Here is a 72089-nt window from a genome sequence, read left to right as displayed (position 1 = left end):
TTCTGGATGAGCACTCACAGGTACCTGTTAGAGAACTCTTACTTGTCATTCTCATTTCCCAAATAATGGACACGATTTTTCCTGTAAATGTAACTTGTGGTCTAACCTAAAGGAAAAACAACTATAGAAGTTTTAGATACTGCAACTAGCTTTTGTATGATTTGTTTTCAAGATTTTTTCCCCCACATACCCATCTTGGAGCTTCTGATCTTCTTTGGATCGCTTATAACCACCCTCTTGTTCCTCACCATTAAAAAGCAAACTTTTGCAGCATAGTCTGCCAAAGCTAGAAGGTACTCATAAGTCATTTGGTTCAACTAGCTCATTTTACAGATGAGGAAACTGTGGCTCAGAACTTAAAATGCATGACTTGCCCAAGGTCATATAAAAAGTAAGAAGCAAAATCAGGATCCTTTCTTTTCTGGGAGCAGTTATCTTACTCCAAGATAACTTACATTCATGGGGTTTCCCCTTGATTACAAGAACAATATACACTTGTTATATAAAATATGAAAAATAGAAAAAAAACAGGCCTCTAAAGAAGAATATAAATGCTACCCATAATTCCACTACCCAGATATAGCGACACATTGTATATGTATTTCTGGTTCTTTGAGCCCTACTTCAGACGGACAGGGGTGAGGTAACAAGTGTTCAGGGGTGGGGGACATTAGGCATGGTTGAGCTCTGGTCAAGAGTAGGATTGTTATGCTGTATATTTCGGCCTCCCCCATGGGGCGACCTTGGCATATGGAGCAGCATAGACTATCAGAGGGAATTGCCTCATAGGCATCTCCAGCCATATCTGTGCTGGGAGAGAATGCCTGAAATGTGACAGCATCCAGTCTGGGATCTGAGCTGTCCCTTTTCTATTCAATCCATTACACCTAGTAAATAGGCTCCTTTGCTTTTCAGCATTAAAAGCACTCCTTTCTATAGGTTAAAACACATGGGTTGGAAAAGGGTTAGTTAGCCTTGGATTCCACTAGCTATTACTGAGACCCTGCAAAATTTACTTGCCAATAAATTGTGAACATTTTCCCACATCAGTAAACATCCTTCTACAGATTAATTTTTAGTACCTCCATAAGAGCTCACAAATACATGAGTCATAATTTATTTAATTATCCTATATTTGAGCACACAGATTTTTTTCAAGTTTTTATCATTAAAAACAATATTGGAATGAACAGCCTTTAAATATTTGGGACATCTCTTCCTTTAGGATAAATTCTTAGAAATAGAATTGCTGGATGAAAGAGATTTGTTACATATTGTCTAATATGTATGTAATAATAACATAATAACATAATATGTAGTTGTCAAACACTCTAGAAAGGTGTTATTTTCTTTTTAACTCTTTATTTTGTATTGGGGTATAGTTGATTAACTGGCTTCCCTGTGGTGATTTTGGAGCCCAGGTAAATAAACTCTGTCACCACTTTTTTCCCTTCTATTTGTCATGAAGTGATGGGACCAGATGTCATGATCTTAGTTTTCTGAATGTTGAGTTTTAAGCCAGCTTTTTCACTCTTCTCAAGAGGCTCTTTAGTTCATCTTCACTTTCTGCCATTAGAGTGGTATCATCTGCATCAATTCAGTTCAGTTCAGTTCAGTCATGTCTGACTCTTTGCAATCCCATTCCCTGCAGCACGCCAGGCTTCCCTGTCCTTCGCTATCTCCCTGAGTTTGCTCAAACTCATATCCATTGAGTCAGTGATGCCATCCAACCATCTCATCATCTGTCATCCCCTTCTCCTCCTGCCTTCAGTCTTTCCCAGCATCAGGGTCTTTTCCACTGAGTCATTCTTCTCCTCAGGTGGCCAAAGTATTTGAGTTTCAGCTTCAGCCTCAGTCCTTCCAATGAATATTCAGGGTTGATTTCCCATAGGATTGACTGGTTTGATCTCCTTGCAATCAAGGGACTCTCAAGAGTCTTCTCCAACACCATAGTTCAAAAGCATCAATTCTTCGGCTCTCAGCTTTCTTTATGGTTCAACTCTCATATGCATACATGACTACTGGAAAAACAATAGCTTTGACAGATGGACCTTTGTTGGCAAAGTAATGTCTCTGCTTTTTAATATGCTGCCTAGGTTGGTCATAGCTTTTCTTCCAAGTAGCAAGCGTCTTTTAACTTCATGGCTGCAGTCACCATCTGCAGTGATTTTGGAGTCTAAGAAAATAAAGTCTGTCACTGGTTCCATTGTTTCCCTATATATTTGCCATGAAGTGATGGGACCAGTGACATGATCTTAGTTTTTTTTTTTTTTTTGCTTTGAGAAAACCTTTATTACACATCATTGAATTAATTCCTATTTGAATAAACAGCACACAAAACAAAGATGAATGTTGTGAAAAATCCCTGAAGCTTCTAATCAGCAGTCTGCAAGGAGTGGAGAGTTTGGTTTTGTGTCTTTTTAAGGAATACATTTCCCATTAATTCTAAAATTTTGAACATAATTATTTTCCAAAATATTTTTGATGTCAGTTATAGAACTTGTCCCCATGAAACCGCAGTTCCTGACCCTAAAATGCTACTCTTTTCTATGAGACTGAATGTGCCCCCGAGGGACCTGGCACATCATGCACTTTTTACAAGGCTGTGCAAGTACTAATAAATCAGTCCTTGTGGGATCGAATATGCATTTGGTATGCACTTCAATTTTCATAGATATATAGAATACTCTTTCAACTTTGTCCTTTAAAGGAAAGGAGAAAACCTATACACAAGTACTAAAAAATCTGATCTCCAGAAATCAAAACAGTATCAAATAACAATTGTCCTTCAGAACCAAATATGTGAGTGTTAGCTGGTGATTATTTTTTCCTTTCTCATTCTGTCTTTTGAAAGTGAAAGTCACTCAATTCAGTTCAGTCGCTCAGTCGTGTCCGACTCTTTGCAACCCCATGGACTGCAGCACACCAGGCCTTCTTGTCCATCACTAACTCCCAAAGTTTACTCAAACTCATGTCCACTGAGTCGGTAATGCCATCCAACCATCTCATCCTCTGTCATCCCCTTTTCCTCCTGCCTTCGATCTTTCCCAGCATCAGAGTCTTTTCCAATGAGTCAGTTCTTTGAATCAGGTGGTCAAAGTATTGGAGTTTCAGCTTCAGGATCAGTCCTTCCAGTGAATATTCAGGACTGATTTCCTTTAGGATGGACTGGTTGGATCTCCTTGCTGTCCAAGGGACTCTCAAGAGTCTTCTCCAACACCACAGTTCAAAAGCATCAATTTTTCGGCACTCAGCTTTCTTTAAAGTCGTGTCCAACTCTTGCAACCCAATGGACCATAGCCTGCCAGGCTCCTCTGTCCATGGAATTTTCCAGGCAAGAATATTGGAGTGGATTGCCATTTCCGACTCCAGATCTTAGCTTTTTTGAGTGTTGAGTTTTAAGTCATCATTTAAGATGATGAGGCTTTTACACTCATCATCTGCATACCTGCATTATTAATATTTCTCCTGACAATCTTGATTCCTGCTTGTGCTTCATCCAGCCTGGCATTTTGATAATATACTCTGCATAGACATTAAGTAAGCAGGGTGACAATACACAGCCTTGTCATACTCCTTTCCCAATTTTGAACCAGTTTGTTGTTCCATGTCTGATTCTAACTGTTGCTTCTTGTCCTTCATACAGGTTTCTCAGGAGGCAGGTAAGGTGGTCTGGTATTCCCATCTCTAAGAATTTTCCAGTTTGTTGTGATCCACACAGTCAAAAGCTTTAGCATAGTCAATGAAGCAGAAGTAGATGTTTTTCTGGAATTCCCTTGTTCTCTATGATTCAATGGATGTTGGCAATTTGATATCTCTGCCTTTTCCAAATCCAGTTTGTGCATCTGCAAGTTCTCTGTTCATGTCCTGCTACAGCCTAACTTGAAGGATTTTGAGCATTACCTGTCTAGAAGGTGAAATGAGCACAATTTTACAATAGTTTGAACATTCTTTGGCATTGCCCTCCTTTGGTATTGGAATGAAAACTGACATTTTCCAGTCCTGTGGCCACTGCTGAGTTTTCCAAATTTGCTGACATATCAAATGCAGTACTTTCACAGCATCCTCTTTTAGGATCTGAAATAGCTCAGCTGGAATTCCATCGCCTCCACTAGCTTTGTTTGTAGTAATACTTCTTAAGGCCCACTTGACTTCACACTGCAGGATGTAGGTGAGTGACCAAGGTTGCTTTAGGTGATTGACTACACCATTGTGTATGAGGAAGCCTTACAAACAGCTGAGAAAAGAAGTGAAAGGCAAAGAACAAAGGGAAAGATACACCCAATTGAATGCTGAGGTCCAGAGAATAATGAGAGATAAGGAAGCCTTCTTAAGTAAACAATAAACAATGCAAAGGCTGCTATATAACATTGAGCACAATTCCCTATGCCATATTGTAGGCCTTTGTTTGTTACCCATTTTAAAATTAGCAGTGTGTACATATCCATCCCAAACTCCCTAACTGTCCCTTCCCCCTATCCTTCCCCCTGGTAACCATAAGTTCATTCCCTAAGTCTGTGAGTCTCTTCCAAGAACGGTGATTTTCATGTTCAATTCTACCTATCAGAATAGTTGTTCTATTATAGCCCTGTTTAAGGTTTACCATTTAAAAATCACCTCCTTCTTATCTGTGCCTCAGCTTGGTTACTTTAATCAGGAGGAAACACAGGGCTCAAATAGCAGGAGAGGGAAGTTTCCGCTGGGAAGAAGCTAGTCAAAGCGTTTTTCTGTCCCTTTATTTCAAGACAGAGCTAAATGCATTGCCATTCTCTCGACTCGCTGCCAAGGTGATATTACTTAGACTGTCTGAGGAGCTCAGGACTTCTGAGCTCACACAGTTCACTTGGACAAAGAGTGATCTTCTGTGCCCTTTTATGATCTTGCCTGAGTCATAAATGGTAGACTGAGCAGACATCCAAGCATAGCCCCTTTCTTTTTTATTTTTTTTCCAGGCACGCTCAGTACTAATTTTATTTCCCTGTTCGAGATGCTCATTATTCTCTAATAAAAGCATTAAATGGCAAACAAGCAAACTTTCTGGACAAGGTGGGACTTTTCAGGGGAATTTTGAAAGTGACATGTTTTTTCCTTCTACTATTGTTTCAAATATTTAAATATTTTATCTGCCTCCAGGGGAAAGGATTCACAGATCCCAGTGTAAACTGCTTACTTTCTCTTCTCCTGAAAGACAGGGACTAATGATGGCTAACACTTATATGGCACCTGCTATGTGCTAGCTGTGTAGTAAATGCTTTATGCCTGTTTATTCACTGTATCTTCCTAATAGCTGCTGTTGTAGACTATATCCTCATCTTCATTATCTCCCCCCTATACAGATGAAGAAACTGAGGTTCAGAGAAGCTATGTAATTTTTGACTAGTACATGGCAAAGCTGAAGGCATAGCCTGGCTCTGGAGACCATGTCCTAACGTGCAGCACTCTCACTTTGGCCCTCCTCCTGCGGTCCTGACTGAGATCTCCCATCACAGGCCCTTTATTTTTCATTAACAGCAAATCAGACTTAGTGGAAAGGGTCAACCCCAGTTATTAAGTGGCTTCTGGGTTATCTCTGTACATTTGTCCAAATCTTTCCTTCCTAGTCCCTCTTCTCTTTTCTTGTTTATCCAATTTCACCTATTTAAAACATTTGTCTTCTGCCAGACAACTGGATGTGGTTTTAGCTTCTCTTGCCTGTGAAATCAAGGTGGCTTTCTCGGCTCTCAGCCCGGTTTTCAGGCTGACAAGGCTTAGTCTACATTTTAATGGCAGTTACCTTCAGTTATGATTGTGACAATGACAAATGAGGCATTCAGAAGAAAATATAGAACTGATATAGTGATAAACATATTTCAACACCCATGGAAGGTGTTTTCAATACAAGTAGACAAAATGAGACTTTAACTTGGAAGCCTAAGGGAAGCTGAGAACAGAGAATACACTGTGTAGTTGGCATGCTCATATTGAGGTTCTTTATGAGAATTTCTCGTCCGTTTGGTTGCACAGCCTCCAGGGCACAGAATATGTGCTCTCTTTCACAAGTGGGCTTATTGCGACACTAAGAGGAGAAGTGATCTGATTCTAATGGGTTTGCAAGTGAGGCAGGGCCAGGTGCATAGCAGTGCTGCGGACTGCCCGTTCAGCTGCCGGTCCACAGGCCTGTGCAGTCTGGTTTCTTCGCTTTTGATGTCATCAGATAAAATGAACCTGACAATCTAGACCTGAAGATTAATATCCCACTGTGGAAACATAAGAAAGGTTAACATCTTCCTTACTGCTGATAACCATGTCAAGATGTGGGTTATAAGTTTAAGAAACATCAGTCAGCTTGAAAATAAAAACGATCCGTTTCACCTACATTTATCTGATAGGAGTATCAGGGATATCTGATAGGAGTATTAGATACCAAAGAAGTAAAAGATTGGTCTCAGCTCACCCTTTGCTGCAACTTTTTGTAATCCCCCAGGTGCTGGCAGTTTTACACAAGTGCCTGATCTGCCTGGAATGCCCCACAGCTTGTACTCTCTCCTTCTCTCCCCATATAGACATCATAAGATAGATTTATAAGTTGTCATAAGATACATTGATTTATAAATAATATAAACACCATACATATATTATACATATATGTGCACAGACACACATGTATATACACATATGCATAAATGCAATGTGCATTTATGCAATGTCTTTTTAAATTAATTTACTTTTTATTGAAGGATAATTGCTTTACAGAATTTTGCTGTTTTCTGTCAAACCTCAACAACCATCATGTCTTTTTTAATGTATTTCTTCCCTCTTTTTTCTTGGATCACTCCATCGCCCTTCCTCTTTGTCTCACATGAGCCACCCTCTAAATGAAACCATGTTGCTTCATGACTGTATCTTCCTATAGTTTTACCCATGCTCATATAAGCCTATTTAAATAAATGTATAAACACACCCATGTGTATGCACAAAAATTTTTATACAGGTGTATGTCTTTTTTTTTTAAACATAAATTGGATGCACTTTTCTATATCATGCTTTCCTCATCCAGTATTTCTCTGGTGGAACTCCCTTTAAGTCAAATTGTACAGCTGTAATTGTCTTTTTAATAGCTTCATACTATTCCATGGTATGAGCAGTCCTGTAATTTGCTTGGTCATTCCCCTTTTGATGGACATTCACATTGTTTCTAGCTCTGCTACCAAGAAACATAGTGTAATAAATACCTTTGAATTATATAATCTTATACATTTAAAATGTTTTATTTCCATAGGCTAGATTCCCAAGAATAAGATTATGCATCAAAGTATATAGACATTTTTAGTGGCTGTTACTTGATTACTCTCTAAAGGATCTTCTTTTAGTAGCTTTAAAATAAATATTTGTCTGAAATACTGCTAACAGTAATTTTTTAGCATTACTTGCATCAAAACATTTTTATAGAAATAAAAGTTTCTTATTAGTTCTGTTCATTATTTCCTACCACTAGCACCACCTGGGAAGCCCCTTTTATAAGGTAATTTTATATAAACACATCTCTATTTTCTATAATGACTTCTTGACTTTCCTCTTCATCTCCCTTTCACCTAATCTGTCTTACTGAGACTTACCTTCCCAGAAGCAGAAGTTCCCTCCTGTGTGTTAACCACCCTTCTTTCCCTCTAACCCAGGCACAGGAGATTCTCTCTCTTCTGTGCAGACTTGCTTAGTACCTTGGATTGTCCTTGTCTGAGTCTGTCGGCCCGACTGCACAGCAAGTTCCTGGAAAGCTGAATCAATGTCCTATTCACCTTTATAAAATGAAGCACCAGACACTGCCTTAATAGAGAGCTGCTCAACTGTTGGTGGGCAAATTTAAGTATTTTTGTATAAATTCTTACTTTACACCTAATTTAAATAACTTCACCTGACTTTCTTAAAAACGAGATGAAAATGAAAGATTGGGTTAACGGAGTATTCCTGAATAAGATGAAAACAACGCATGTTTGTGATGTTTAATAGTTTATTTTTAAAATATATTTATTTATTTGGCTGTACTGGGTCTTAGTTGTGGCATGTGGGACCTATTTCCCTGATCAGGGATCGAACCTGGGCCCCCTGCATTGGGAGCATGGAGTCTTAGTCATTGGACCACCAGGGAAGTCTGCTTAATAGATATTTTAGAGAAAAAAAAAAAAAACACCTGGTATTCATTGCACCATAGACCCTGAATTACAACACAGAAGGAATAAGGCAGAATAAGAACCCATGTATGTTTTTATGGACATTAAGTCCTTATCCAAAAATGAAATGCCTGCTTGAGTGTCTCATGCTTACTTTTGAGAATATAAAATATTCACAGTTCCTAAATGGCCACCACCCTTAAGGCTACCTGACTGCTTTATAGCATTTTGGCTATATTCCTGTCAGAAAGTATCCTTTTGAGGAAAGTTTCCAGTAAAATGTGTGTATAATGCAGAGAGTGGTGTGTTATCAGACCTTCTTACTTTCTTGTTTTCATCTTTTATCTGTTTAATTGATTATTAAGGAAGAAAATTTAAGAATATAAATATTAAAAATTAAAGCTTTGACTTTTCATAATTTCTTTTTTTCTTTTTCATAATTCTTAATCAAGCATATTTCTTTCCCTAACAGAACTAGGCAACTTGAGAACTACTAAAGTAAAAATACAAAGAGGTGACTATCTTGAAGTGTAGTGTTTATCTTTCTGCAAGGTTTACTGTTTAGACTGTAACAGTAAACTCAGATTTATTTTAAATTTGTCTTAAATCAGCATGTAGTCCCTGGCAGAATATAGGTGCTCAATAAGTATGTATTGGATCAAGGACTGATGAACTGTGGTAACAGATAAGCTCACTGATAAATTTGTTATATTTAGAGTTGTTTTAAAACATACCCAACATTCTTAGCTAATGGCTATTTTTAAAAAAAGTTAATCCCCAAAATGTGCATATGGCAGAAACTATTAATAATATTGCTCAAGGAGCTCAACAGGAAATCTATGTTTGGCTTCTTTCCTCTTGGCAATCTAGGGCCAAAAGCAGCTTCTAGTGACATGCTTATGGCAGTGTTTTTTGAGCATTGGCTCATGTAAATTTTTTGTGGTTTTGGTGCCAAATGTAAACAAACTAAAAAACTAAAACTAAATCTAAAAGCAGACTTGTCTCCAAAATTTGACTTAGGAATACAGGCCTTCCTGTATATGTTATTGGGCAAATGATAAGCATATTGAGGAAGTCTGGTGGGCAGCAGTTCTAAGAAGCACAAAATGATTTAAATTTTGTGGCTCTGTTCAAGGCATTTGGAAGTGAAATCAAAGAATAGGATTCACTTATAGAACCTGCTAAATAATTTATCAATTCTTTTGTAATAAATTAAAGTGTAAAATATTGCCCAATCTTCATTTTAGCAACATTCCACTCTCCCAACATTCCACTCTCCAACATCTGGGAGACTGGGCAGGAGAGGAAACAGACTGCTTCTAATTACTCTGCATCCGCCAGAGATTGCTTAAGCTTTCAAGGTATGAGATGGAGCAAGGCAGAATATTAAAAACAGTAAATAGTTTTCACAAACCTTTCACAGATCATTAGTTTGAAAAGTAAATGAAAACAGACATCTCTGAATTCCTTCTTTTGCTCTTGGCATCATTTTCCAAATACTTGACCCTGATGGAAAATTGTTATATCTTGACAACCCCCACCATGGTTCTGTGAATCCTTTTTGGGTACCAGAGAAAGAAACAGGTCCTACTGGACTATCCCACAATAATGTGGTTGAATCATAAAAGTGGTCACGAGCATAGAGAGAAGAAAATCTTACCCTCAGAGGCATCTAACTCAAGTGACTTTTTTTTTTTTTTGTCACACTGCATGGCATATGGAATTTCCCTGACCAGGGATCAAACCCTCACCCCTGTAATGGAAGTTCAGAGTCTTAACCACTAGACCACCTGAGAAGTCCTCAAGTGACATTTGATCCAATTAATTTACAGGCAGTTGGAGAGTAAAGATAAATCAATGGAAGAGACAACTTACTAGAACTCTCTCTTGCCCTTCCAAAGTCTCCTTTCTCCTGACCAGAGGCTAATCTCTATTAAAACAAGACTGCTAAACTAGCCTACCATTCAAAATCTTATAGTTTTCAGACCATGCTTCTTTTTCTTCTTCTTTTTTTTTTAAAGCTAAGACATTCGAAGACTGACTAATGAGTTTTCCTGCAGATTTCCCAGGTCTGAAGAAATTGTACCTCCCTCAGGTTCTCCCTGAGGCTTCTTACCCACATTTGTCTGGAAGAAAGGTGAAAACAGCACAAGAAAGAGTGAACTGGAGCACTCTGTCTCTCTGGTGTGTGACCATTGTTCCAAATGCCAGAACAGCCTAAACTCCAGAATCCTTTCATCTGTATGTAGCTCCAAGGAGTGTGAACCACCATAATCACCCTCCAGAGACCTAACTTCATATTCACAGGGTTCCTATGTATGTGTGTGTTAGTCATTTAGTCGTGTCCAGCTCTTTGCGACCCCATTGACTGTAGCCCGCCAGGCGACTCTGTCCATGGAATTCTCCAGCCAAGAATACTGGAGTGGGTTGCCGTTCCCTTCTTCAGGGGCTCATCCCTACCCAGGGACTGAACCTGGGTCTCCCACATCGCAGGCAGATTCTTTACCATCTGAGCCATCAGGGAAGCCACTATACTCCCATTTATAGTCAGAATATATTTATTGAGCACCTGCTTAGTGCCAAGTTCTGGCAAGATAGCCATGAATAAATATACACATTTTTGCCCTCAGAAGTCTCCCAGTCTAAGGGAGGAAAATGGGTACTTACAACAGCAATTTTGTAAGTGTTAAGTGCCGAAGGGTCACATAAGAGGGACCACTCAGAAAGAGCACTTGATGTTTGAGTGTAGCCTGTCCCCTTTCCCTGTTTATGAGTGGGCAATATTAGTCTCTCTGTCTCTGAACATGGAAGCTGGCAACTAGGAAATGAAGGCCAATTCTCTTTAATGTTTTCCATATATATTTTGCTCTTCAAACACTTCCTTTGCTCCAGTGGTAAACTGTTTTACTTTGGGAAAGTAAACAGAATCCAATGCTACTCAGTAAACAAGTGATAGGCACTGTCCGTGGTAGAAGGCATTCTCAAACACCTTTCTTACCTGAGGATTTAGATGATCCATAAGCCAGCAGTTAGCGTCCATTATTTGTTTTCATACCTCATTTAAGATTCCGCATTGTATTTAGTGGTATTGAGTAGCTTCCGTTGCACGCAACATATTCTGGTAAATTCTCTTTTTATTCTGTGACAAGTATTTTCTAGTTTTCCTTGTTATGGCTTCTTAGATGCACACATCATTTAAAAGTGGACATTTAATTTCCAAATACATGGCATTTTTAAAGTATCTTTGATATTAATTTCTCATTTAAATGCTTTTTCTCTGTAATCACCTTCTGTGTTTTCTCAGTCTTCTAACTTTATTGAGGCTCTCAATGGCTAAGTCAAAATATCTCTTTGTAAATGTCACATGACACTTGAAAATATGTGGGTTATTTTCAAATATCTTTTGATATTTATTTCTAACATAATTTCATAGTGATAAGAAAACAGACTATAGGATTTCAATACCTTTAGACCATGAAATTTTTATACCTTGTTTTATGTCCCTGGATATGTTCCAGTGTCTCCTAGTTTATAGTCAAGGGGAAATTGAATTTGTATCCTACTGTTGTGTGAAAATTGTATAAATCTTAATTATAATGAATTGGTTCATAGTGCTTTTCAGTCTACTGTATCCTTCTACTTTTCTGTGTATTCATTCTATTAATTTTTAAATGTTTGATATTGAAACTCCAACTAAAATCTTAATTCATCTACTTAAAAATAATTGTAATATATAGTAGAACTATATGTAATTTTGTTCTGTATCTTCTAAGTCTCCTGTAAATATGCTATCATACTTTTATAATTTAAAAAATAAAAACAAAAGAGAAAAAAATAAGCCAGCAGGTGAGAACAAGTATAACATTATATTAAGGTCAGACTTAAAAAAAAACTTTAGTCCTCACATGTACAGTTATATAGAACGTGCATTTTGAACTTTGGATGTTTCTGACTGTGACCCAAAAAGAAGATCCTAGGAAACCAAACTCCCGAGAGATGAGACTATCCATGTGATTTTTATCTTTGTGACCAGTGATTAAATCTTGTTTACTCTTCTATTGTCTTCCACATAGCACAGTTTTTAGTTCAGTTTCCCCAGAAGTAGACTCTGAGATGAGGATTCCTGTGCAAGTGATATACTGAGAAAATATCCATACAAAGAGGCCATGAGGTATGTAAGAGAAGCAGGACTGGGAGGAGAGGAATCTAAGCAAAGGTATGATTTCAGGTAAAGTCCTGCCTGACCCTGCAGGAAAGCAGCTCGAGAGTCTAATTTATGCTTCAGGTTTTGTCCCATCTGGAGGCCCATAGGTGGTCCTTCATAAGCCCATATCAGGCATGTGTTGGTCACCCAGGTGGACATAAACTCCTAGGCAGATGGCCAGTTTACTATGTGTGGGCAAGGCAGTTCTCAAAGTGATGTACAGGCCTTTTAGAAGTAAAGATATGCAGAAACCCAGCTAGAGGTATACAGAACCCATAAAAAGGATCCTAAAGGATCTATGAAGAGCATTGACATAGCTGCTACAAGTTGTTACAGTAGATAACAGAAATTATGCAAATAGTTTAAATAGTTCTCCTTTTCCCCCTTCCCTCCCCCGTCTCTGTTGTTGAGTGTATGTATCTGGAACTAATGCCTAGATAAGTGTGAGCCAGGACCCCACTGTGCACCATGTCATAACTTAGAAGAAGGATCCTTGATCAATATCCTCATAGTGAACTCTCCACATTGACTTCCTGATTTCTCCACATGTGCTGACCACGTGTTGGGTTGGCCACTCTCTTGTCCCAGCCATGTCTGCTCTGCTGGAGTTGGGGTGCTGGTTGACTGGGAATCAGCATGTCTATGCCCAAACCTGCTCATGCTGTTTGTACTTGATATTGAATTTTGCTGCTTTAATCATCATAAGTCAATGAGATAAGAGGGCAAAATAGGGTAGTTTTTGCTATGAAACTTGGAAGTGTGGGGTTAGAGATGCTAAAAAAAAATTCTTTTTAAACAAGTGTCATTGAAGCGACTGTAGAGAACTGGGTAAAAACCCTGAAGGATTTTGTACTGAAATTGACTGTAGGTTTAGTTGTGTTTTTTTTAAACAAACAAAAAACAACCATCCAAAACCACTAAAACTATAACTCCTAAGAACTATACTATGGTTGTGGTAGATGTAATGGCAAGTGAATGAACCTCAGTTGTTAAATCTATGTTCAAAGTATTAGCAAACAATTGTATAGTTAAATGCTTTATGCTGAAATAATATTTTCAAAAGCTATATGTCTTATTTTTGTCATGATTCCCACTTTACCTAACTTTATTCAGTTGATCAACCAATCAATATGAAACTCACAGGCAGAAAAAAAAGCAAGCCTTACTTTTGAGAGCTGAGATTTTTCTTTTGTGCCTTGATGCTCACCCTCTCAAGTTCACCCATGGCTCACTTAAACATCCCTAGTGATGGAGCAAGCCATCCATGGAGTGGATAAATGCAGGGAGCACCTGGGAGACCCTTGGCTGTGGGCACCACCCCAGGTGTTCACCGCTCCCCAGGTCCCCCCCTCCATGCTCTTCACATCCAGCCTACTCCTCTCACACAGAGGGAGGAAGGCCTCCATGCCCACTGCACATGTTCTGCCAGAGACACAGTTCCTTATTAGGGACAGGCTAGCTAGAGCATGGCCAGTTTACCCAGGAGACTTTAGAGTGTGGCTCTACTATTCCTGAGAGAGGCTGTGGTGCCGGCCTCCCACGTGCCCAGCCTGTAATCACCACAGACACTCAGATAGCACGCTGCAGCTGAGAGCCCCACCTGTTCAGCTGGGCTCGTTTCAATCTTCCTTCCCTGAAGAGCTAGGCTCAGTTTTTGAGCGTGGGGAAATGACTCACTGCAAAAATGTGAAATAGCACTTTCTTCACTCTCCTCAGAGTTCATCCAGAAGATATCTAACTGGAGAGAGAGACAGACATCTCAGTCCTGGGGTGTCCTCCCCACTCCTGGCATCTGTATCACCTCCAGCATCCAAGCTGGTCTGGGGTCAGGTCCTCTAAGAATGCCATCCATGTGAAAGTTCAGTGCTATACTATCAACACCTGATGCTTTTTAAATGCTGGGGTCCAAGAGGACTCTAACTGAGGAGTGAGAGAAAGACTGTTTGAGGTGCTACACACACAGCCTGCACAGTGACTCATATATCACAGACATGTTCAACAACGTGGATCATTTGTACCCTAGAACATTCCTTTGGGGAGGAGTCCTAGGTCTGTTTGGAAGATGCCTTTGAGCACTCATGGCTGGGATAAACTGGAGTCACAGTGTCTGAGTAAGTAAGTAGTTGCTTTGCTGTACCTGGAAAGATGTTTATAATCTTGTATTTAGATGGGATAAGGGCCGTGGTGAATCATCTTTGCCGTGTTTTCAGTGCTTAGAGTCTTGGGTTTGGCAGTGGTGGAAAGACTGGGGTTGGCAAGCGCCACCTTAGGGGGTGGCATTTAGGTTGAAGCCTGGCTGGAGAAGCGGAAGGAGAATGTTCCAGACCCTGAGGTGGGGATGGGTCTGGTGTGTGAGAGTACAGACGGCACCAGTGTGGTTGGGCCGAGGAGGGGACTATGTGTGATGACGGCTGGAGGGAAGACCCTGTGGGGCTGGTTGGCCAGTGTTCAGGCTCTGGGAGAAGCTACCCTGGACATTTTGCATTCTCTGACTGTCTTTGTGTACCCGCTAACTACATGGACATTTCCCTCATTGTGAGTTTCATGGTCCCAAGATAGAAACCACACATAGGTTTCCCAGCATACCTAGCAGCCAGGCCTGTCATGTGACCCTGGGGGCAGTCCCAGTTTCCACCAGTCAGAGTTTTGGAGATCTAATAAGTATCACAGTAACTACACTTAACAATATATTATATACATTATAACAATATTATATAAAGGTTGCTAAGAGAGGAGAACTCAAATATTCTCACCAAAAAAAGAGAGAAAGAAATGGTGATTATGTGAGGTGATGAAGGTGTTAACTAAGCCTACTGTGGAACCATTTCACAATACAGAAGTGTATCATGTATCACATTGTACATCTTAAGCCTACACAATATTATATGTCATTCATATCTCAGTAATGCTTGGGGAAAAAAAATCTGGAAAAGAAGTTTGGAGCCTGATATTTGGGCCTTGAATATCCAGATTTCTAGGAGAAATATCAATCACCTCAGATATGCAAATGACACCACCCTTATGGCAGAAAGCAAAGAAGAACTAAAGAGCCTCTTGATGAAAGTGAAAGAGGAGAATGAAAAAGTTGGCTTAAAACTCCACATTCAGATAACTAAGATCATGGCATCTGGTTCCATCACTTCATGGCAGATAGATGGGGAAACAGTGGAAACAGTGACAGACTTTATTTTTGGGAGCTCCAAAATCAATGCAGTTGGTGACTGCAACCATGAAATTAAAAGATGCTTGCTCCTTGGAAAAAAAGCTATGACCAACCTAGACAGCATATTAAAAAGCAGAGACATTACTTTGCCAACAAAGGTCTGTCTAATCAAAGCTATGATTTTTCTAGTAGTCATGTATGGATGTGAGAGTTGGACTATAAAGAAAGCTGAGTGCCAAAGAATTGATGCTTTTGAACTGTGGTGTTGGAGAAGAGTCTTGAGAGTCCCTTGGACTGCAAGGAGAGCCAACCAGTCCATCCTAAGGAAATCAGTCCTGAATATTCATTGGAAGGACTGATGCTGAAGCTGAAACTCCAATACTTTGGCCACCTGATGCAAAGAGCTGACTCATTTCCCTGATGCTGGGAAAGATTGAAGGCAGGAGGAGAAGGGGACAACAGTGGATGAGATGGTTGGATGGCATCACCGACTCAATGGATATGAGTCTGAGTAAACTCCGGGAGTTGTTGATGGACAGGGAGGCCTGGCATGCTCCCATGACCCCATGCAGTCCATAGGGTCACAAAGAGTCTTATACGACTAAGCGACTGAACCGAACTGAGATATCCAGGTGGAATGTTTCACTGAAAGTTTTTGAGAAAGGGAACGACTTGGTTATAATCACATAATCCTAGGACAGGATAGAAATTTTGACACATGCAAGGCTTTCTGCAAATATTTGTTGAAAAGAATTGGATATCTTTGTCAACGCTTACATGTAATTTCCCTACATGTAAAAAATTGAAGGTAGTTCACTAGGTATGCTTTTAAATTAGAATTTGGAAATTATTATCCTGAAGTATCTGAAGGATCTTTTCAGTAAGAAAAACTCACAATTGTTCTGAATCTTATGATGTCAGATTCTGTCTGAATCTATAGACGCCAGAGTAAACGAAAACAGCTAAAATGAAAGAAGCTAATTTTGAACCTCGAAAGAATTCAACCATCAAGCAATAAAAAAAATTTTTTTAAATTAGGTTCTAAGAGTGACTAATGAGAATTGGAACAAAAGTATAGCCTTCCTATAAAAAACTTTACATGACAAATCAAAGATAAAGGCTCGTAAAGAGTTCTGCTGCAGAAGAGATTCAGGAAATATTGTGGAAAAGAGATTCATTTTAGAGCCATATTCCAGCCCTGAATGGGTGGAGCAAAAGATTTTTGGAATTATGTGGCCAGGCAAATTGAAGGCATCTGCAGATTCAGTTTTATCTGCAGGACCTTATAAAAAGGGAAGGCGAAGGGGAAAGAACAAACAAATATCAAAGATAAAGATTCTGGAATAATAATGACTTGCATATAGTTGATGCTCAATAAATGTTTATTGATAAAAATTGGTGCACAGAAATGGTGGCACACAGAACATTTAAAAGAAATAATAAAAGTGTCCAAAAGAATAATTGATTGCTATCCAACTACTGTTTGTGGGAATTTGGTTAAGGAGAGAAGGTGTTTGGTGAAAAATTTCATTAGATAGTCCATGAAACCCACTGTGCCCTAACTTACAAGCAGTTCTGTCTTCATGTATTTGTCATGCCTGCACCACAGAATTCTCGAGTCCCAAATGTTTGGACCAACAGTTAGTTCTTGAGCAAGGGAGGCTAGGTCAGGTGCCTAAGAAACAAAGGCCCAGTCGGGTGCTGCATATTGAATGATGACCCATGTAGCCTATCAGATGCAAGATGCCCACAGAGAAGCTAGGCGGGCCAGACAGTCACTCCTAGAGTGAGACATGCTGCCTGGGATATCTGGAACTACCACTGTGTCCCAAACAGTTGGAAGCCACTGTTTCCAATTCCTTAAGCCTGTTCTACATTCTAATGTTGGCATTCTGAAGGACTAATTGCCTGCTCAGGTAGTTCCACAGGCTTCCTTAATTCTGTGTGTATTGTTACAAGTCCGTGTGACCTAAGGCTATCTCAGCAGGCCTCTTCCTTGCAACCTGAAAGAAGCAAATTATCATAGGCTTTAGTTGTAAATATGTATTTGTGTCTAACTATTGAATAAAAAAGGAGACACACTAAAATAAACCAGTTTTAAAGATTATTATTACTGCTCCTGCAAACCTGCTCTTTGTGTTACCTCTTCCTTACCCGTTGGATAAAATCTAGGACAGGATATATAACTTTTCTGGTTATTCTGAAGTAATAGAAGTCTTCATTTCTGTCAAAAACAGCCTCTGTTTGGTCATTTATATTACCATACTAGTTCATTGTGCTTAAAGCCAGTCAACAAACAAAACCTTCCAAACATCAAAGTTAAAGGCTCTGCACTCCCCATCTAGGCCTGCAGTAGGTGGGAAGAGTCTGTGAAAAGTCTGTGATCAGTCTCCTTTCTCGTTACCCTCTGACTCCACCCTGCGCATTAGTCAACTCTGTCAGGAGGGAAACAGTGGGTGTGGGCAGGAAAGATTTTACCTGAATGGCACTTGTGTGATGCTGACTTTCTTCATCCTTGAACAGTATTTAAAGCTGGTCTCTTGTGAGTTCCTTCATGGGCTCTTCGGAGACACAGCTGACCCATCATCACAACAGATCTCTCACCTGTGGCTTCTCACCATGGGTACTTGCAGCTGCCTAGATAGCACCCCTCGCTCAGCCTGTGGCCGTGGACTGTATATTTTGAGCATCTCTCTGCTAATCAGTGTCGCCTCATGGCAGAATCTAAGATAGCAGCTCTCCAGCTCTTCCTCCTGGCCCATTAGGACCCTCTGTCCTAGGAACACAGTCACTGCTTACACCATAGCCCCTATTCTACTTCCAGATTCTGCGTGAGTGCGACCATTGCCCTCAACATTCTTTAGGTGGGGAACAGACCTGGTCTGTTACGCACCACAAACATCCATCTCTCCCTGAAGCCCCCCTCTCTCAACCCCTTCCAGTGAGGGGACAGTGGGGGCTGTGGGACTCACACTTAAATCCTCTTTCTGAAAGAATCTTCTAATCTCCAGATTTCTGGCCACATCAACACTTTCATACCCAATTCCAGCACAGTTCCTTTGCAAGTCCTGCATAGCTAGGCCGTGCAGTCTCACTTCAAAATGGAGGAGTATTTGGTACCCATAATCTTGGGACCTCAGCCAAAAATGAGTCTGGAATAGCTCCATTTTAATATCTTATTGCATTTGTAAAGACCTTTCTGTAATTCAGGAGACTTATGGATTTGTTTTGTAATTGTTTCACTTAAAAAAATATCAGTGACAATTGATCTATTAGGAGACTAACTTTTTGTTGTTGTTTTAAATTTATTTATTTTTTATTGAAGGATAATTGCTTTACAGAATTTTGCTGTTTCCTGTCAAACCTCAACATGAATCAGCCATAGGTACACATATGTCCCCTCCTTTTTGAACTTCCCTCCCATCTCCCTCTCCTTCCCACCCCTCTAGGTTGATACAGAGCCCCTGTTTGAGTTTCCTGAGCCATACAACAAATTCCTGTTGGCTGTCGATTTTACATATGGTAATATAGGTTTCCATGTCACTCTTTCCATACATCTCACCCTCTCCTCCCCTCTCCCCATGTCCATAAGTATATTCTCTATGTCTGTTTCTCCACTGTTGCCCTGTAAATAAATTCTTCAGTACTATTTTTCTAGATTCCATATGTATGTGTTAGAATACAGTATTTATCTTTCTCTTTCTGACTCACTTCACTCTGTATAATAGGTTCTAGGTTCATCCACCTCATTATAACTGACTCAAATGTGTTCCTTTTTATTCTTTTTTCTTTTAAATTAATTAATTTATTTTAACTGGAGGCTAATTACTTTACAATATTGTAGTGGTTTTTGCCTTACATTGACATGAATTAGTCATGGGTGTTCATGTGTCCCCCATCCTGAAACCCCCTCCCACCTCCCTCCCCATCCCATCCCTCAGGGTCATCCCAGTGCGCCAGCCCAGAGCGCCCTGGGAGAATAACTTTTTATGTCTAGAAAGTAAAGTCTAATGTAGAACTAAGTGAGATGGCCCACAAAAAATCCTTAGCATAGTGAATGACATAATAAGTGCTAAATAAAAACTAGTGTTTATTATTACTATTAGGTATCCTTTCACTTACATGAAGAGAAAGAAGTGAATTTGAGCATCTCAGTCGGATTTAACACATGAATAAATATTTGAAATCCATTTAGCCCCTTTGATCTCCATGAGGTTGCTAAGTATATATGAGGTAAATCACCCTATTAAAAGCTGTCTTTCTCCTCTTGGCCTACCAATGGGGAAAATCCACTGATTAGTCTAAGAGGTGTAGGATCATATATAAAAAATACACATTCTTTAGAGAACACACCACCCATACAACTCCTGAATTTGAACTGTTCAACATCTTAGAAAGAATCCATGCTTAAGACCTCTGTGCTTAAGAACATGGAGTTTCAAAATCTTTGTTCCAATAATCTCATTTCCTTTCATTTGAATCCTACAATGTTTCTTATGGTTTAAGTAGTTTTATATTATAACCGATGCATCTTGCCATCACCATCAGAGTGCAAAATAAGTATACACTTTTTCTTTTTACTTTAGAAAACTTTTTAGTTGAAGCATAGTTGCTGTACAATATTATGTAAGTTACACATGTACAGTATAGTGATTCACAATTTTTAAAGCTTATATTCCATTTATAGTTATTATAAAATATTGGCTATATTCCCTTTGTTGTACAATATATCCTCTTTTACTATTCAAATTAATAACTCTCAAAGCCTCACGTAATACAGGAATGATTTCTTCCCTTGTAGAGTTTTTTCTTTATAAGCCAAAAGCTCCAGGGGGTTATTCAATTTAATACCTGTTCCGTTGCCTCACAGAGAATTTGCTTGGTTGCGCACTGGAGTTGTGCCTTTTCTGCAGCTATTACTGAGGTTCCTGCAAAAAGAGGCGGTCCAGTGTGATGGACATTCTGTAATGCATGTAGAGAAGTGTTTAAGAACACATATGATAAAGATCTCTGTAAGAGTACTGAAAAGTAAATACATAGGTAGTTAGGTAAGTAGGTAGATAAAGAAATAAATTATAAAGCCCCACCCCCAAGAAAAAGAGGCAGTCCAACACTCTGCTCAGAGCCTCTGCTTTGATGATAAAGGCATAGGTAATACTTTCTTTGAAGGAAGCAGGAAGATGAGTGCAAAATGAAGAAGTGGGCCTAACTTCCAAATTATAGCTCTTTAGTTCCATAGCTCTTTCAGCTTGTACTCTCTGTTATTTTCCCAGGGCCACCAACAGTGACAGAGTGGCTGGGAAGGGAGGGTCTGTAACCTCAGCCACAGGTGGAACTCTCCCATGACAATCAAGCCCTGGGGAAAATCTCAACCACTAGACCAGACTGCCCTCTCCACTGGTTTCTCTTCAGAATTGAGTGCCCTCCAGCTTGATGGCCTTGAAATGAGACCAGTTTAAACCCTTGGAGGTATAATATTAACATTAAGTAAAGAGGGTTGGTGCCCCCTCCCTCTTCTTTGAATCTCCTTGGCCCTTATACCAGTTTGCTTATTTGTTCCCAGTAATATCTGTGTTCCTTACTAATAAGGGCCAAGCAGGTAGAGCTTCCTCAGACAAAGAAGACCTGTGCAAGGCAACTGGGTACAGCCCCAGCTGGAAAGACACAATAGTCATTAAAATAGTGCCCATCTGTGTGGCAGCTTCACTTAAAGGGGATTAGGGGAGGAAAATTAGTGTTCGCCACGTTGGGTATATGTGTTAGTCGCTCAGTTGTCTTACTCTTTGCGACCCCATGGACTGTAGCCCTCCAAGTACCTCTGTCCATGGGATCCTCCAGGCAAGAATACTGGAGTGCAAGAATACCTGGGTCTCCTGCATTGCAAGTGAATCCACCACTGTCCCTGGTGGATTCTGAGCCACCAGGGACAGTAAAGAATCTGCCTGTAATGCAGGAGACTCATGTTCGATATCTGGGTCAGAAAGATCCCCTAGAGAAGGGCATGGCAACCCACTCTAGTATTCTTGCCTGGAGGATCCCATGGACAGAGAAGCTTGGTGGGCTACAGTCCACGGGGTCTGAAAGAATAGGACATGACTGAGCGACTAACACACATTGGGTGTCTTGCTACACGTGTGATTGAGCTACTTAAAATTTTTTAAATGTCCAGTGGCTTATGTCAATACTTGGGAGATCTAAACTCCTAGGTAGACTTGCTGCAAGTAACCTGAGTCAGATACCTAAGGCGCTAGCAGGAGAACAAGTCTGGAAGGCCATCCCTGCTGAGTGAACTGGAAAAAACTTAAAAACCTGCATCATCTTACAGGTTGACTAACCTGAAAACAGATCTCAAACAGCACACACAATGATTTGGTGGCAGTTCATAAGCAGCACCTATTATGGCAGCAATACCTCTGCCATCAGCTGAGAGAAATTTCTGACCAAGATGCCAGATATACTGAGTCACCTACAATCCCCTGCCACCCACATCTCTCACTTCTGGCTGCACAAATATGTATGGGTGGTTTCAAGATGTGATTTGACTGATTTGCCTCTGAGAGATGGCTTGTACCATGTGTAGGAAAAAAATTCCATCAACACAAAGTTGACCATTTAATTCTTCTGCCGGGAACAAAAAGGATTTTGTATGTTTGTTGATCTAGCCTTTACTTTGTAGTGAGGGACATGACAGAGAAACTGGCTAAGCCATGCTCTTTGCCTTTCAGATTATTTTTAGTAGGTAATCTTGTCTTAAATGGATGGAACATGGCAGCAATCGTAGAGTTTTAAACTTTAAAAGAAATAGAAACACAAGAGAAAGTCTAAAATTTCCATTTGGAGCCTGGCTTCAGTGGAGATTTTCCAAAATATCAAAGATGACAAAACTCCAAGGAGTGGGACAAATTTTGGCTTATCTAATTAAAAATAGCTAGTATTGCTTTTGTGTCTCTCCACATTTTCTACACTCTCGTATCCTTTACTATTTTCTATGGGTTAAACTTCCAACTCCTCAGCCTGAAATACAAAGACCAGCCAGAATTTTCCTTCCAGCTTTATGTCTCACTCCCTCCTCCATTCCTAGAATCCATACTCCAATCTCACAGGACTACCCATTAATCCCTGTAAATTGTTGCTGTTGTTGTTCAGTCCCTAAGTTATGTCCGACTCTTTGTGACCTCATGGACTGCAGCATGCCAGGCTCCCTGTCCCTCACCGTCTCCTGGAGTTTGCTCAAACTCACGTCCACTGAGTTCGTGATGCCATACACCCATCTCATCCTCTGTTGCCCTCTTCTCCTCCTGTCCTCAATCTTTCCTGGCATCAGGGTCTTTTCCAGTGAGTTGGCGCTTCCCATCAGGTGGCCTAAGTATTGGAGCTTCAGCTTTTAGCATCAGTCTTCTCAATGTATATTCAGGGTTGATTTCCTTTAGGAATGATTGGCTTGATCTCCTTGCTGTCCAAGAAATTCTCAAGAGTCTTCTCCAGCACCACAATTCAAAACCATCAATTCTTTGGTGTTCCCTGTAAATAACAGGTACTGTAACACAGTCCACACTGTTCACAGGGTGTTTCTTCTATCCAATAGGCTCCTTCTACCTTCTCTACATAAAAAAACTTACCTGAAATGTTAGCTTTTATGTCAGGATTTAAAACTGATTACTCCTTTCTCTGTACTCCTCATCCATTTAGCCCTGAATTAAATTATATGATTTTTTTCACATGATATTGTGGTTATTTGTTTGCTCATCTGTCTCCTCCATTAGACTTGAGCCCCTGCAGGGCAAAGACAATATCTGATTCTCTACATCTACCCTGGAACCAGCAATGCCTGGCACAAAGTATCTACTCAACAAATATATGTTCATCAGTGTTGACTATTGAGAATCAACAGCTTGCTGAACAACCCTGTGTCCTGGCCCAGAAGCAAAGTACACAACACCATGCTGAGCCTTGTTGGGTTCTAAAACCTTGTAGTTACCCAGGAGGATATGAAAATAATCTTACTCAGGTGACACAGACTGAAATAGATACTGATACTCAATCTGCTTTGATGTTATGACCCAGTTATAGAACCTGGGCTTTGGTCTTGATCTTGGGAACATACTTTTAACTCATCACTATAGCTACACTTTACTCTTATGTGCCCAAGTTTCTGCTTTGATACATGCCATCCTAAGGACTGTGAAAAGTGAGCTTCTTTCCTCATTTAATGCAATGAAAATGGGAAGACATTAACAAGCTAGCTAAAAAACTTCACTCTTAATTCCCTATTAAACACAACTTTAGGAGTACCCATATCTTTTTTACTTCTAGTCCTTGATTTAAAGGTGAGATTCTTCAAGTGGTTAAACCACTCTAGCATGGCTTACTTAGCAATGGGGGATTTTCCTAGAGACACAGGTAAAGCAGAGTGACGTAGGGGGATTGGGATATTTCCAAAGCCTTGCTAGAAATGTTTTGACACTCCTTCCACCTAAAAGTAGCATCTAAGTCCCCACTCTTTGAATATAGATGGATATGTGACTACTTGGACAGATAAAGCAACACAGAAGTGTTGCTGCATAACTTCTGAGGCTAGACTGTTAAGGTCATGCAGCTTTCCCTTGTTCACTGGACGACTTCTCTTGGAGCCCTACCGCAGTAGGTAAGAATTTTGACTACTCTGAGGCCAAGTACAGGTGCTCAAGTAGACAGCCCAACCCCCCATTCGTCCCGACCAGGTGCCATTTTGTACCCTTTAATCCAGTCTTTCTACTACCTAAATATTACCAAGTCACCTCTATCAATGTTATTTAGAACAGAAAAATCACCTAGCTGAGCCCAGTTCAAATTTATGACCAATATAATCATGATATGCAATAAAATGGTTATTATTTTAAGTCACTAAATTTGGGGGTATTTTGCTATGCAACACCAATAGGTAACAGTAACAGAAGTAGACAGTGAAATGCCCTGATTCCTTTTATTGTTTCCCTCAGAGAAGAAATTTAATTTCAATAGCATTATTGAAGTTTCTGACAAACATTTTTAAAAAATTTTTAACAGACACTTAAAAAGCAAGTAAGTCTGGTTTCTAAAATTGAAAGGGGCTATTGCCAGGGGATTTGAACATGTAGTATTTCTCTTTCCTCATACAGACTTGGAGCCCATCTCTGGGAATAGATACACAGACTTGTGTGCTTTATTAAATATAATAGACAATAGTCACAGTGTCTGTTAATTTCATCTGCTTCTCTGGAAAAGGAAAACTCATTCCATGAGTTTGTCAAGAGGTCTCAGATTCCATGAAGGAAAATTTTCTCTATATCTCCATAACATAAGCCTCATGTCTCGTTGTTTCGAGATTTGCATAGTACTGTAGCAGTGCTTACCCTTCTCTACTTTGCATTTTCATTTATTTCGTAGCAATCAAAGTTTAATTGCAAAGACAGAATGTAGTTTAAGCAGGAAGAAATCTTTTGTAGGATATTAAATGACTTGCCAAATTGTTAGGAGGATGAAAGAAAAAAAAATTTAGATTGAACCACATAGCAGAGCCAACCCACTAAATTTGCTGCTGCCTCCTCTGTGATCAAAAAACCACGGACTCTTGAATTACATCACCACTGCCATGACTGGGAAGCCACTGTGATCAGGAAGTCACTAGGATCTGGGGGCTGTCCCAGCCCTAGAACCACACCATTTTGGCTGCAAACTGCACCAGCAGAATAGATGCCAGGGACTCCATCTCTAAACACCCAAGACCAACAACTCAATGACCATGGTCACGGAGAAGATGCTACAGATTCTAGTTTACTTGTGCTTTCTTAATTTCCCTCAAGGGCATATGGGTGCTTGAATCTAGGTCACATCCAGAACCTAGTTGCAATAGAATCTGGGAAATGCAGTTTTTCTTTTGCTTTTATTTCACTTTTCAGGCTTTGTAGTATAAAAAGGCATGCTTGAAAGAAAGTGGGATGAATGTTGAATGCCAGTCTACATTATCATCATAACATGGATTTCTTCTAGTGGACTACCAGCAATTTGCATTTACCTTTATGTTCAATCTCCCAAAGCATCTAGCAATTTCCAGATAGTCAACTGTTTGAGATAAGGAAGTGGGAGTTAGGAAAAAAAGAAGGAAGAATCCCGAAGTTTCACTTGACTCTTTCAAGTTCTTACCAGGAAATGGAGTCTTCAAGGGCAGGATAACATGACATTAGTCTTAAAACTGCCTCTGTCTTAGATATTCTCTATTTTTCCTGCCTGCACTTCGTCCACTTTCCATTCACCTCAGCCTGCTTTGTGCCCTGGAAAGCAGAGCTATAGAGATGGATTCACCCAGGTTCTTGTGACCTCTGACTTCTCACTGGGCTTTGGCAAGAAGACACTGTCAGATTATTTGTCTCCTAGGTTTCCTCTGTACCAGACTGTGGTTCGGCCATAGCTGCTTCCTCTACCTAATGTAACTAAGCAAGTGGACTCATTGCCTGCTGGGAAACAGAAAGACAAAATACCAAGGCAACGGTGTTTTGCGGACAGAGGAAAAGGCTTTATTGCAGGGTGGCCAAACAAGAAGACAGGAGGCAATAGTCAGATATCTCTCCCCATCACCTGTTGAGTGAGATATTTATCATGGAAGAGGGGGATGGGCTGGGAAGTGATTGGTGGAAAGTAATTTGTAAGTTTCAAGAGTTCTCTGCAGAGGTACAGTTGTTCTTCTTGTCTCCTCATGAGTTCCATGTGCAAATCTGGGGAGGGCCCATAGGTTACATGGGTGGATTTTCCACCTGCCGTGGTTGTTCTAGTCCCTCCCCATGCCTGTGTCTGTGCCATGCTCAGTCCATGGGGCTGTCAGCAAGTTGTTTCCACATCTGTGGTTTCCCTGGGACTCTGCGAAACAGAGTTGGTTGTTCTCAGTGTACCGTTTTGTTTCTACATTATTGGCCTTGAGTGTGTAAGGTCCAGTGTATGGTTTCACTAATGTCAGTACCCAAATCAGAGCACTGGTCAGGGTGGCCCCAATCTGCCAGCCTCAGCTCCCACTGGGGTCTGATAAAGGTCCCATAGTACTGGTGGCTTCCTGCTATGCTCATCACAGAGTGCATCACCATCCTTAATCCTTGTAAGGGTGCTGGTCAGTGAAGGTGCTGTGTGTCTGATGCCAGGACACAGACTTCAGTGATGGTTACCATTCTCAGAGCCCATTGGCCTGCACATTCTCCCACCTCTTCACAGCACCATACTTTCTACATTCCATACTCTGTCTGATCAGACGTTCTCCTTTGGCTAAAGCTGGGTTGGCTTCCTCAGGACTGGTGCCCATGGTCCATGAGGCGGCTGTGGTTCTGCATAAAGCGTGTCATGATCAAGGGAGTTGGGTCTGAGGGGACGATGACTGCCGCTGGCTGGATTTAACTGCTCCATTTTACCTTACCTGTAAAGATGAGATTAGCAACCACCTGTCAGGACTGGGGCAAGGATTAAATAAGGTGGTTATGCATGTCAAGCAGCTGAGTAAACTGTGGATGGCTTTACAAATATTAGCTATTACCTAAGCATTTCCAAAGCTTGGAGGCTTTCCTTTCATCTTTACTACTACATTTTCCCCTTCTGCTAATTAAGTTTCTTATCAGTGTTGATATTGTAACTAGTACTGCAATCCTGGTGGTCTAAATCTTTGTTCTAGGAAGAGAGGAATGGGGGTGGGGGAGGCCAGGCAGAGGTGGCAGATAAAAAGCCATTTTCACTCCTAAATAGAGAATACTACCCCAGGGGCCCTAAAATTTCTCACTTATTAACTTAGGATGGAGAATTGGCAGAAAAAGTCATTACTATGGTTTGCGTCTGTGGAAAGTCAGCCGAGACTTCAGCCTTCGGCTGACAGGCATGGTTTACAGTAATTGTGACAGGATGAAACCAGAGTCAAGTGTGGCCAATCTGTGATTTCCACGGCACTTTGAGCCCCAGTTGTTTCAGATCTCCTCCAGATCTCAGACAGCTTTTAGGATTCTAAAAGAGTGGCCGGGACAGCTGGACAGCCTGGCAAAGTTTTCATAGGTTTGGAATCTGGACTTCCCATTTTACCAGACAAAGAACCTTTTAAAATATTTAGGGGCTCTTATTATAAGCAGTAAAGAGAGGTTTCTTAAGGCAAACTTCATATGATTATAAAAGATTAAAGTTTTTTTAAAGCATTTATAGGTTTAGGGATAATGATTTAATTATGTCAAAAGGATTAAAATTGGGTTATATATCCAGGTAAAATTTACCAAAAATTTCCTGAAGACTGTTTGTAAAAAGATGGTCTACACGTTGAACCATTCTTTTTTTTTTCTTTTCAGTGTCACTTATTTTTTTAATTTTTATTTTATATTGCTTGCTTGCTAAGTCACTTCAGTTGTGTCCGACTCTGTGAGACCCCATAGACGGCAGCCCACCAGGCTCTCCCGTCCCTGGGATTCTCCAGGCAAGAACACTGGAGTGGGTTGCCATTTCCTTCTCCAATGCATGAAAGTGAAAAGTGAAAGTGAAGTCTCTCAGTCATGTTCGACCCTCAGTGACCCCGTGGACTGCAGCCTTCCAGGCTCCTCCATCCATGGGATTTTCCAGGCAAGAGTACTGGAGTGGGGTGCCATGGAATTGTAGTTAATTAGCAATGTTGTATTAGTTTCAGATGTACAGCAAATTGATCATTATACATATACATGTATCTATTCATTTTCAAATTCATTTTCCATTTAGGTTGTTACAGAGTATTCAGCAGAGTTCCCTGCGCTGGTCCTTGTTGGTTATCTGTTTTAAATAGAGCAGTGTGTGATGTCAATTCCTGAACTATTCTAATGCAATCAAGTATTGCAAATCTAAGCCCCCAAATTAAGTCATACTGGGCTAAAAATTATCACATCATTCCATTATAAGAATTTATGCTCAGTGCCTAAACATAAACAGCTTTAAGAGAACAATGAAAAAAGTATCTGTCCCCTGACATAGCTATTCAGGGTACACATACATCTTCCATGCAGGGAAGGTAGTCAAAATGCTTAGTAAGTAGTACAGCACAAGGCCCAACCAAGTAGAGTAGACCCCACGATGATCTGCCTTTGACCTAACCAGCACATCCCACCTGAGTACCAGCTCCACCTGCATCCTATGCTCTACTGCTCACCACCTGCCGTCGTTCAGCCACACCAAAACAGCCCATCTCCAGAGCATTCTACGTTTTTCAAAATGAAACCCAAATTTCTTTAGGATAGTTTTATTCTTCACTGTCTACCTTCTGCATTCCACTACCAAAGACAGCTTGCAGCTTCTTGGCAACTTGCAAGAAGGTGGTCCCTTTAGAAGGGGAGCACAGTTCCACTGAAGAGGTACTGTCTTGAACACCACGTGCACTCACCACGCGGGACTGAAATCATCTCCTTGCACGTCCATCTTCATTGCTACTTCTCTTTAAGAGCAGGCAGCTTGTCTTTTCTTCTCTGCATCCCCAACACCTAACTTAGTGCCAGGCACACTGCCAACTGCTCAGAAATAGTTTGTTGAGAAAAAAAGCTGAAACAGTGATCTCTCTAGATCCATTCTGTAGTTAATGCAGTATAAGGAAATGATTATCAATTAAATTATATTTAATGTCTTACAATCATCTACTGTAAATCTACAATAGAAAATGATAAAATTGTAAAATAAAAAATCTACAGTCTAAGAATTTTAGTAGCTGGTGAAGATGAATTTGAAATCCATGGACTGAAGCTCCCGAAGTATACCTTTGTGTTAGATATAAGCACTAACTTGGAGAAGGGAATGGTAACCTGCTCCAGTATTCTTGCCTGGAGAATTCCATGGACAGAGGAGCCTGGTGGACTATAATCCATGGGGTCACAAAGAGTCGACACAACTGAGTGACTAACACTACTATTATGAGCACTGAACAGATTAAACCAGTATAGAGGAAATATTTAAACTACTTAACATGCTCTTTTTAAAAATAATTTGTAAAATAATAATCTTAAAAAAGGAAAATAATCAGTTTAGTGAGTCTCTTTTTTTAATAATCTGAGATGAGAATTTTCCAAAAATGAAGGTTGTAACTATTATTGAAGTTTTAAGCAGAGATGTGAATTATAGGAAACAATTTTCCCTTTATTAGAAAGAGAAATCTTTAAAGAAAAATAACTCACTGATTTTTTGTTTGTTTTAATTTATTTTAATTGGGGGATAATTTCTTTACAATGTTGTGGTGGTTTTTGCCATACATCGACATGAATCACCCACAGGTACACATGTGTCCCCCCATCCTGAACTCCCTCCCACCTTCCTCCCCACCATCCCTCTGCATTGTCCCAGAGCACCGGCTTTGGGTGCCCTGCTTCATGCATCGAATTTGCACTGGTCATCTATTTTGCATATGGTAAGATACATGTTTCAATGCTATTCTCTCAAATCATCCCACCCTTGCCTTCTCCCACATAGTCCAAAAGTCTTTTCTTTACATCTGTGTCTCTTTTGCTGCCTTGCATATAGGATCATCATTACCATCTTTCTAAATTAAAAAGAAAATACATGTTCATTGATGAAACCTAGAAAAATACAAAAGGGGTTAAGAAAAAAATCATCACCATCTACAGACACAAATAGTGGAAATAGTTTATTTCTTTTTAGTCTCGTTTCAATGCATATTGGCTTCCCTGATAGCTCAACTGGTAAAGAATCCGCCTGCAATGCAGGAGACCCTGGTTTGATTCCTGGGTCAGGAATATGCTCTGGAGAAGGGAATAGATACCCACTCCAGTATTCTGGCCTAGAGAACTCCATGGACTGTGTAGGCCATGGGGTCGAAAAGAGTCAGACACGACTGAGCAACTTTCACTTTCAATTCATATACATATATTTTACGACTAACATTGTATATGGTTTCATATCTGACTCTTTTACTTAATATCATGGCTTAAACTTCTTTTAAAATATTAAATGGTGAAACTCCTGTGCTCTTGGTCAGGACCCCTCTGGCCTGGCCTATTTCATGTTGATGAGTGACAAGCTGAGTGTTTCACCCTTGTCTCCAGTGCCTGACTCTGGGTAGAAATTGGCTAGGTTGTCTTACGTCTCTGGTTTTACATACAACTGGGTTTTATTTTTTTATTTCATCTAGTTTTCTTTCGAAACCCCCAAGCAAATCTTGGACTTTGCCTGTGGTAAGAAGACAACCCGAAGGAGAACAACAAATATGATTAGAAGAACAGGTGACGAAGGAGAGAACTCAAGTTGCTTGTTCTCAATACAGAGAATGATGGTGATGATGAGGCTCCCAGTGAAACCTGGGAATTAGGATTAATTTGCCCTTCAGCCTTACAAAGAATGTTCTGTGGCCCCTCCTGGTCCTCTCCACCAGCCGTCTCCACCTGCTCTGTTCCCTGGGAGACTGGCCCAATGCACTGCTCCCCAGGCTCTCTTGCCCTCGAATTATCCAACCGAAGGGGACCTTTATTTCCTGCCAAGTCTCTGCTTGATAGAAATATTTAACCCACGTGACCCTCTCCCAACGCTAGAGTACTTCATTCAGTCTTCAGAAGTAAGCTATCATCCGAGTTTCCTTAGCCAGGTCGTTTGGGGATAATAAACGTATAAATAACCCATTACTAGTTGCAGCAAGCGGCTGTTTATAATGACTATGATGCTGCTGGTGATGGTGATGACGATGGATACAGTAATAATCACTGTTGTCATGCTCCTAGTCAATGGCCAGGCCAGATCCTCAGAACAATCAACCAGGTAGCTTTTGTTCCCATTTCAGAGCTGAGGAAATCAAGTATGTGGACACTTAGGTAACTTTTACTAATATCTAATATTGACTAATATTGGGCTTCCCTGGTAGCTCAGCTGGTAAAGAATCTGCCTGCAATGCAGGAGACCCTGGTTCAATTCCTGGGTCAGAAAGATTGGGCTTCCCTCATGGCTTAGCTGGTAAAGAATCCGCCTGCAGTGAGAGAGACCTGGGTTTGATCCCTGGGTTGGGAAGATCCCCTGGAGAAGGGAACAGCTACCCACTCCAGGATTCTGGCCTGGAGAATTTCACCGAGTCAGACACAACTGAGCAACTTTCACTTTCACTTTACTAGTATCACACAAACCAGTACATACACATCCAATGTCTCACCTCCTTCAAATCTGTCTCAAATGGTATTTTCTCAGTTAAATATTTCCTGACTAGACAGGTTTTTTTAATGGTTACTTTTTTATAAATTAGAAGATAATTGCTTTACCACACTGTGCTGGTCTCTGCCACACAGCAACGTGAATCAGCCCCAGGCACACACGTGTCCCCTCTTTCCGGATCCTCCCTCCCGTCTCCCACCCCATCCCACCCCTCCAGGTTGTCACGGAGCACTGGTGAGCGCCCCGTGTCACACAGAAAACTCCCACTGGCTATCTGTTTTACATATAGCAGTGTATATGTTTGCATGCTGCTCTCTCAGTTCGTCCCACTCTCTCCCTCCTACTCTGTGCCCACAGTCTGTTCTCCATGTCTGCATCTCCACTGCTGCCCTGCAAAGGTTCATCAGTACCGTCTTTCTAGAATCCGTACTCATGCATTAATATACAATATCTGTGACTACACAGTTTTTTAAAAATACTACTTTATCAATACAGAATTGATTTACAATGTTGTGTTAGTTTATGGTGTGCAGAAAAGTGATTCAGTTATACGTGTATACAATAGTTTGCATTTGCTAATCCCAAACTCCCAATCCCTCCCTCCCCTACCTGCCCCCTACTAGTTAGTTTTAACATTTTCTATCCCCTCCTTGCTTTGTCTCCTTAGCACTTTTCACCAGCTAACATATTGTATTTTTTCTCATTTATCTTGTTTAATGTCTATCTCATTCCCCTCAAATGCTCTTTGAGGGGAGTAGTCCTTGTTTTATTCATTGCTTTATCCCAACACTTACATACATATTTTTAAACAAGTGAATAATAAAGCTAAAATTTAGAGCTACCTCTCCCTGACTTGAAAGTCTTTGTTTTTCAACAATACCCTCCTTAGCAAGCCACCATCAAAGCAAATACATAACAACCTCAAAGAGAAAAAAAGGCAACAGCATTATTTTTGAACTAGATGCCACCATTATGCCACCTGCTATGACTGTAACATAAGACAGCTAAGGAAAGAAAACGATGCTCACATATTTGTTTTTAAAAATATGTTTACTATCAAGACACCCATACATATGGTCAGGCCGTATGGGCTTTGCCAGAAGTGAAGTCCCATTTGGAATGACTGTTGAGCAATGGATTTGTGTCCTGACAGCAGCCACCCACCCCTCAAGGCTCTGCACAGGTGCCTAGTGAGTGAATAGAGGCTTTCTTCAGGGTCTGGGAAGCTAGAAGGGGGAGGCATGTAAACAGAACAAGCAAGGGTGACTGTGGGGGGCATGGATCTGGAAGGAGCAGACTTTTTTTTTTAATTTACTTTTTTTTATTGAAGGATAATTGCTTTACAGAATTTTGCTGTTTTCTGTCAAACCTCAACATGAGTCAGCCACAGGTATACATATAATCCCCTCCCTTTTGAACCTCCCTCCCATCTACCTCCCCATCCTACCCCTCGAAGTGGATACAGAGCCACTGTTTGAGTTTCCTGAGACATACAGCAAATTCCCGTTGGCTATCTATCTTACATTTGGTAATATAAGTTTCCGTGTTGCTCTTTCCATATATCTCACCCTCTCCTCCCCTCTCCCCGTGTCCACAACTCTATTTTCTGTGTCTGTTTCTCCACTGCTGATCTGTAAATAAATTCTTCAGAACCATTTTTCTAGATTCCTTTTATGTGCATTAGAACACGATATCTATCTTTCTCTTTCTGACTCACTTCATTCTGTATAATAGGTTCTAGGTTCATCCACCTCATCAGAACTGACCAAATGTGTTCTTTTTATGGCTAAGTAATATTCCATTGCGTATATGTAGCACAACTTCTTTATCCATTCATCTGCCAACAGACATCTAGGTTGCTTCCATGTCCTAGCTATTGCAAAAAGTGCTGCAATGACCAATGGGATACATGTGTCTTTTTCAATTTTGGTCTCCTCACAGTATATGCCTTGGAGTGGGATTGCTGGGTCATATGGTGTCTTTATTCCTAGTTTTTAAAGGAATCTCCATACTGTCTTCCATAGTGACCATATCAATTTACATTCCCACCAACAGTGCAAGAATGTTCCCTTTTCTCCACACCCTCTCCAGCATTTATTGTTTGTATACTTTTTGATGATGGTGGAAGGGGCAGACATTCTGGAATTGAACCCTGAATATTGCCTTTCCTTGGCTCTTCATGTGATTTATGATTCATATCTCATGACACTTAGCTTAGGAAAAGGGAAGGAAATAAAAGTTCATAAGCAGGCTGATGGTAAAAAATAAGCATAGCAGAAAGCTCATGTTTTCCTACTATATATATACCAAGGAGATGATCATACCAGGTGATATGAGCATAGGCAGTGACCTCAGATGTACACAGTTTTACCTGCCTCCTCTATCACTCACTTTGACCTTGTATAAGTTAGTCAGTCTTTCTAAGCCTCAGTTTCCTTAGTTGTATCCGTTCAGTTCAGTTCAGTTGCTCTTTCATGTCCAGCTCTTTGTAACCCTATGGACTGCAGCATGTCAGGCTTCCCTGTCCATCACCAACTCTCAGAGCTTACTCAAACTCATGTCCATCGAGTCGGTGATGCCATCCAACCATCTCATCTTCTGTTGTCCCCTTCTCCTCCTGCCTTCAATCTTTCTCAGCATCAGGGTCTTTTCAAATGAGTCAGTTCTTCTCAGGTGGCCAAAGTATTTGAGTTTCAGCTTCAGCCTCAGTCCTTCCAATGTATACTCAGGGTTGATTTCCCATAGGATTAACTGGTTTGATCTCCTTGCAGTCAAGGGACTCTCAAGAGTCTTCTCCAACACCACAGTTCAAAAGCATAAATTCTTCGGCCTTCAGCTTTCTTTATGGTTCAACTCTCATATGCATACATGACTACTGGAAAAACAATAGCTTTGATGGATGGACCTTTGTTGGCAAAGTAATGTCTCTGCTTTTTAATATGCTGTCTAGGTTTGTCATAGCTTTTCTTCCAAGGAGCAAGCATCGTTTAATTTCATGGCTGCAGTCATCATCTGCAGTGATTTTGGAGCCCAAGAAAATCAAGTCTGTCACCGTTTCCATTGTTTCCCTGTCTATTTGCCATGAAGTGATGGGACCGAATGCCATGAATATTACTTAGACTTGAATTTCAAAAGGAAAATAAGAGACCATATAATCCTTCATATAATCCTTTCAGCTGGACTCTTAGTGTCCCTAAATTTCCATGTCATTATGATTTTTTAACAATGAAATAAGAGCCCAGAGAGGGGAATCATGCCTGCATTTCTGCCAAATCTTAAGATTATGGTTCAAATTTTCCCCAAAATATCACTTGAGTGTTATGCAGTAATTTTACTCACTTGGAATCCTGAAGAATGTTCACTCAGTTCTTCGCTGAAAGGATCCTTCCTTGTTCCAGTTAAGGAGGAGTAGGTTTTGGAAATCCTTAGCCACAAGGTCATGATCCTAGAGGCCTGGGCATGTCACATGACTCAGATCACCACTTATTACCCTGTGACCCTCCCCCTATGTCTTCTTCCCCCTTAAACACCCGCTCTTAGTCATCTTTAACCTTTTTATTTCATTCCCTGCCTTGCCTCCTTTTATATCCAACCTCTGGCTTGAGTTGTGGGTCATTCTCAGCCATTAGAGGATCCTCCGATGGATAAAATGGAGCAGGGGGCAGGGGGAAAGGTCCTTCATGCCTTTGAGGGTACAGCAGGGTAGCATCAGAGACCCCATGATAGTCTGACTGCAGGACCACAAAATAAAGTATCTAAAAACCAGCAAGAATGTTAGCACTATAAATACACACACACGAGCAAAACCAAAACCTCCAGCTAGTAGTTTGTCAGTGTTTTATTCTGAGTCTCTGTCTCCCTCCCAGTTTTGAGTTAAATTTCTAAAAGCTCTCTTTTGTTACTTTAGCCTCAATAGTAGTTGAGTTCTAGGAAAGAAGGCATAAAAGTGTTTGTTCTGCCGCATTAGTAACCTCAGCTAACCTGCAGGTTCACGGTGGTATAGTGCATCCTTGGTGCCAAATAAAATGAGAGAGATTTCTGAGTAAAAGCATGGGAGAGTCTTTAATTAAACAAGCAAAATGATATGATCCCATTTCTCAATGAAATAAGTAAATAAGGGGGTTCCCCCACAGTTTGGCTAAAGGTCTAGTAACCTCCCCAAATCAGTGTTTGTGAAGTTCTTTACTTTTTAGAAAAACAGATCAATGGTCCCACAACCATCTCCTTGTGTAATTTCTATTTTTCCTGCTGGGACTTGCCATCTTTAGGATAATGTGTGTTCACTCACACAGTGCTGCCGCTGTTTCTAGAAAAAGCACACTGTGGCCCAGTGATTTTCAAAACCTGCAAAGCTGTGGAAGCCACTCTCCAAATGAAATCTGACCAAACTTCCAGTCTATAAAAGAAATAGAAGTGAATCCACTCTGGCTGAAGAAGGGAGCCCAGCCTGTCCCCTCAGAGCATCTACAGAAGATTGAGGGCTTGCAGAGCCCTATTAGAGCCTCTCTGCTCCAGATGGACTCAGAAACCCCACACTGGCCATCTCAGTGTCAAGGATGTTTGGATTAGGAAAGATCATCTTCTGTCACTTGCAACATTTATATAAAAGAGATTGAAGACCATTATCTCAAGGACGAAGCAACTTTAAGAATCCAAGGAATAAAAAGAATCATTCAGCCACATGTTTATTGTTCTTTTGCCTTACTCATGCAGAAGAGTGAATTCTATACCATTTTGGTGTTATTTTCATGGGTCATTGTTACTACCGTTGCTTTTATGGCATGAGAGGGAGGTTTCTGCATGTGTTATAGGCAAATATCTGTAATACTAGTAAACGACCACATGAGAGATTTTCAAAAAAAGCAAATTTTCATTTTCAAGCTACAAAATATTTTACAAATTATTATTTAGTATCACCTTTTCCTTTAGTTTAAAATGGCATAGTATTTTTATACGAAAACAAAAAGAAAGTATTGGTGCCAAGAGCAACTGTAGGATGATAGAAAAAAACAGAAGAAAAATGTTCATAGGATATGTTTTATGATATGTTTTATGATATTCCTAGAGGTTATGTGTTATGATATTCCTAGAAGTGACTTTCATGCCCTAAAAAGATTGTTCAAAGCCTGTTCTGTTTTCCTTTATGTTTTAAATTATAATCTAAAAAGCTTTGTTCTTTCTTAAGATTTCAAAACTTATACATCTTATTATTGCATTTACAAATCCAGAAGAGGTCAGTAATCACTTTTCATAGCATTTATACAACTTAAATAATCTTTTAAGCATTTAAAATTGTAAAAGTACTTTAATACATTTAATTTTTGTGCTTTACCTGGTTATCAAACAAACATTATCCTATCATACATAATTCTTATATGTCTACTAAATTAAATTTATAAAAATGGGTAAAATTAAGTTCTTTTCTTATCCAATTATTGCTTATAATCCAAGTAAAATTATACTATCCCTCTGAGGTCTAAATCAATTAAGCCAATTAACTTTTTATAAATTGGAATCACAGTTTTCCGGATACCTAGATATATCAAATTCTTAAACTCTCCAAGTAGTACTTAAATATACATAGATTGTTCTAAACTTAAAAGTGTAAATTATCGGGGTTTATTTACTTATCATTTTTAATATTTAATAATAATTCTTTCCAGTGAGGAAATATTATGTCCACCCAAACCACAGTGGTGTTCTACCCTAGTGCACTGAGTTTTCCTACTGCACCAAGAAAGCTTCTTTCCAGATCACTCCACTGATTCTTCTTCTTAACCCTAAGGGTCACCTGAAGGCTGAACCCTGTTAATAGTGATCATAACATGATTCCATAACTTTCAAAAAGAGCAGATGTTGTAGAGCCTGTTCCTGAGTTTAAATCATAGCTTTGTGTAATTCTTCCCTCAATGACCAGAAATCTGTAACTCCACTAAAATGATAACTATGCATTTCTTTGGTTCTCCTAAGATATAAATGTCATTTACTTTAATTCTGTTTGGCTTAAGGACTGCTCTATTGGTCAGAAATAAAATCATGCTAATAACAAAATGCTAAGTCAAAAAGAAAAGTTTTAGAGGACTGAAAATAGTGAAACAAAAAGCCGTATCAGTGAAACTGTGAAATTAAATATAATTTATGGAGATTCTCTAAACCCAAATAATTCGGGGGACACAATGCAACCACAGATAAAAGAAATAACTGAAGTGCTAGTGAAATGGTCACTAATGAAGGCCACTTAAACTAGGGCATATCATCCAGTGGAAATGTACACATGAAATAAAGAGTAAGGAAGAAACAGCGTTTAATTCTGATGCACCATCTGTTACCAGAAGCACAGTTCTGTCAACACTGCTAAATGTTTAGTCACATAAATTTATAGCCCTGTTACCTGAGCTTGACTAAATCCAAACAGGAAAGTGCTCTAGGCTGTTATTAGAAAATCCAAATCACTATTTAGAGTGCAGAACATTCTGTTTTTTCACCACAGACTGAGTTCATTGGAAAGTGCACATTTTAGGTGTTTAATGTACCCTTTCTTTATTCATCTACTTATTTATGCACATTAGTTGCTGTATGCTGTGCTGTGCTTAGTTGTCCAGTCGTGTCCAACTCTTTGCAACCCCATGGACTGTAGCCCTTCAGGCTCCTCTGTCCGTGGAATTCTGCAGGCAAGAATATTGGAGTGGGTTGCCAGGCCCTCCTCCAGGAGATCGTCCCAACCCAGGGATCAAACCCAGGTCTCCCACATTGCAGTCGTATTCTTTTACCCTCTGAGCCATCAGGGAAGCCCACACGTTAGTCACTACTTTTACCCAAAATGATCAGGAGCTTAATACAGTAAGTTTAATTTGCAAACATGTCACAGCATAGTCCAGTGTAGGTTGAGGAGGGGTTGGGTTTTCTCCTCCACACTGTCATTCGAAGACCCAAGTTTCTTACATCCAGTGTCCTCTGTTGACTCCTCTGGGTTCTGTCCAGCAGAAGCGGGAAGGAAGAGAACCTGGAGAAGTCAGGGGGAAGGTATTATGGGCTACACCCAAAAGTGGGCTTCCTGACTTCTGCCTGCTTCCTATTGGCCAGAACTTAGCCACATCGTCTCCACTCCCTGAAAGAGCATCTGCTGGACCCAGGAGGGAAAATAAAAATAGCATAGTGAACAATTAGCCAGTCTCTGCTACATTATATCATCACTAGAGCTTAATATTTAAAGCTGCATTCAGTAGTAATTAAATCAATCAGACAAAATTATAATCAGAATCAAAATTGATGTGGGTGAAACAAAACTGGTATAATTTTATCGTGCATGGTCATACCATAGCAGGAAAAGTACTGATGGTGATCTCCTATATCACTTTATCTCTTATGTACCACATTTGCACAACTTTCTACATGTAGAGACTATGCACAGTTCTGAGACAGACATTTGTAGAATAAATGCTTTGTTGTTGTTGTTGTTAAAGAAGACATTTATGGTCAACTTTCCAAATATAAAATGCTACGAGATCACAGTGACTACTTGGTGAGAGCTCATCTTGATATTATGATCCATTTTAGGAAGTATAAGTTAACTAAGAAGGGAGATAGTTTACTATGACTCATGTTTTAGGAATAAACACCCAACTGGGTAAGTCTAGGTAAGAGACTAAACTTACCCCTGGGTAAGAGACTAAAGACCTAGAGGCTACTGCAAGCGACACTGCGGGTCTGAATCGCATGGGTTCAGCCAGTAAGACCTGGTTTTGTGTCCCTGATGTACCTCTTACTACTTCTGAGTCCTCAGGCATATTAACTAACCTCTATAAGCTTCAATTTCCTTATCTGTAAAATGAAGGTAAGACAACTTTTCAAAGGGATGTGAGAATTAAATATCCATTTCTCTCACTAGAATGTAAGGTTGGAAAAGCTAGAAACCTCTTACTGTTGTATTCCTGGCACATGCTAAGTTCCCAATACTAGGTAGTTTTAATGATAGCTTGATAATACTTTACTATTGTCATTATCCATACAAATATATTCAGGAGGCAGCTAAAAATTCAAGCTTATAATTCGGGAGTAGGGTACCCCTTAAACTCAGGCAAGAGGGGGCCTGTCGTGGGCCTAGGTTTCAGAGCAGTGCTATTCATGGGATGGTCCATGGACTAATTAGTCCACAAACTGTCACTGAGTCATATGGGATAAGTACAGAACTTAAGAGGAAGCATTTAGAAACTTCTAAACCAATCTGATATTTCTGCATCATCTCATTAAACAGGGTAGAGATGAGTTAGGATGTGTTTGAAATTGAGGAGTGAGTCACATGCAGTATAGACTGCAGACTATCAAGGACAGTAGTACCACTTCAGAGCATATGATATTTAAAAAAATTTTTATTGAAGTATAGTTGTTCAATGTCATATAAGTTACACGTGTGCAATATCAGTTCAGTTCAGTTCAGTCACTCGGTCGTGTCTGACTCTTTGTGACCCCATGAATTGCAGCACACCAGGCCTCCCTGTCCATCACCAACTCCCGGAGTTCACCCAAACTCATGTCCATCGAGTCGGTGATGCCATCCAGCCATCTCATCCTCTGTCATTCCCTTCTCCTCCTGCCCCCAATCCCTCCCAGCATCAGAGTCTATTCCAATGAGTCAACTCTTTGCATGAGGTGGCCAAAGTACTGGAGTTTCAGCTTTAGCATCAGTCCTTCCAAAGAAATCCCAGGACTGATCTCCCTTAGGATGGACTGGTTGGATCTCCTTGCAGTCCAAGGGACTCTCAAGAGTCTTCTCCAACACCACAGTTCAAAAGCATCAATTCTTCGGTGCTCAGCTTTATTCACAGTCCAACTCTCACATCCATACATGACCACTAGAAAAACCATAGCCTTGACGAGACGGACCTTTGTTGGCAAAGTAATGTCTCTGCTTTTGAATATGCTATCTAGGTTGGTCATAACTTTCCTTCCAAGGAGTAAGCGTCTTTTAATTTCATGGCTGCAATCACCATCTGCAGTGATTTTGGAGCCCAAAAAAATAAAGTCTGACACGGTTTCCACTGTTTCCCCATCTATCTGCCATGAAGTGATGGGACCAGATGCCATGATCTAGTTTTCTGAATAGTGATCACAATTTTTAAAGAATATAATACATTTATGGTTATTATAAAATATTGGTTATATTCCCCATGTTGTATGGTATATCTTTGTAAGCTTATTTTATATCTAATAGCTTGTACTTCTTACTCCCCTCCTCTCCACTCTTCCCTTTCCTTATTGGTAACTAGTAGTTCACTCTCTGTATCAGTGAGTCTACTTCTTTTTTATTATATTCACTAGTTTCAACATATGTTACTTTAAGATTAGTTACCTATAAGCCAAAAGTGAATAAAAGATAAGTATTTATATTTATTTATTTTTATATTAATTGATTATGTTCATTTAAATTAAATTGGGCTTCCCTGGTGGCTCAGAGGTTTAAGTGTCTGCCTGGAATGTGAGACACCCGGGTTTGATCCCTGGGTCAGGAAGATCCCAGGAAGAGAAGGAAATGGCAACTCACTCCAGTACTCTTGCCTGGAGAATCAGCTGTTTTATTTATGTTTACATAAATGCATATAATATATATTTATATACAATAAATATATTAAAATATTTTAAAATTAAAATGTATATTTTGACCCAATAGCTAAAAGGAAGTAAACTTTAATTATAGTTGATTCACAATGTTGTGTTAATTTCTGCTGTAAAGCATTGTGATTCAGTTATACATAAATATACATTTTTTTAAAGATTCTTTTCCATTATGGTTTATCATAGGATACTGAATAGTTCCCTATGCTATAAAGTAGGACCTTGTTTTTCTACTCCATATATAACAGCCTATATCTGCTAACCTTAACCTCCCACTCCATCCCTTCTCCAAGCCCCTCCCCCTTGGCAACCACAAGTGTGTTCTCTATGACCATGGATCTGTTTCTATTTCATATATAGGTTCATTTGTGTCATATCCCACATATAAGTGATATCATATGGTATTTGTCTTTCTCTTTCAGACTTACTTCATTTAGTATCATTATCTTAGGTCCTTCCGTGTTATTTTGTTCTTTTTTATGGCTGAGTATTATTCCACTGTATATATGTACCACATCTTCATTATCCATTTATCTGCTGATGAACATTTAGATTGTTTCCATGTCTTGGCTATTGTGAATAGTGCTGCCGTGAACGTAGGGGTGCATGTATCTTTTTGGATTAGAGTTTTGTCTGGATGTTTGGCCCAGGAATAGAATTGCTGGATCTTATGGTAATTCTGTTTTTAGTTTTCTGAGGAACCTCCCCATTGTTCTCAGCAGTGGCTGTACCAACTTACGTTCTACCAACAGTATAGGAGGGTTTTCTTTTCTCCACATCCTTTCCAGCATTTACTATTCGTAGACTTTTTAATGATGGCCATTCTGACTTGTGTAAGGTGGTACCTGATTGTAGTTTTAATTTGCATTTCTGTAATAATTAGTGATGCTGAGCAAATTTTCATGTGCCTATTGGCCATTTGTATGTCTTTTTTGGAGAAATGTCTTTTTAGGTCTTATGTCCATTTTTCAATTGGGTTGTATTTCATAGAAGCTGTTTGTATATTTTGGAAATTATGCCTTGCATTGTTTACAAATATTTTCTCCCATCCTATAAGTAATCTTTTTGTCTTTTATGGTTTCCTTTGCTGTTCAAAAGCTTGTAAGTTTGATTAGGTCCCATTAGTTTATTTTTGTTTTTATTTCTATTGCCTTGGGAAACTGGCCTAAGAAAACATTGGTACAATTCATGTCAGAGAATGTTTTGCCTATTATCTCTTCTAGAAGTTTTATGGTGTCATGTCTTATGTTTAAGTTTTTAGGCCATTTTGAGTTTATTTTTGTTTATGGTGAGAGGGTGTGTTCTAACTGACATGCAGCTGTCCAACTTTCCCAGCACCACTTGCTGAAGAACTGGCTTTCCCCCCATTGTATATTCTTGCCTCCTTTGTAGAAGAGTAACTGATCATAGGTGTGTGGGTTTATTTCTGGTCTCTCTATTCTGTTCCATTTATCCATATGTCTGTCTTTGTGTCACTACCAAGTGTTTTGATTACTGTAGCTTTGTACTATTGTCTGAAGTCTGGGAGGACTATGCCTCCTCCTTTGTTCTTTTTCCTCAGGATTGCTTTGGCAATTCTGAGTCTTTTATGGTTCCATATAAATTTTAGGATTATTTGTTCTAGTTCTGTGAAAAATGTCATGGGTAATTTGATAAAGATTACATTAAATCTGAGATTGCCTTGGGTAGTATGGCTATTTTAACAATAGTAATTCTATGGAAGTAAACTTTATATCATTTTTTTTAACTCTAATTTACTGATTAGGAAACACGTTTTACAGGACTTCTTTTTCAGGAAAAGACATATTTCAAAATGTTAGTAGTAGTAAACCAATGAATACCAAAATGATTCATACTGGTTTTACGTAGAAGTATGGGCCCTTATGTACTGAGTTCAATTTTCAGCCATAATTGATGATGAAGTGCTAAAACTATACTATATTATCCATAGAAATGTACCAACTAATGCTGCTGCTGCTGCTGCTAAGTTGCTTCAGTCGTGTCCGACTCTGTGCGACCCCATAGACGGCAGCCCACCATGCTCCCCCGTCCCTGGGATTCTCCAGGCAAGAACACTGGAGTGGGTTGCCATTTCCTTCTCCAATGCATGAAAGTGGAAAGTGAAAGTGAAGTCGCTCAGTCGTGTCCGACTCTCAGCGACCCCATGGACTGCAGCCCACCAGGCTCCTCCATCCATGGGATTTTCCAGGCAACCGACTAATGAAGCAATGAAATCATCAAAACTTAAGTGGCTTTTGCATGTCATATGTAAACAATAAGTGAAAAGAGAATTATTTGAAAGAGTATTGAATTTAAAAACTGACGAAGGCAGACGTTAACCAGTTCACATATAAGCAGCTTAGCAGGCTTCTTTTATGTTGTATTTAGGGTTGCTAAGACCAGGCATAGATACAGCTGCCAAGACATGAATGCAAGTCTATCAAAGATGTTGCTTTAGAAATGTTGGGTGATATGGTAGCAAAGGAGGTAGCTCAAATGCCATTTTCCAGTGAAATTATAGTTTAACATATTCAGGAACTGACTAATGATATGGAAGGCTAATTCACAGGAAAAATATGAAACTAGCAAAGTGTCTTTCATTGAAAGTAGATGAATACACAAGTGCTATTAATCTGGCCATCCTTTTAGTATGTGTATGGTTTAAACATGACCATGATAGGAAGAAATAGTCCTTTTATTTTCTCACTTCATGGCTAATAAACACAACTGTGAACTGTATAAAAGTATAAAGGGTTACATTGTCCATAACTGTGTCTGCAGTTAGGACCTCGTGTAGGATTATATGCTGATGCCACAGCTGCAATGACTGGAAAGCATTCTGGGTTAGCTCCCCTGCTTGAGGAACTGGTGCCAGAATGTAAATCAGCATACTGCTTCCTTCAAAAGTTTTGCTACAAAAGTCAGCCGAACTAAACAGAAAATTTGTGCATCTGAAATCTTTCATAGGAAGATATTTAAATTTCATTATGATTCCAGAGGATAAGTCATTCCAACTGGCTATTGATGAAGGACTGAGGAGGAACTTCACTCTATTTTGTATAAAATTTAAAAATGAGAAACCTAAGCCTGCTCAAATTACTCTGAAATATCTTCTTCTGTTCTGTCAAAATAACCCTGTGAGACTAGTTTCCCTACTCTGAGTATTAATAAAACAAAGCACAGAAACAGTTTAATATATACCTTGCTCCCTACAAGTGGTGTGTGATCATCAACCTGACCAAGATTGAAGAGTGAGTAAGCAAGCTCATTTGTCTTATTAAAACCCTTAAATATTGATATCAGTGGTCCTATTTAAAGTGAGCCTATAGCACCTAATGGGGGAATCCTATTTCATTCAAAATTTTTATTTATGACATTGGAAAAACCAAGAGTTATAAGGTCTATCATTTATACACATGCTTTAAAAAACAATATGCTCAATTTTTGTAGTTTTTTTCCCTCTTTTATGTTTGTTCTGATATATTTATTGAAAATAATTTTATGTGTAACAATCTAGAAATAAATGAATCTAATAATAAAAAATATATACTTGAATTTTGTATGTATTTTATCTCACTCTTATAGTAATTCATTTTTAATTGAATGAAAGATTCTTTAAATTCTATAGTGCTTTATAATTTTCAAAAGGTTCACATACATGGTTTCACATAATTCCATAATAACCCTTTTTCTCCTCCTTCCCCGCTATCACCCCCACCCTCTGCCCTTTCCCCACTGGTGACTAGCTTGTTCTCTGTACCCCTGAGTCTGCTTCCTTTCTGTTTTATTCTCTAGTAACTCATTTTTATTATATTAAAAGAAGTATTCATCTGTAACAGATTGAAAGAGGGAAAAGGTGGGGTGGAACATCCTTCTCAACAGATTGAGGAAGGCTGCTTTAGAGAGCCAATCTGGATAAGGGATCCACAGCTTAGAATTCTAGCACCACAGGCCCTGAGCCTGTGTCCAGGACTCACACGAGCTTCTTTCCTGGAAACACACAGTTGCAGGTAAACAGAGCTACCAGTAGGGTAAGCCCTAGATCCCAAGTGTTTGGGGGGTCCTGGAGTGAGCTAGGATGTCAAGCCATGTATGCACAGTATGACAAGGAAAAGAAGTGGGCAGGCCACCATATTCCAGCATGAACTCCATAGTGTCCAAATATTCAAAACTTGACAGATTGTGAAGAAGGTATATTTGTCAGAGCAGAATGATAGAATGCACTTACTCAACAGTCGATAGCTTCATTCATAACTTAAAGTTTCAGACGTTTGGAACATGGGCCTCGATTTTGTTCTCTTGTCAGGGCCTCACAAATGTTAGGGGATGACCTAGTCAGGAGATATGCTAAAGCTGGAGCTCTGAGTTTGGCAGTCAGCATGGAGGGAATATTTGAAGCTGAGGGGAAGCAGTCAAAGGTAAAGAGAGTAGGTCCTACATTCAGATTGCCTGCTTTGAATCCCTTATCTAGCAATAGAACTATCTATTTGTTCATTGATTTTCTCATCTGTAAAATGGAGATATTTAGGTGTTAATAGCATCTATTTCACGGGATGGTTTCAAGGATCAAATGAGTTCATCCATGTAAACCACTTAGAACTGGCTTGGTATAGAGTAAGTTCTCAATACCAAAGAAAAGTGAAGTCACTCAGTCATGTCCAACTCTTTGTGACTCTGTGGACTATAGCCTATCAGGCTGCTCTGTCCATGGGATTTTCCAGGCAAGGGTACTGGAGTGGGTTGCCATTTCCTTCCCCAGGGGATCTTCCCAACCCAGGGATTGAATCTAGGTCTCCCACCACACTGCAGGCAGACGCTTTACCATCTGAGCCACCAGGGACTTCTCAATACCAAGGGTGTCACTAAATTACCTGGGAAAGGACTAGAGAGCAAGAACAGAAGGGCCTCAGGGGAACCTTAGGAATAGAGATAAGAGAGGGTGGAGAGCATGTCTTAGCATCCACCACAGGGCAGGCAGGTGGTAACAGCCCAGTAAGTGTAGATGGACTTGAAAGGGAGCATGCAACATGCTGCTGGATGCAGCAGAAAGTTCCAGTGGGGAGTACTGAGCAGAGCCTGTTGGATTCCTAGTCAGGAAATACCTTTAAAAGGATGTTTTAGTTCACAGGAAATCAGACCACACTAAAAAACGAAGAAAAGATATTTCTCTTTTTAGTTTAGCTTAGTAATGCTGGTGGAAGCTATGTTTTTATTTTATTTGGAAGCTATGCTTTTAGAAATTAGTGTTAGAGAATAAAAGAGATAAATAGCTTGAAGGACAGGCAAGGTTGAATGAAAGTTCTTTTCTGTTAAAGGAAATAGGGCATAGTTGTTGCTAAGAAAAAGAAGGCAGTGGAGAGGAAGAGATGATTAAAGGGGCAGGAATCTAGGAGAAAGACAGAAGAGATGGAATCAAGAGAAAAAGACATAGGAATGAGTCTTAAAAGAATATTCTGCCTGGGGTGCAAGGAAACAAAATCATCAATAAGAATATAGAGAAGTGTTGAGGACAGACGTTGAAGAAATTCTTTAAGTTTAAAGTGCAGGGAAACTTTAATTTCAAGAAGAGCAAATAAATATAACTGACTAGTAGGAGGATATTCTGTTACCCATTGTGGCAGATATGGTGAGTTTGTGCACTCACTTGAGTACTTGGCGAGCTGATCTTCCTACTACAGAACAGTAGTTGGCAAGCTACATACAGCCCACACGCCAAATTTAGCCTGCTGTCCCCCAAATGAACTCAGGTTCGTTCTTCCACTGCACAGCAAAGCCAATCTACTGACACCAGATTGTAGCCACTGGCAATTGAATCATCTTCCAGCACTTCTCCTTTTCCCAGAGGTCAAGGAGGTAGGACTAAATAGGTCTAACTCTTTAATTACATGATCGGTTCTCCTGGCAACCATTGTCCTCTCCTTAGATGTGTTTAAAAAGTAACTTCACTAACATACAAAAGATACTTTGATAATTCTCATCACTTAGGAAATTCCAAGGGTTTTAGGACCTCTGTGCCAGAAATGAGGATGAAGACCAAATATATATATTTTTTGTAGTTCACAATATTACAATATCACATATAAGTGGAATTATAGGGTTTTTTTTAATTCTTTGTGACTTAGAATAAAGTCCTTGAGGTTCTTCCACGTTGTGGGATTTCTCAGGTGGCTCAGATGGTAGAGAATCTGCCTGCAGTGCAGGAGACCAAGGTTTCCCTGGGTCAGGAAAATTCCCTAGAGAAGGGAATGGCTACCTACTCCAGTATTCTTGCCTGGGAAATTCCATAGCAAATCCTCTGATCTTAAGAAAGTGCATCTGATTCAACCTTTATTAGTAATAAAGTATTAGAAGTCACAGAAAACAAACCTTTGCATATGAGTAAATACTACCATAGATATGGATATACAAATATCTGTTCAAGTCTCTGCTTTTAATTCATTTGAGTATGTATCCAAAGGTAGGATTTCTGGATCATATATTAATGCTATTTTTAACCTTTTGAGAAACTGACATAACATTTTCCATAGCAGCTACACCATTTTCCTTTCAGTTTACAAAGGTTCTAACTTCTCCACATTCTCACCAATACTTATTTTCTGTTTTTGTTTTTTGAAATAGCCATCCTAATAGCTATGAGGTGATCTCTCATTGTGATTTTGACTTGCATTTCCCCAATGGCTAAGTAATGTTGAGCATCTTTTCATATACTTATTGCCTGTTTATACATTTTCTTTGGAGAAACGTCTTTTCACATCCTCTGTCCGTTTGTGAATTGGGTTGTTTGTGTTGTGCTTTAGGAATTCTTTGGAGAAGGAAATGGCAACTCACTCCAGTACTCTTGCCTGGAACATCCCATGGATGGAGAAGCCTGTTAGGCTACAGTCCATGGGGTTACAAAGAGCTGGACACGACTGAGCAATTTCACTTTCACTTTAGGAATTCTTTATATATTCGGGATATTAATCCCTTGTGAGATATGTGATTTATAAAGTTTTCTAGTATTCTGTGGGTTGCCCTTTTACTCTATTCACACTGTCCTTTTGCACAAAAATTCCCAGTTTTGATGAAGTTCAATCCATCTATTTTTACTTTTGTTGTTTGTGCTTTTGATGTCATATCCAAGAAAATCATTGCCAAATGTAGTGTATGAAGAAGAGTTTCCCTTATGTTTTCTTCTAAGAGCTTTATAGTTTTAGTTCTTATGTTTTAAGTTTTTATCCATTTTTAATTAACTTTTGTATATGATGTAAGTTAAGGGGTCCAGCTTCATTTTTTGCGTGTTGATATCTTTTTTTCAGCACCATTTGTTGAAAAGGTTATCCTTTCCCCATCAAATGGCCTTGGTACCCTTGTTGAAAATCAGTTGATCATATATGTGAAGGTTTATTTCTGGGCTCTTTATATATTTAAATGGTTGGGGAAAAAATCAAAACAATAATATTTTGTGATATGTGTAGGTTTTATGAGATTCAAGTTTCAGTATCCATAGAAAAATGTTCTTTTGCAATATATCCTGGCTGATTTGTTTCTGTATCATCTATGGCTGCTTTTGCATTATAGCTGCAGAGTTGAATGGTTGTGACAGAGTCCACAGTCCTGCAAATCCTAGAATATTTACCATCTGATCTTTCATTCCTTTTTTTTTTTTTTTTTTTTGAAGATTTTTTTGACAAGGACCTTTTATAAAGTCTTTGGTGAATTTGTTACAATATTGCTTGTTTTATGTCTTTGTTTTTTGGCCATGAGCCATGTGGGATCTTAGCTCCCTGAGCAGGGATCAAACCCACACCCCCTGCATTGGGAGGTGAAGTCTTCACCACTGGACTGCCAGGGAAGTCCCCTACTATCGAGTCTTTAAAAAAAAAAAAAAAATTACCAACCTCTGCTATAGATAGAGGATAAAAAGCTGTGAGATGTATTTCTCAGACTCTCTCACAGCTAGGAGGTAGGCAAGTGACCCAGTTTCCACAAATCAGATTTCTCCACACAGATTTGCATGTGGAAATGACTCACAAGAGGCAGCCACATGTGGGGAGATCAAATTTTCTGGTAAGTAAAGTGGGGCATCCAGTTCTTCCCTTGAGGTTGTTGGAGGATTCTGACATCTGCTTCTTTACATCATGAATGCTGAATATTGGAAGGTAGCTGCAATGGTGTCCCTCTAGAAAGGTTCTATGGATATATGCTTTGGTATTTTTCTGACTGTGCTTTCCCCAGCCTCTTTTTTCCTGACTATGTAGCATCAAATCTTAGTTCTCTCTCTCCCTTGGCGAATCTGTGAGCTGCCTGTGTGCTGTGCTTAGTCACTCAGTTGTATCCAACTCTTTGTGACCCCATGGAGTGTAGCCTGCCAGGCTTCTCTGTTCATGGGGATTCTCCAGGCAAGAATGTGGAGCGGGTTGCCATGCCTAATGTTCCTTTAATAAATCTCTTCCTGCTTCAACAGCTAGAGTAACTTCTGTTGTCTGCAACCTAGAACGCTGACTAATATTTTCAGTAAAGACATTTATGTTATACTCAGAGTATAATACTCTGAGTATTATATTATATAATATAATATTATATATTATATTATATTAATATTTTGGCAAAAGGTAAGAACAGTGTTTTGTGAGAAACTCTTAATTCTAATCATGTCTTTTCTACCAACTTTTATTGCCCATCACCTTCCAATATCTCTAAAACTGACTTAATGGAATTTATATATCATAAGGGTGATAGCTTGTGGCTCAGATGGTAAAGAATTTGCCTGCAATGCAGGAGACTGGGTTCGATCCCTGGGTTGGGAAGATCCCCTGGAGAAGGGCATGGCAACCCATTCCAGTTTTCTTGACTAGGGAAATACCATGGACGAGGAGCCTGGTGGGCTCCAGTCCATGGGGTCACAAAGAGTCAGACATGACTGAGCGACTCACACACACACACACAAGAGTGATACAATAGAGATTATCAAAGGAATAGACACAGAATTTAGACTCGAAAAAGTAAAAGACTCTGAGTGAGAAACCGTAATTGAAATAGCACATTTAATTGTAGGAACTTCAGTCCCCAGACACTTTGACTTCATTGCACCTGAGTGAAAAAGATATATTTCTGAGAAGAAAGAAAATTAAGTTTCAGTACTTTGTAGAGCAGAAATCCTAAGAGTAATTCAAAAGAAGGAAGATAGTTTATCATGGAAGTGATTGTTTAATCATGGAAGTGAACACGTCTTAGAGGTGATGGAGGTAAGCAGATAAGGAAAGAGGGAATGCTCTAGACCCAGAGGTAATATTCAGAATTTTCATCTGTTATTCCTCTTAGATGCTGAGTAACTCACCACATTCAGAGCTGCTCTCATTTCTTCCAGCTGATGACTGCACTCTTGAAAAAACAAAGTGCTTAAATTAGGATGCTTATTTTATTGTTATTTATGCCTGCTCTCCTTTTTTCCCACACAGTCCTGTGGATGAGTAATAGTGACATCATCACAAAAAAACAGAACTTCTTACATGAATCCTGCTTCTGGAATGCCCATGATTATCATTGTGTTAGACATTCAGTCATGTCCGACTCTGTGACCCTGTGGACTGTAGCCCTCCAGGCTCCTCTGTTCATGGAATTCTCTAGGCAAGAATACTGGAGTGGGTTGCCATTCTGGGATCTTCCCAACCCAGGGGTCAAACCTGGGTCTCCTACATTGCAGGCAGATTCTTTACCATCTGAGCCACCAGGGAAGACTTTCTGATCCCTGCTTTTTTTCCCCTATAAGATATATCCGTTATTAGAGATTTCCACTTTTTTAAAAAAAAAGGTTTATTTATTCATTTACTTTTGGCTGCACTGGGTCTTCCTTGCTGCAAGCAAGCTTTCTCTAGTTGTGACGAGTGAGGGCTGCTCTCTAGTTAGGGAGTGCAGGGTTCTCACTGTAGTGGCTTCTCTTGTTGCGGAGCACAGGTTCTAGGTACTCGGGCTTCAGTGGTTGCAGCTCCAGGACTCTAGAGCATGGGCTCAGCAGCTGTAGTGCATGGGCTTAGTTGCCCCAAGTCTCATGAGATCCTCTTGGAGCAGGGATTGAACCTGTGTCCCCTGCAGTGGCAGGAGGACTCTTAACCACTGGACCACCAGGGAAGCCCGAGATTTCCACTTTTTTTCCTAATTTGAACACATTGATCCTATTGAAACATAATACTTCTTTCCCATGTTCACCTCTCCCATAAAAGGAAAAAATTCCACTCTTACTATACATGAGGAAAAATTAAGAAAGAGAGAAATGAATAAAGTAATTTAAAATGGAATTAAAGAGCATATACACATCCTGAAAGTTAAGATGATTCTTAAAGAAATCTGAACAAAGAAGCAAGGCATAGAAAGTCGATAATCAAAACCACTATGAGGTACCATTTCACACCAGTCAGAATGGCTGCGATCCAAAAGTCTACAAGTAATAAATGCTGGAGAGGGTGTGGAGAAAAGGGAACCCTCTTACACTGTTGGTGGGAATGCAAACTAGTACAGCCACTATGGAGAACAGTGTGGAGATTCCTTAAAAAACTGGAAATAGACCTGCCTTATGATCCAGCAATCCCACTGCTGGGCATACACACTGAGGAAACCAGAAGGGAAAGAGACACGTGTACCCCAATGTTCATCGCAGCACTGTTTATAATAGCCAGGACATGGAAGCAACCTAGATGTCCATCAGCAGATGAATGGATAAGAAAGCTGTGGCACATATACACAATGGAGTATTATTCAGCCATTAAAAAGAATACATTTGAATCAGTTCTAATGAGGTGGATGAAACTGGAGCCTAGTATACAGAGTGAAGTAAGCCAGAAAGAAAAACACCAATACAGTATACTAACGCATATATATGGAATTTAGAAAGATGGTAACAATAACCCTGTGTACGAGACAGCAAAAGAGACACTGATGTATAGAACAGTCTTATGGACTCTGTGGGAGAGGGAGAGGGTGGGAAGATTTGGGAGAATGGCATTGAAACATGTAAAATATCATGTATGAAACGAGTTGCCAGTCCAGGTTCGATGCACGATACTGGATGCTTGGGGCTGGTGCACTGGGACGACCCAGAGGGATGGAATGGGGAGGGAGGAGGGAGGAGGGTTCAGGATGGGGAACACATGTATACCTGTGGCGGATTCATTTGGATATTTGGCAAAACTAATACAGTTATGTAAAGTTTAAAAATAAAATAAAATTAAAAAAAAAAAAAAGAAAGAAAGTCGATAACCTAGTATCATGTGAAAAGTCAATAGGGAAAATAAAAGGTCTCTTCAGAGAAAAGCGCATTCTGGTAGAGGTAATAAGAGCGGTTGCTCTAGAAGTTCACACCCAGTAGACAATATCACTTTCATAGGCAAAGAGCAACCTATGCAATCACTTGTGTCACAAACAGCATCAGACATCTGAGAACTAATTATAGCTTGCCCTTGATTTTCAGCCTGCAATTAGACAATTGTGAGTGCAATTATTTGCGTACCATTTTGTAACAACAGGTAATTGTGACTAAAGAGCTACCTGCATTGTGAAAGGGAGATATAATTGGGGCCCTCTTTTAATAAGTTTGTATTTTAAATCTGAGCAAATGTATAATCTGATTAGTGGAAAGACACCCATGACGTTTTTAAAATCACATTTTTATATTTTAACAAGTACATTCCCTAGCCTATTTGCGGGCCTCACTGCAGCATCATTGGCATAGTACAATCATCATAAAACTATAAAGAAATGCCACATCCCAGATGGACCAATCATGAGTGCTATCCAGAACACATGGGCATTCTATAGCCAACACAGAAAAGGTGCAAATAAAAGATCCAAAAGCTGAATCCAGTAATTTGCATCACACTTGAATTATAAAGAAATCGACCGAAGGGCATCCCACTCAGCACCTGCCACATGGAAGGCACACAGCAAGGATTTCCTAAATGGCACTGTTAAAATCCCCTCTCTTTGTGCCTTCATGGCATTCAAAACATGCCTTTACTTTAACACCCAGTGATTTGTGTGTGTGTGTGTGTGTTTGTCTATCTTTCCCTACATCTCTGGGTTATTAGAAGAAAAGGCTCATGTCTTTTATTTTTCTCAGCCTGTTTCCATCTCAGACAGCAGAAAATTAACTCAAATTAACTTCAGTCAAACAAAACAGAACAAAATGATTGGCCAACAGAGGTAGGCTCTCAGCAAGGTTTTTTCTTTCCTGCACCTCAGGAGGCAACCTCCTCCAGTAGAACAGACTCATTCCCTTTATTGTGGGTGAGTGTCCTTCATGTTGGGGGCAGGATAGGCTTATGGCTCTTCAATACGACTGTCGAGCCTTGAGTCTGCTCCACCACTTAACCTAAACTAAGTTATTTAACTGCTTTTGAGCCTCAGTTTTCATATCCATAAAATCAGGGAAATAATACTACTTACATTGTTGTAAAGATTAAATTAGTGTGTGTGTGTGTATATATATATATATATATATATATATATATATATATATAAGGAACTCAACATAGTGTCTGACACATAAAATGTGCTCAATAAATGTAAGCTACATTTAGTACATTTAGTTTAGTGGGTTTTGTTTTTAACGGAAGAGGCAGGGAGCAAGGTATTGCAATAGACTGCTGCTGCTGCTAAGTCACTTCAGTCGTGTCCAGCTCTGTGTGACCCCATAGACGTCAACCCACCAGGCTCTCCTGCCCCTGGGATCCTCCAGGCAAGAACACTGGAGTGGGTTGCCATTTCCTTCTCCAATGCATGAAAGTGAAAAAGTGAAAGTGAAGTTGCTCAGTTGTGTCCAACTCTTAGCTACCCCATGGACTTCAGCCTACCAGGCTCCTCCATCCATGGGATTTTCCAGGCAAGAGTACTGGAGTGGGGTGCCATTGCCTTCTTCTAGGCTTATCACATCCTAACTTAGTGATCCCAAATGAAAAAGGGAACACCAGCATCTGTAACAATTTATATCTCTCTATATAATTTATAACATCTATAATACCCCAGCATCTATATTTCTCAGCCTGCAAAATTTGGGGGCAAGGATTCTGAGTGGTAACTGAGCACAAATACACATACATCGAGGGTTTACTGTATGCCAGACACTATGGTGTTTCCGTGCATTATCTCAATTTTCACCACAACTCTATTATGGAAATGCCATATTTACCCTCACTTTACAGACAAGCAAACCAAAGCTTAGAAAAGTTTAGTACAGAAGGACACAGAGGTTGGCAACCTTTATTTTTTGTTGGTGAAGAATTAGATAGTAAATATTTTAGGCTCTGCAGACCAGATGAGCTTTGTCACAACCACTTAACTCTGGATTGTAGTGTGTGTTAAAAACCAGAATTCAACTGAGTATATTTTGAAGATCTAATTGGTTTTACTGAACAATTCACAAATTGGGCAGTGTCACATCTAGCAAGGCTTGCAAAGGACTACTGAAAGACAGGACAAGGAAGTCATAACCAGAAAAAAGGATTATTTCAGATTAGGTCATTTCCCTTTTAAGAAAAAAGGGCCATATTAGGTGGCTTACCTCATCTTCCTTTGGAGGATGGAGAAGGCCATGTGAAAGATTACCTCATTGGTCCTGACCAGAATATTCCTGGATGGGCAGTTGAGACTTCATTTCTAGGACTTCCCTGGTGGTCCAATGGTTAAGAATCCACCTGCCAGGGCAGAGGACTTGGGTTCAATCCCTGGTCCAGGAAGATCCCACATGCTGAGGAACAAGAAGCCTGTGCACCACAGCTACTAAAGCCCGTGTGCCCTAGAGCCCATGCTCTGCAGTAAGAGAAGCCACCGCAATGAGAAGCCCACACGCCACAACAAAGAGTAGCCTCTGCTGGCCACAACTAGAGAAATCCCATGCATAGCAACGAAGACCCAACACAGCCAAAAATAAATAAATCAATAATTTTTAAAAATAATACATTTCTAGGGGAGATTGAGGTTTCATGGGTTATGTATTAAGCCCTGATTTGGTGGCATGGTCTAGCATAAGTGACTCCATATTGGGCCTATGATTTTTTTTTTTTAAACAATGCCCCTTCAGCTTATTTGAGAGGTGTGATGAAAATTTAAGGCATTAGCACCACTCTCAGCTGTTGCTCTGAAATTCTCACAGTTTGTATTGTTCTTTTGTACAGAGAAGAGAAGAGAAAGTTAGTCACTTAGTCATGTCTGACTCTTTGTGACTCCATGGACTGTAGACCGCCGGGCTTCTCTGTCCATGGGATTCTCCAGGCAAGAATACTGGAGTGGGTTTCCATTTCTATAAATTATGACATTTTTGCAAAGATCATGGCTTCAGGCTCACAGTTTTTAAGTTTGTTATTCTCTTTCTTTTCTGATGGTTCAGTCTTACAGAGATCATTTTCTTGGTGGTTAGTGGCTGTGGACTTGCATTTAAGGCTTTTGAGAAAATATAACACATAGAGGAAATTATAATGATTCTAATAAGCAGGATAATTCACAATGTCCAGAGACCCAATTTATCAAAATCAAGTAAATCAAAGAAGAGGCTCATTGAAGGAGTCACCTTTTTAAGCCAAGTGGCTTGCTCAGTGAGTTTCAACTTTTACAAAAGTGCAGCAGCTGGTGTTGAGCATGGCATAGACTCTCTCTCAGTTAAAAGATAATCAAGGATCATCCTATTGTCGAGAACAACTTTGGCCACAGAGTCTAAGGGTCTTTGTTGGATAGCCATTGTTTTAGCAATGGAATCTGCAGTAACTTCATGAGTTAAGGAGAAACTTCTGGACATCCCTGCCAGTCTAGTGGCTAAGACTCCATGCTTCCAATGCAGGGGGCATGGATTCCATCCCTGGTCAGGGAATTAAGATTCCACATGCATGTGCAGTGCAGCCGCAAAAAAAAAGGAAAAAAGGCTATATTAAAAAAAAGAAAGGAGAGACTTCTGATCATGTCCTCATTTGCATTTACTCCTAACCAGACAAGGTGGCTCTGCCAAAGAATGAAGACCCTGAATCATAAGCACTTCCCAGTGGGTCCTTTCTAACTTGACAATGGAAATTCAGGGGAATCAACCAATGGGGTGTCTTAGTTTGTTTGTGAAAGGCAAAGAGGCACCATTGGATAACCTGAGGCTTTGCCTGCCTGTGCGTCAGCCACCTAGGCATTCTTGGCCCAAGAAGAATGATAACCAGCACAGACAGAGACAAACCCTGTTGAGGCACAACCATTTCCATTAAGGAGGTACTTTTAATGGATTTTTCACAGGGATTGAGATCTCTTAGTGTGTGGAGCCAAATCTGATTCAGATAATCATGGGAATGTGGGAGTGCAAATGTACTAAGATTTACAAAAGTAATTGTGTCTAATTGGGTACATACAGGTATGATCAGAGAAAGGAAAAACAAGGCACAATTTCTAGCCCCAGAAGTTGAGCTCAGTAAGAGACTTTTGTTTTCCCTGGTAACTCAGATGGTAAAGAATCTGCCTGCAGTGCAGGAGACCCAGGTTTGATCCCTGGGTCGGAAAGATTCCCTGGAGAAGGGAATGGCAACCCACTCCAGTATTCTCGCCTGGAGAATTCCATGAACAGAGGAGCCTGGTGGGTTACAGTCCATGGAGTGAGTCCCAAAGAGTTGGACACAACTGAGCGACTAACACATAAGAGACTTTGCGGGAAAACATTCATTGTAGTTTGCACTGACATCAAGAATAGAAGAGAAACAGGTCACAGGGAGGATCAGAGAATCTCAGGCATCATAAATAGATTGAAAACTTTGATAACAAATCCAGTAATCAGAAAGGTTACTACTCCCCACTCTTAACAATGAAACCTGGGAGATAGGATGAGGGTGTTACCTTCCAGGCCAATATAAAGAGAAGAATGAAAAGGTGGAAGGGTTTCATGTTTAAAGTATGAAGCCTCAGTCCAGCATCTAAGGTAGAAGCAGTCCACTTCAAAGTCAGCTACTCCTCTTCCACCTCAATTCGTTCTGAGGTCTCCAGTCTGTGTGCAGGACCAGGTGTCAGTAGGAGCCTTTTCTAACCATGAGCGAAACGTGTACCCAAGGCTCAATGCTTTCTAGTTTTGAGGCACTGTCAGTGGTCAGAACATTTGGTAAGGTTCCTTCCAATGGGACTAGAGGGCTGTCTTCTTATGATGTTTCCAGAATACCTAGTCACCAGACTCCAGACTGTGACCAATAGTATTCTTTGAATTGGGATCTGGGAAAGCCACTTCAGCCTGTCGATGACGAGCTTTAGCATAAGATTTACAGTAGCTGGTCATACTCAGAGAAGGCAATGGCAACCCCCTCCAGTACTCTTGCCTGGAAAATCCCAGGGACGGGGAAGCCTGGTGGGCTGCCGCCTATGGGGTCGCACAGAGTCAGACACAACTGAAGCGACTTGGCAGCAACAGCTGGTCATACTAGCATGAGGCAGCAAGGAGTCAGTAGAAAGTTGCATACTAATGGTCTACTGCTGACTATCACAGGTGGAGATATGAGTTTATGTTTTCCAGAGGGATACTGCATACAGTTGGCAAGTCCAGAGGTATTACCTTAGGCCAAAGAAGTCCAGTAGCTTTCTTTTGACCTTGCCTGATGATTAATTGTGCTGCTGCTGCTGCTGCTAAGTCACTTCAGTCGTATCCGACTCTGTGAGACCCCATAGATGGCAGCCCAACAGGCTCCCCCGTCCCTGGGATTCTCCAGGCAAGAATACTGGAGTGGGTTGCCATTTCCTTCTCCAATGCATGAAAGTGAAAAGTGAAAGCAAAGTCACTCAGTCATGTCCGACTCTTAGCGATCCCATGGACTGCAGCCTACCAGGCTCCTCCATCCATGGGATTTTCCAGGCAAGAGTACCGTAGTGGGGTGCCATTGCCTTCTCCGATTAATTGTGCTAGAGACAATATAATTCCAAAAAGTTTGCAAGGCTTTCATTAAGGTTCGTATGATTTGTCCTGTGAATTGGGTACCTCAGTCACTGGAGGTAGTGGAAGTCTATCCCAGGTGGAAAATACATTTTCTAATAGTTTCTTTGCCACCATTAGGGCATCAGCCTTGTGCCAGAGGAAGGGTCCATTTTAAAAACACCCACATAATAACAATATATTGATCAACCATGCTAAGTGCAACTGAATAAAGTCCAGCCACAGATACTCATAGGGTCCAGAGGAAGGAGGTCTGAGACCTAGTTTTTTTCCAGGATTATGGACCTGACATGCTAAATGTTACTACTTTTGCAGTTTTATCAAAGTCTCCCCACCAATGTCTGTTCACAGATCGAATTATCTCAAATACGCTGTGATGGGCAGTGGAAAGCAAAAGCTGAAAAATGGGATCTCCGAGGGGTCAGAATAAAACAAGTGGCCATCTTGGGTTTCCCATAGTCCTGACAGTTCATTTGATTTATAACCACTGTTCGCCCATCTTAATTTCTCTGATTCAGGAGCAGACTGTTGCCACGTTACCAGGACTTCCGGAAGGCAAAAGTCTGGCCACAAGGGGTCATTCTGCAGAGGTGCGATGGACTTCATCCACAAGAGCCATAATCTTTATAGACTTCATTGCTGCTGCCCTCACATGAAAGTCACGAGGACTTTCCCTTGATACTCACTTAGGTTCAGGCCTTTTAGTACGAGTCAGTTTTGAAGGCAGCAATTTCAGAAGAGAAGAAAATAGCCGTAAGAAGCTCATCTGCTTGTGGCCCACTGTGGATTGGGGTCCCAGAGGAGGTAGGAAAACTCTTTTGTTTCCATAACCTCCCCAAATCACGGATGACCCCAAAGACATACAGCTGTCAGTATAAATACTAACAGTGCGTCCTCAGATAGCTGCTGAGGTGCTCTGGTAAGGGCATCTGCTTATTGAGCTGATCCAGCACGTGGGAGGCTTTCTCTTTCAAGTGGTTCATGTTGGATAGTAATAGCATAATCAGCTTGGAAATTTCCATAGTCATTTCTACAGGATGTCCCATCAACAAACAGGATTAACTCAGGATTGGTTAAAGGGATGTCTTGTAAATCAGAACGCAGTGTCACAAAAAGGGACATTGTTATTTTCTCACAGTCATGGGGCTCACCTTTGTAGGGTAGAAGTGAAGTAGCAGGATTGAGAACATTGCAACATTTAACACAGTACACACTGCTCTATTTACAATGGATAACCAGCAAGGAACTTTGCTCAATGTTCTGTGGCAGCCTGGATGGGAGGGGAGTTTGGGTGAGAATGGATGCATGTATTCCTATGGGCTGAGTCCCTTTGCTGTTCACCTGAAACTGGCACAACATTGCTCATCAGCTATACCCAATACAAAATAAAATCTGTTTTTTTTTTTTTTTTTAAGAATGTTGCGACATTTAAGATGGCTATTAGGAAGTGAAAGCGGAAGAATCTCATAAGAGGTTAAACCTGCTTGCAGAGAAATGTGTCAATTTAGAGTTAAGACCACTCTGGACTGCAGTGAGGAGGCTGTTAAGTAAACATAATCTCCAAGGGTTAGGTCTGCTGAGGCTCCTACTAACTTCCAACAACAGGAAGGAATGACTGACTCAAGTGCATTCTACAATATGCAGTTGGCCTGTGTTTATTACCATGTCTTTGCATGAGCATTTCCAGAGCCTGGTTCTCTCTCTCATGCACAAATAAGGTGAAATGTTTTTAATCATTAGGAAGCCCTAAGGCAGTGGTTCTTGCAGAGCTTGTTTTAGTCTTATAAAAGCCTGCCTGTGTTTATCTTCCCAAATAAGGGGTTCAAAGGCTGAAAATTTAGTTAAGTTCCTAGAGTGGGGAAATTAATAGAGAAAAATTAGGAACCCATAGCCGCAATAACCAACCAAGTTTATTAATCCATGAAACTCTTGCTTATTTGTGTGTCTAGGAAATTCTTAAATTAGCTTAATCCTTTTTTGAGATAGCTGGATTTCTTCAGTGCTTAGGTTATGACCTACTTAATGAGCAGTATCTAGAGAGAATTACAATTTTTCCTTAGTAACTTTATGTTGCTTTTCAGCTAATCTTTTATGAATGCCTCTTTGGTAATTTAGCACAATAAAAGGTCATCTAATATTGTAAAAGGATTGATTTCCAGGGAACTGGAAGCTTACATCTTGGGGAGTAGGGAGAAATAAGAAGGCGCTTTAGTGAATCCCTGAGGCACAAGGTATATTACCGTCTAGGTATATTACTGATTGTGAACCCCAGTTCCCCTGACATAGAGTTCCCTTGCTGAGTTACTTTGTTCTATTTTTTTTCTTTTTTTAAAATTGAAGTGTAGTTAATTTACAATGTTGTGTAAGTTTCAAGTTTACAATAAAAATGATCCAGTTATATATATATGTGTGTATATATATATCCATATCTATTCTTTTTCAGAATCTTTGCCCTCTAGGCTATTACAAAATATTGATTATAGTTCCCTGTGATATACAGTAGGTCCTTGTTGGTTATTATCTATTTTGTGTACAGTATGTGTATATATTAATCCCAAACTCCTAATTTATCCCTCCCCCTTCCCCTCCCCTTTCCCCTTTGGTAACCATAAATTTGTTTTCTATTTCTGTGAGTCTATTTCTGATTTGTATGTAAGTTCATTTGTATCATTTTTTTTTTATATTCCACATATAAGTGATATCATATGATATTTGTCTTTCTCTGTCTGACTTACTTCACTTAGTGTGATCATCTCTAGGTCCATCCACGTTGCTGCAAATGGCACTGTTTCGTTCCTTTTTATGGTGCTTTATTCCCTTTCTTGTCTTGCCTTTGTTTCCCTCAGAATTGGGGGGCATCAAAGAAAAGGGTGGGGGTTTAAAAAGAGTAGGATACTTTCTAGGTACAAAAGCCGATTTCTGTCCCCTAGCTCTTGCTTGTAGAAAAAGGCTTTAGTCTACTAGGCCTTCCCTGAGATTCAACAAGCAGACTCAAGCAGTTGCTAATTAAGGAAATGAGAGAAGGCAGAGATGAAGGAAAAGCCATTTAAACAAGTAATGATAGCCTAGGCAAGAGTTCAGTGATAAAACAGAGTCCTACCTAGTTCGCTTAAGGTATGTATATACTAACCAGATACATACCTTTGAGTTGCTCTGTAGAAACTAAGACCGTCACCCAGGTTAAGGATAGCGACTCATTGTGACCATAGCACATAGACCCCAGGCTGATTGGAACCATAAGGTTGATGATTAAGACTGTTACCACAGAGCAGTCCATGAAGAGTCAGAAGAAAGTCCATGAGCTGTAAACCCTCACCCCAAAAGTTGCCTTTTAAAAAACCCTCCCCTGAAAGCCATTGGGGAATTGAGTCTTTTGAGAATGAGCCACCTGTTCTCCTTGCAGTAAATGTAATTTCCTTCATTATAATCTGTTGTTAGTAGCTTGGCTTTGCTTCTCATGAGCAAGAGGACCCAAGTTCAGTTTGGTAACAGTTTTTCCCAGTAAAAGAAAATAGATTTTGGTTGTTGGGACCTAGGAATGCTGCAAAAGACTGAACAAAGGTCTACGACAGTGAACCATTTTGAGTCTGGTAGGACTTAGGACATGGAGAAGGCAATGGTACCCCACTCCAGTGTTCTTGCCTGGAAGATCCCATGGATGGAGGAGCCTGGTGGGCTGCAGTCCATGGGGTCGCACAGAGTCGGACACGACTGAGTGACTTAGCAGCAGCAGCAGCAGCAGGACTTAGGACAAAAGGATGTTTGGGTATGAAACAACTGAGAAACTGGGAAAAACCATCTTGTTAATAGTGCTTAAATCCTAGACAAATTTCCATCTCCATTCATTAGTTTTCCTAACCAGTGAGATTTATGTGTTGTAGGGGCTGGTACAAGGAATCATTTGCTATTTTTTCCCACTCTGAGAGATTTGTTGGCATATAAGAGTGGGGTTTAAAGTCAAAAGTGTAACTTCAATATTAACTAGAATTAAGCAAGGTTTCCCATTACTTTTAATAGGAAGCTGCTGGTAATAGTTTGCAGTTTGCTGGAGAATCTCTTGGAGTCCCATCAACTCTGGGAACAAGTCAAATGGGGGCGCTCCCTTGGGAGCAGATATGGGGGCACTAAAGATGAAGAATTTGCCTAAGACCTTGGAGCATAATCCTTTGTCTAGTGTCTCGGTTGATTTCAAATGAGACAAAGGTCCTTAGGCCAGCATTTTGATGGTGGACCCCTACAAGTGTGTAACATAAGAGGCTGAAGTATTATCTTAGATCTCTAGCCTTGTAGCTGTAATAACTGTAAGGCCAACAGCTTGGCAGATTTTTGTTTATGGTCTTGCTCTAAGATCCTTTCAAAATACTTGGCTATGGGACTTACCTGGTGGTCTAGTGGCTAAGACTCTATGCTCCCAGTGCAGGGGGCCTGGGTTCTATCCCTGGTCTGGGAACTAGATCCCACATACCTCAACTAAAGATCTCATGTACTACAACTAAGATCTGGCACAGTCAAATAAATAATTGAATAAAAATAAATATTTAAATAAATTCTCAGCTATGATCATGAACTCAGTCAGACTGCCCCCCACCCCATCCTATTTTCTGCCTTTAAAAAAAAAATCAGTCCACTAATCTCAGGTGATAACCATTTACAAATAGGCAACTAGGGCATGTTAGATGACCCTACTTATTAGGGAACCTGGAATACCCCAGAAAGAGGGCTTCTAAGTGAAGATTTTAGGGCTTCTAAAAATCTGCCACAGATCCACCTTTCTTTTGTTTGCATGACTGAATAATAGACCAATCAGTTCAGGCAAGCGAGACTCTAGGAATGGTTTATACAAGGTCAGTTGCTCTTTTGTGAACTTCTTATGGTCAAGGGTCTTGAATATCATTCTCAGGGTTTGCCATTTCGTTTCCTGCATTCATGATTTTGGGCTTCACCAGGTCCTATGAACACATGCACAAGCTGATAAAGTTCTGGCCTCCTAGGATTGTAGGCCCCGATTATGAGTCTAAATTCATAAAAACAAAAACAAACCCAAAAACCTTCTGGGGATCCTCCATAGGTTTAGGAAATTTCTTAACTATGATCCTTAGTTCAGTCTTTGACCAAGGGGAGAAAGATACCTGAGGTGGTTTGTCTGCAACCTCAGGTATTTTTATCTTAAAAAATAACTGTTTAATAAAAGTATTTTTAGTTTAAAAAGTAACTGTTTTATTAATAAAAGTATTTTTAGTTTAAAAAGTGACTATTTAAAGTAATCCATTTAGTTCTGTTTAGCAGTCTCTTCAGAGTGGAAAGGCAGTTCAGACAGAAAATATATAAATTTTTAAAATATATTTTAAATATATAAATCATAAATTGTGAGGCAATCATAAAACGTGAGGCAAAGGATAGAGGGGAGCAGTGTCATGTTAGTCCTGTTGTCTTTTATTTTAGGCACCTCTTTTATTTTTAATTTTTTGTTAACCTATTTTAACAAGTCTTATATGAAGCTACTTTGGATCTTGAAGACTTTTGGAAGTTTCTATATCCCAATTCAAATAGGTATCCCATTCTGTTTAATTCAGGAAACTGTACTTTCAAATGCACTTCCTAAATGAATGATTTTATCTAATTGGAGCATTCCCCAAAATGGCCATTGTAATTATAGGTTGTTTTAATAATATTTTTCCTATTTTTGTGGATATTTACAGCTTCCAGGATTATAGCTCTTGGACATAAAATAAACAGGTATGCTGGAAGGTAGCATGCTTGGTTCTTTAGAATTAAAGATCCAATCTCTTTTAGCTGGCCTTTACCTATACAAGACAAACAAAACACTTTACCAAAGTTTGGCCAAGAAGAAGGGTCTGTGTGCACCACGAACAATTCCCAACATGGAACCTGGGACTGGAAGAAAGGATTGAATAAGCAGGCCTCAAATGAAAGTTGCAAACTGATTCCAAATAAATGAGGAATCGCAGCTGCTACCTGCAGTCCTCAGGAATCTGGGAACAGAATCAAGGGCTGGGAATTTCCAATCAAATGGGCAATTATGGCTCGAACTACCAGGAGCTCTGATTGTAGAACTAGTGATTCTAGAAAAATAGGGAATGGGTTGAAAAGCCAGTTAGATTGGAAGCTCAACACAAAGAGAGAAACTTACCCACAGCTTTTGAAAGTGATGAGAAGGATAATGAACTCAGGTTCACGGGTACCATGGCTGCATTTCTTGTTGTCCCAAATGCCATCAGACATTCACTTCATATCCCACTGCTGTCACCAAATCTGTCCTAAAAACAAAACCTTTAAAATAAGTTTTAAAGATCTGATGGGCTTTGTTAAATATTCATGAATCAGGTAGCATCCCACCTACCAAGTAAAGGAGAGCTCCAAAGGGGTATGGGAAGGGAAAGAGTTTTAAAGGCAGGACAAGGAAGTCATAAACAGAAAAAAGAATTATTTCAGATTAGGTCCTCTTCCTTTTGGTAAAACAAAGTCTTAGTAGTTGAGTTAGCTCATCTTCCTTTAAGGGATAGAGAGGACTTTCCTGGTGGCTAAGATGGTAAAGAATCCGCCTGCAGTGCAAGAGACCGGTGTTTCATTCCTGGATTGGGAAGAACCCCTGGAGAAGGGAACAGCTACCTACTCTAGTATTTTTATTTTATTTGTTTGTTTTGACTATTGTGGGTCTTTGCTGCTGCTTGGGTTTTTCTCCAGATGGAGTGAGCGGGAGCTACTCTTCATCGTACTACACAGGCTTCTCATTGCAGTGGCTTCTCCTGTTGCAGAGCACGGGCTCTAGGGCTCAAGGGCTTAGTAGTTGCAGCACATGGGCTCAGTAGTTGTGGTTCCTGGGCTGTAGAACACAGGCTCAGTGGTTGTGGTACACAGGCTTAGTTGCTCCGTGGCAAGTGGGATCTTCCCCAACGAGGAATTAAACTTCAGTCTCCTGCATTGGCAGGTAGATTCTGTACCACTGAGCTACCAGGGAAGCCCCCCCTACTCCAGTATTCTTGCCTGGAGAATTCTGTGGACAGAGGAGCCTGGCAGGCTATATACAGTCCATGGGGTCGCAAAGAGTCAGATAGGACTGAGTGACTAACACTTTCACTTTCATGAGAAAGATTACCTTATTGGTGCTAACCAGAAGATTCCTGATGGACTGGTTAAAAGTACATTTCTGGGGGAAGTTGGAGCTTCACTTAGATTAGTTATTAAGCTCTGGGTTAATGTGTGGCCTAGCATACGTGACTCTGTTTTGAGCCTGTGCTTTTCTTTTTAAAACATGAAAGCAGCCGTAGACAATATGTAAACAAATGAATAAAGTTGTATTTTAATACAACTTTTTTATAGGCCCCCAAATTTAAATTTTGTATAATTTTCATGTGTCATAAAATACTATTCTTGTTTGGATTTTTATGTGTCATAAAATATCATTCTTCTTTGAATTCATTAATCATTTAGAAAGGGCTATACAGAAACAGGCAATTGGTTGGATTTGACCATTAGGCTATTGTTTGCTGATGCCTGACTTAGTCACTTTCCCAAGGCCACACAGCTAAAAATGACGGACCCCAAGCATTAGATCCATGTGGTATGACTGTAATCTACACATTTAATGACATCTGCCTCTAATTTTGTAAAAATGTACTACTGTTGATGAATTGAGTTAGTAAGACCGAAAGGAAATATTTAGTTGAAATCAGCAAAAAGGACTACTGGATAGCCTTTCAGTGGAGTGCTGGAATCTCCAAGAATGTGACTGGGCTATTTTATAACTCTGTATGTTGTAGCTATGCAATAGCTATGCAAATAATTCTTGACTAAAGGCAGGCAGCTAAATTCTATCTGGTGGAGGGGCAGTACTACCCTACTGTGAAAAAGTCAGTTCTGTATCCACTTTTAAATTCATTTCAATATTCCTTATCTATACATATGTCTATCCTTTATGCAAAGGATAAAGTGAGAGTCAGAATTTTACCATTTTGAAATTATCCTCTTAACAGTTTGAAGGTCTTCATGGGATGCCCAATGGATTCACCCAACAAAGCTGGCTGAAATTTGCTTACTCTGTTATGTTTAATTTTAATTGTATTTCTATGAATTTTGTGTTTTAATTTGTTTATGGCCAATAAGTCTTTCCCCATTGGTAAGAGAAATGATTGGGAATTTGATTTATGGTCTAGTTAGTAATTTCTGAGAAGGAAATGGAAACCCACTCCAGTAGTCTTGCCTAGAAAATCCCATGGACAGAGGAGCCTGGTGTCCATGGGGTCGCAAAGAGTCGGACATGACTGAGCGACTTCAGTTTCAGTAATTTCTGTAAAGGGATTATTGGATTATAGAGATCTACAGATATTTGTTCATTCTTTTTATGTTTGTATGTCTAATTGACTATTTTGAGCTAAATCAAAAGTGAGAGAGATTGGAGATGCTACACTCCTGGCTTTGGAGACAGGGTAAAGGGCTGCAAGCCAAGGAATACAGGTAGCCTCCAGAGCTTCCAGAATGAATGCACACCCTTTATTTCACCTCTTTTCAGCCTTCAGACCCCCATAAAATAGTAAATTTCTGTTATTTTAAGCCACTAAGTTTGTGGTAGTTTGTTACAACAGCAATAGGAAACTAATACAGATTCTTTAACAATATGTCCTCCTTTAACTAGGATATAATTGGCAGGAGAAAGAAGAGTTGGGAGGAGCTGTTACAACAAAGAATCCGTTGGAGGACCCTGAGAGTTCAAAATGTAGTGGCTCTTCATTGGCTGAGCTGTGATAATCTCTCATTGACTAAGCTTTTGCCAGGTAAGGAGAAATTATTCTTCCTCCTGCTGTGTTGTGAAACAGTAACTTTCTATTGAAGTTGCAAAGAATATATTTTCCTGTTGGGTCTGCTGCTGCTGCTGCTAAGTCGCTTCAGTCGTGTCCGACTCTGTGCGACCCCATAGACGGCAGCCCACCAGGCTCCCCCATCCCTGGGATTCTCCAGGCAAGAATACTGGAGTGGGTTGCCATTTGGGTCTGCAGTTACGGTCAATTGATAAGACATAAGAGCTCCCCTTTCTGGACTCGCAACTCCATTTTGTTTTGTTTTATTGAAGTTCCAACTCCATTTTAAATGAAGTTTCTGTTCATTAATTTTCACTCTGCCATCTGAAGCTTATCAGTCTCTCCTCTCCTCCTGGCTGACTTTCCCACTTTCTTCTGTTTACACATAGTGTCCTGACTGGACTGCCCACCAAGTTGCTCTTTCTAGTCTAAAGATGACCTCAACACTGGTAGAGAGCAGAGATGATGCACGCACCTCGAGTGGAAGGAAGTCCTTCCTGAACCAGCGCTCCAGCTGTGCACATCCCAGAAGACGTCCTCCCCTTACTGGGCTCTTGTGACATAATAAGAAATATATATTTGGTCTTCCTCCCCAGTTTCTGGCACAGAGCTCCTAAAACTCTTGTAATTTCCTAAGTGATAAGAGGTGAAGGACCATCTTTTGTTATAGTATTTAGTTTTTGTCCCCGGTTCCTGAAATAGCTCTTAGAGCAATAAAGGTGGAAGTAGTATATTTTGTTATTCACAACAAGCCCCTTCCTACCAGAAATAAGTTTAGGTTAATGAAGTGATTTTTTAAAATCCGCTAAGGACGGGAGCTTTTTGCCAGGGAAACTGACTGAGTGATTAGAGGATTGGAACTTTCGGCTCCACCTCCCCACCTCAAGGGAGGGGAGAGTGACTGGAGATTGAGTTAATCACTAATGGCCAACATTTTATTCAATCATGACTACCAAATGAAACCTCCAGAACAATCCTAATCACATGGGTTTGAAGTGTCCAGGTGGTGAACACATTCACATGCTGGGAATATGGCATGTCTGGAGAAGGCTTGGAAGCTCTCTGCTCCTTGCTGCATACCTTGCCCTCTGCATCTCTTCTGCTTCACTGTTCCTGAGTTGTATGTTGTATCACTTTTTTATAGTTGATTTACAACTTTTTTTTTAGTTTCAGGTGTACAGCAAAGTGATTCAGTTACTTATATATATATAAGAACCTTCAGATTCTTTTCCACTATAGTTAATTACAAGATATTGGATATAGTTCCCTGTGCTATACAGTAAGACCTTGTTGTTTATCTGAGTTGTATCTTGTACAATAAAGTGGTAAATGTGTTTCCCTGAGTTCTATAAGCTGTTTAAGCAAATTACTGAACCTGAGGGAAGACATGGAAAATTCAGTTTGTTGCCAAGTAGGACAGGAGCTGTGGATGACCTGGGAACCTACTGCTTGGGATTAGCATCTGAAATGGGGACAGTCTTCTGGGACTGAGCCCTTTACCCTATGAATTCTGATGCTAACTTCAGGCACATAGCATCAGAATTATATTGAATTGGAAGACATACAGTTGGTGTCTACAAAGAATTGGAGAAGAGTTTGGTGTAGAAAAGCCACTGGTTTTGATCTCATTAGTGTTGTGAGTAGAAACAGAAATGAAGTTTTACATTCAGCCCTTCTTCCCTCCCTCAATTCTACAAAATAGGACAGTCCTTCAGAACTGTCATTTTCAGTCAGTTCAGTTCAGTTCAGTCGCTCAGTCATATCTGACTCTTTGTGACCCCATGGACCGCAGCACACCAGGCCTCCCTGTCCATTACCAACCCCCAGAGTTTACTCAAATTCATGTCCATTGAGTCGGTGATGCCATCTACCATCTCATCCTCTGTCGTCCCCTTCTCTTCCTGCCTTCAATCTTTCCCAGCATCAGGGTCTTTTCAAATGAATCAGTTCTTCGCATCAGGGGGCTGAAGTATTGGAGTTTCAGCTTCAGTATCAACCCTTCCAGTGAACACCCAGGACTGATCTCCTTTAGGATTGACTAGTTGGATCTCCAAGGGACACTCAGGAGTCTTTTCCAAAGCAGTTCAGAAGCATCAGTTCTTCGGTGTTCAGCTTTCTTTATAGTCCAACTCTCACATCTATACATGACTACTGGAAAAACCATAGCTTTGACTAGATGGACCTTTGTTGGCAAAGTAATGTCTCTGCTTTTTAATATGCTGTCTAGGTTGGTCATAACTTTCCTTCCAAGGAGTAAGCATCTTTTAATTTCATGGCTGCAGTCACCATCTGCAGTGATTTTGGAGCCTAAAAATAAAGTCTGATACTGTACCCATTGTTTCCCCATCTATTTGCCATGAAGTGATGGGACCAGATGCCATGATCGTCGTTTTCTGAATGTTGAGCTTTAAGCCAACTTTTTCACTCTCCTCTTTCACTTTCATCAAGAGGCTCCTTAGATCTTCTTTGCTTTCTGCCATAAGGGTGGTGTCATCTGCGTATCTGAGGTTATTGATATTTCTCCTGGCAATCTTGATTCCAGCTTGTGCTTCATCCAGCCCAGCATTTCTCATGAGGTACTCTGCATATAAGTTAAATAATCAGGCTGACAATATCAGCCTTGATGTACTCCTTTTCCTATTTGGAACCAGTTTGTTGTTCCATGTCCAGTTCGAACTGTTGCTTCCTGACCTGCATATAGGTTTCTCAAGAGGCAGGTCAGGTGGTCTGGTATTCCCATCTCTTTCAGAATTTTCCACAGTTTATTGTGATCCACACAGTCAAAGGCTTTGGGCATAGTCAATAAAGCAGAAATAGATGTTTTTCTGGAACTATCTTGATTTTTTGATGATCCAGCAGATGTTGGCAATTTGATCTCTGGTTCCTCTGCCTTTTCTAAAACCAGCTTGAACATCTGCAAGTTCACGGTTCACGTATTGCTGAAGCCTGGCTTGGAGAATTTTGAGCATTACTTTACTAGCGTGTGAGATGAGTGCAATTGTGCAGTAGTTCGAGCATTCTTTGGCATTGCCTTTCCTAGGGATTGGAATGAAGACTGACCTTTTCCAGTCCTGTGGCCACTGCTGAGTTTTCCAAATTTGCTGGCATATTGAGTGCAGCACTTTAACAGCATCATCTTTTAGTATTTGAAATAGCTCAACTGGAATTCCATCACCTCCACTAGCTTTGTTCGTAGTGAGACTTCCTAAGGCCCACTTGACTTCACATTCCAGGATATCTGGCTCTAGGTGAGTGATCACACCATCGTGATTATCTGGGTCATGAAGATTTTATTTTTGTATAGTTCTTCTGTGTATTCTTGCCACCTAAAATGTTTTAGATTCCCATATAAAAGAGAAATACTTCCTTATTATATATTGCTATGTTTTCTGGTCTCCATACAATATAGTTGGTGGGAGAAGAGCTATTTTTATTTAAAAACAAAAAAGAAAAATTGATGAGATGGCAATCTCAGTTTTGTTTAAAAAAAAAAAAGAGAGAGGAAAAACTGTGTGTCTGTGTATGTATAAGAAGACATTTATGGTGGTCACTGCCAATGATAGGATTACAATTGATTTTAATGGTTCATTTGCCTTTTCATCATTCTCTAGTTTGTTACAAAAATAATAAAAAGGATACATCATACATAACATCCTCATATTTTTAATTTTTTCATGGTGCCTCAAGAATCCACCAAATTGTAAAAAATTATGAATGAGAAGCATGCAAGTCAGACTGACTTGTCCAGGGACCAGAAATGCCTCAAATAATCCTAAAAACACTTATCAGAGCTGCAAAAACAAAGCTAAAGAACTAAGGATCTAGACCCAAAGCCAGACCATGCAGCTGTATTCCCAGTAGGTTCCCATGACACAGAGATGGTACTGAGTAAATGTGCAAATATTCTGAGTCGGCTCTATCATGCAGAAGTTATCCTTTATCACACTGTGCATGGATTTTGCTCTCTTTTTGCTTTCTAAACCATTTCCCTGCACCAATCTCTATCTCTTGGGGTGATGTCCAGACAAGAATATGAGAATCCTTAGTTGCCACACGAATGCCTCATTGGAGTGAAGAAAATGAGATTTCATTTGTGAGGAGGAACCCAAGAAGAGCAATCATTCTCTTCTAACAGCTTATAAAGATGTGAATAGCATTGTTTTTGTTTTCACTTCTTTCCTCAGGACTCTCTCAACAGCCCTGATAGGAGACTGTGGTAAGCAACACAGTCCCCGCTGTACGGGAACAGAATTTACCGCCCTATAATATGTCTCTCTGGCATATTAGTTGTTTTTTGTTTTGTTTTGTTTACTACAGCAAACACTTTTAATAAGAACACAAAATGTGCACAACAGTCACCTTCTGGGGAATGTAAACGAACTATCACAAGTAGTAATTCTGCTGGAAGAATAAAATAAGGCTCTCTCAGAGTACAAATGTACATGAGGGAATGATTTAAAATAGGTTCATGATTTATAGTCACATTATACTGTGTTAAACACTGAAAACAAGCATATTAATTAAAAAGCCAGCTAAATGGCAATTGAACATATATACAAATGTTAGTCCACAAAGTTCATGCTAACAGTTTTAAGTACTTCATTTCAACACAAAAGAAATGAACAAGTGAAGAGAAACATCTCAAAGTATTAATTTATGACAAATATCTATGAAGTCTATGACAAAAATCAAGAGAACTTATATTGAAAAAGGATTACATTACTGATAAAACCACGTGGAAGACAGACCACATAACACAAAACCAATAGTGCTGAGTTGTTTTAAGCTGGTTATTTTCTAAGAAACAGCAGACTTGGGAAGAGGTCTGAAAACCAAGAAGCAAAAGGAGTTGCTGTTTTTTGGAAATATTTCCTGTAAGGAAAATCTTCATTTGCAAGGGTGTTTCCCTCTCTGTGCCTTGAGGAGGATGACCAAGTCTCTAGAAACATTTATCAATGGAGAAAGCAAAGATAAATCTGTATCAGAATCACCTTTGTTTACTGTGCTTTTCCTGATAGCCGTTCCTGACTGACTCTCCCTACCTTTAGCCTCTCTTTTGTCTTTAGCTGAGGATGGTATTTAAGGTGAGAGCTTTGGCCATTTG

The 72089-nt window shown here is 40.0% G+C and overlaps 1 long non-coding RNA gene across 5 annotated transcripts; it reads left to right on the top strand.

Moving 5' to 3' along the window:
* The first annotated feature begins 13987 nt into the window (after positions 1-13987).
* LOC129651379 (uncharacterized) lies at positions 13988-69355 on the top strand. 5 transcript variants are annotated; one of them, XR_008714118.1, is made up of 4 exons: positions 13988-14462; positions 58688-58973; positions 66823-66961; positions 67375-69355. It is a non-coding gene; the product is annotated as an uncharacterized LOC129651379 (long non-coding RNA). The 5 variants fall into 5 exon arrangements; XR_008714109.1 differs by lacking the exon at positions 58688-58973; XR_008714113.1 differs by lacking the exon at positions 58688-58973 and having other exon boundaries at positions 13988-14466.
* The last annotated feature ends 2734 nt before the right edge of the window (positions 69356-72089 follow it).

This window comes from Bubalus kerabau, chromosome 1 (genome assembly GCF_029407905.1).
Source record: "Bubalus kerabau isolate K-KA32 ecotype Philippines breed swamp buffalo chromosome 1, PCC_UOA_SB_1v2, whole genome shotgun sequence".
Classification (NCBI taxonomy): Eukaryota; Metazoa; Chordata; class Mammalia; order Artiodactyla; family Bovidae; genus Bubalus; species Bubalus kerabau.
Note: the sequence above shows the minus strand (reverse complement) of the source record. Positions and strands in the feature narration are given on the sequence as shown.